Source organism: Ranitomeya variabilis, chromosome 3, assembly GCF_051348905.1.
Source record: "Ranitomeya variabilis isolate aRanVar5 chromosome 3, aRanVar5.hap1, whole genome shotgun sequence".
NCBI lineage: Eukaryota > Metazoa > Chordata > Amphibia > Anura > Dendrobatidae > Ranitomeya > Ranitomeya variabilis.
In genome coordinates this window covers 246,553,670-246,625,758 of record NC_135234.1, presented here as the reverse complement: position 1 = coordinate 246,625,758, position 72,089 = coordinate 246,553,670, and the positions used below count along the sequence as shown (strand labels likewise).

The following is a 72,089-nucleotide window of genomic DNA, read 5'->3' as shown; positions in this document are numbered from 1 at the left end:
TTTTTTTTACAGGGAGAAGTTACCCCCCAAAAAAAGAATAGCCCAGTATTACACAGTGGTTTTCGGTGGCACACAATGAGAGACAGATGCCACACAGAGGACTGACACAGAGGCAGACATGCCAATCTTTATCTCCCAGACTCCCACTATTATTTTTTTTTTTTACAGGGAGAATTTACCCCCCAAAAAAAGAATGGCCCAGTATTACACAGTGGTTTTCGGTGGCACACAATGAGAGACAGATGCCACACACAGGACTGGCACAGAGGCAGACTTGCCAATCTTTATCTCCCAGACTCCCACTATTATTTTTTTTTTTACAGGGAGAATTTACCCCCCAAAAAAAGAATGGCCCAGTATTACACAGTGGTTTTCGGTGGCACACAATGAGAGACAGATGCCACACACAGGACTGGCACAGAGGCAGACTTGCCAATCTTTATCTCCCAGACTCCCACTATTATTTTTTTTTACAGGGAGAATTTACCCCCCCAAAAAAAGAATGGCCCAGTATTACACAGTGGTTTTCGGTGGCACGCAATGAGACAGATGCCACACACAGCAATGGCACAGAGGCAGACTTGCCAATCTTTATGTCCCAGACTCCCACTATTATTTTTTTTTTACAGGGAGAATTTACCCCCCCAAAAAAAGAATGGCCCAGTATTACACAGTGGTTTTCGGTGGCACACAATGAGAGACAGATGCCACACACGGGACTGGCACAGAGGCAGACTTGCCAATCTTTATCTCCCAGACTCCCACTATTTTTTTTTTACAGGGAGAAATTACCCCCCCAAAAAAAGAATGGCCCAGTATTACACAGTGGTTTTCGGTGGCACACAATGAGAGACAGATGCCACACACAGGACTGGCACAGAGGCAGACTTGCCAATCTTTATCTCCCAGACTCCCACTATTATTTTTTTTTTTACATGGAGAATTTACCCCCCCAAAAAAAGAATGGCCCAGTATTACACAGTGGTTTTCGGTGGCACACAATGAGAGACAGATGCCACACACAGGACTGGCACAGAGGCAGACTTGCCAATCTTTATCTCCCAGAGTCCCACTATTATTTTTTTTTTTACAGGGAGAATTTACCCCCCAAAAAAAGAATGGCCCAGTATTACACAGTGGTTTTCGGTGGCACACAATGAGAGACAGATGCCACACACAGGACTGGCACAGAGGCAGACTTGCCAATCTTTATGTCCCAGACTCCCACTATTATTTTTTTTTTACAGGGAGAATTTACCCCCCCAAAAAAAGAATGGCCCAGTATTACACAGTGGTTTTCGGTGGCACACAATGAGAGACAGATGCCACACACGGGACTGGCACAGAGGCAGACTTGCCAATCTTTATCTCCCAGACTCCCACTATTTTTTTTTTTACAGGGAGAAGTTACCCCCCCAAAAAAAGAATGGCCCAGTATTACACAGTGGTTTTCGGTGGCACACAATGAGAGACAGATGCCACACACAGGACTGGCACAGAGGCAGACTTGCCAATCTTTATCTCCCAGACTCCCACTATTATTTTTTTTTTTACATGGAGAATTTACCCCCCCAAAAAAAGAATGGCCCAGTATTACACAGTGGTTTTCGGTGGCACACAATGAGAGACAGATGCCACACACAGGACTGGCACAGAGGCAGACTTGCCAATCTTTATCTCCCAGAGTCCCACTATTATTTTTTTTTTTACAGGGAGAATTTACCCCCCCAAAAAAGAATGGCCCAGTATTACACAGTGGTTTTCGGTGGCACACAATGAGAGACAGATGCCACACACAGGACTGGGACAGAGGCAGACTTGCCAATCTTTATCTCCCAGACTCCCACTATTATTTTTTTTCCAGGGAGAATTTACCCCCCCAAAAAAAGAATGGCCCAGTATTACACAGTGGTTTTCGGTGGCACACAATGAGAGACAGATGCCACACACAGGACTGGCACAGACGCAGACTTGCCAATCTTTATCTCCCAGACTCCCACTATTATTTTTTTTTGTACAGGGAGAATTTAGAAAAGAAAAAGAATGGCCCAGTATTACACAGTGGTTTTCGGTGGCACACAATGAGACAGATGCCACACACAGCAATGGCACAGAGGCAGACTTGCCAATCTTTATCTCCCAGACTCCCACTATTATTTTTTTTTTACAGGGAGAATTTACCCCCCCAAAAAAAGAATGGCCCAGTATTACACAGTGGTTTTCGGTGGCACACAATGAGAGACAGATGCCACACACGGGACTGGCACAGAGGCAGACTTGCCAATCTTTATCTCCCAGACTCCCACTATTTTTTTTTTTTTACAGGGAGAAGTTACCCCCCAAAAAAAAGAATGGCCCAGTATTACACAGTGGTTTTCGGTGGCACACAATGAGAGACAGATGCCACACACAGGACTGGCACAGAGGCAGACTTGTCAATCTTTATCTCCCAGACTCCCACTATTATTTTTTTTTTTACATGGAGAATTTACCCCCCAAAAAAAAGAATGGCCCAGTATTACACAGTGGTTTTCGGTGGCACACAATGAGAGACAGATGCCACACACAGGACTGGCACAGAGGCAGACTTGCCAATCTTTATCTCCCAGACTCCCACTATTATTTTTTTTACAGTGAGAATTTACCCCCCCAAATAAAGAATGGCCCAGTATTACACAGTGGTTTTCGGTGGCACACAATGAGAGACAGATGCCACACACAGGACTGGCACAGAGGCAGACTTGCCAATCTTTTTCTCCCAGACTCCCACTATTATTTTTTTTTTACAGGGAGAATTTAGAAAAGAAAAAGAATGGCCCAGTATTACACAGTGGTTTTCGGTGGCACACAATGAGACAGATGCCACACACAGCAATGGCACAGAGGCAGACTTGACAATCTTTATCTCCCAGACTCCCACTATTTTTTTTTTTTTACAGGGAGAATTTACCCCCCCAAAAAAAGAATGGCCCAGTATTACACAGTGGTTTTCGGTGGCACACAATGAGAGACAGATGCCACACACGGGACTGGCACAGAGGCAGACTTGCCAATCTTTATCTCCCAGACTCCCACTATTTTTTTTTTTTACAGGGAGAAGTTACCCCCCAAAAAGAATGGCCCAGTATTACACAGTGGTTTTCGGTGGCACACAATGAGAGACAGATGCCACACACAGGACTGGCACAGAGGCAGACTTGCCAATCTTTATCTCCCAGACTCCCACTATTATTTTTTTTTTTTACATGGAGAATTTACCCCCCCAAAAAAAGAATGGCCCAGTATTACACAGTGGTTTTTGGTGGCACACAATGAGAGACAGATGCCACACACAGGACTGGCACAGAGGCAGACTTGCCAATCTTTATCTCCCAGACTCCCACTATTATTTTTTTTTTACAGGGAGAATTTACCCCCCAAAAAAAAGAATGGCCCAGTATTACACAGTGGTTTTCGGTGGCACACAATGAGAGACAGATGCCACACACAGGACTGGCACAGAGGCAGACTTGCCAATCTTTATCTCCCAGACTCCCACTATTATTTTTTTTTTACAGGGAGAATTTACCCCCCAAAAAAAGAATGGCCCAGTATTACACAGTGGTTTTCGGTGGCACACAATGAGACAGATGCCACACACAGCAATGGCACAGAGGCAGACTTGCCAATCTTTATCTCCCAGACTTCCACAATTATTATTTTTTTTTTACAGGGAGAATTTACCACCCCCAAAAAAAGAATGGCCCAGTATTACACAGTGGTTTTCGGTGGCACACTATGAGAGGCAGATGCCACACACAGGATTGGCACAGAGGCAGACTTGCCAATCTTTATCTCCCAGACTCCCACTATTATTTTTTTTTTTTACAGGGAGAATTTACCCCCCAAAAAAAATGGCCCAGTATTACACATTGGTTTTCGGTGGCACACAGTGAGATAGATGCCACACACAGCAATGGCACAGAGGCAGACTTGCTAATCTTTATCTCCCAGACTCCCACTATTATTTTTTTTTTTACAGGGAGAATCTACCCCCCAAAAAAAAGAATGGCCCAGTATTACACAGTGATTTTTGGTGGCACACAATGAGAGACAGATGCCACACACAGGACTGGCACAGAGGCAGACTTCCCAATCTTTATCTCCCAGACTCCCACTATTATTTTTTTTTTTTACAGGGAGAATTTACCCAAAAGAAAAAAAGAATGGCCCAGTATTACACAGTGGTTTTCGGTGGCACACAATGAGAGACGGATGCCACACACAGGACTGGCACAGAGGCAGACTTGCCAATCTTTATCTCCCAGACTCCCACTATTATTTTTCTTTTTTACAGGGAGAATTTACCCCCCAAAAAAAGAATGGCCCAGTATTTCACAGTGCTTTTCGGTGGCACACTATGAGAGGCAGATGCCACACACAGGACTGGCACAGAGGCAGACTTGCCAATCTTTATCTCCCAGACTCCCACTATTATTTTTTTTTTTACAAGGAGAATTTACCCCCCCAAAAAAATGGCCCAGTATTACACATTGATTTTTGGTGGCACACAATGAGACAGATGCCACACACAGCAATGGCACAGAGGCAGACTTGCTAATCTTTATCTCCCAGACTCCCACTATTATTTTTTTTTTTTACAGGGAGAATCTACCCCCCCAAAAAAAAAGATTGGCCCAGTATTACACAGTGATTTTTGGTGGCACACAATGAGAGACAGATGCCACACACAGGACTGGCACAGAGGCAGACTTCCCAATCTTTATCTCCCAGACTCCCACTATTATTTTTTTTTTTTACAGGGAGAATTTACCCAAAAGAAAAAAAGAATGGCCCAGTATTACACAGTGGTTTTCGGTGGCACACAATGAGAGACAGATGCCACACACAGGACTGGCACAGAGGCAGACTTGCCAATCTTTATCTCCCAGACTCCCACTATTATTTTTTTTTTTACAGGGAGAAGTTACCCCCCAAAAAAAGAATAGCCCAGTATTACACAGTGGTTTTCGGTGGCACACAATGAGAGACAGATGCAACACACAGGACTGACACAGAGGCAGACATGCCAATCTTTATCTCCCAGACTCCCACTATTATTTTTTTTTTTTACAGGGAGAATTTACCCCCCAAAAAAAGAATGGCCCAGTATTACACAGTGGTTTTCGGTGGCACACAATGAGAGACAGATGCCACACACAGGACTGGCACAGAGGCAGACTTGCCAATCTTTATCTCCCAGACTCCCACTATTATTTTTTTTTTTTACAGGGAGAATTTACCCCCCAAAAAAAGAATGGCCCAGTATTACACAGTGATTTTTGGTGGCACACAATGAGAGACAGATGCCACACACAGGACTGGCACAGAGGCAGACTTGCTAATCTTTATCTCCCAGACTCCCACTATTATTTTTTTTTTTTACAGGGAGAATCTACCCCCCAAAAAAAAAAGATTGGCCCAGTATTACACAGTGATTTTTGGTGGCACACAATGAGAGACAGATGCCACACACAAGACTGGCACAGAGGCAGACTTCCCAATCTTTATCTCCCAGACTCCCACTATTATTTTTTTTTTTTACAGGGAGAATTTACCCAAAAGAAAAAAAGAATGGCCCAGTATTACACAGTGGTTTTCGGTGGCACACAATGAGAGACAGATGCCACACACAGGACTGGCACAGAGGCAGACTTGCCAATCTTTATCTCCCAGACTCCCACTATTATTTTTTTTTTTACAGGGAGAAGTTACCCCCCAAAAAAAGAATAGCCCAGTATTACACAGTGGTTTTCGGTGGCACACAATGAGAGACAGATGCAACACACAGGACTGACACAGAGGCAGACATGCCAATCTTTATCTCCCAGACTCCCACTATTATTTTTTTTTTTTACAGGGAGAATTTACCCCCCAAAAAAAGAATGGCCCAGTATTACACAGTGGTTTTCGGTGGCACACAATGAGAGACAGATGCCACACACAGGACTGGCACAGAGGCAGACTTGCCAATCTTTATCTCCCAGACTCCCTCTATTATTTTTTTTTTTTACAGGGAGAATTTACCCCCCAAAAAAAGAATGGCCCAGTATTACACAGTGGTTTTCGGTGGCACACAATGAGAGACAGATGCCACACACAGGACTGGCACAGAGGCAGACTTGCCAATCTTTATCTCCCAGACTCCCACTATTATTTTTTTTTTTACAGGGAGAATTTACCCCCCCCAAAAAAGAATGGCCCAGTATTACACAGTGGTTTTCGGTGGCACACAATGAGACAGATGCCACACACAGCAATGGCACAGAGCCAGACTTGCCAATCTTTATCTCCCAGACTTCCACTATTATTTTTTTTTTTACAGGGAGAATTTACCCCCCAAAAAAAAGAATGGCCCAGTATTACACAGTGGTTTTCGGTGGCACACTATGAGAGGCAGATGCCACACACAGGACTGGCACAGAGGCAGACTTCCCAATCTTTATCTCCCAGACTCCCACTGTTATTTTTTTTTTTACAGGGAGAATTTACCCCCCCCCAAAAAAAAATGGCCCAGTATTACACATTGGTTTTCGGTGGCACACAATGAGACAGATGCCACACACAGCAATGGCACAGAGGCAGACTTGCCAATCTTTATCTCCCAGACTCCCACTATTATTTTTTTTTTTACAAGGAGAATTTACCCCCCAAAAAAAATGGCCCAGTATTACACATTGATTTTTGGTGGCACACAATGAGAGACAGATGCCACACACAGGACTGGCACAGAGGCAGACTTGCTAATCTTTATCTCCCAGACTCCCACTATTATTTTTTTTTTTTACAGGGAGAATCTACCCCCCAAAAAAAAAAGATTGGCCCAGTATTACACAGTGATTTTTGGTGGCACACAATGAGAGACAGATGCCACACACAGGACTGGCACAGAGGCAGACTTCCCAATCTTTATCTCCCAGACTCCCACTATTATTTTTTTTTTTTACAGGGAGAATTTACCCAAAAGAAAAAAAGAATGGCCCAGTATTACACAGTGGTTTTCGGTGGCACACAATGAGAGACAGATGCCACACACAGGACTGGCACAGAGGCAGACTTGCCAATCTTTATCTCCCAGACTCCCACTATTATTTTTTTTTTACAGGGAGAATTTAGAAAAGAAAAAGAATGGCCCAGTATTACACAGTGGTTTTTGGTGGCACACAATGAGACAGATGCCACACACAGCAATGGCACAGAGGCAGACTTGCCAATCTTTATCTCCCAGACTCCCACTATTTTTTTTTTTTACAGGGAGAAGTTACCCCCCCAAAAAAAGAATGGCCCAGTATTACACAGTGGTTTTCGGTGGCACACAATGAGAGACAGATGCCACACACGGGACTGGCACAGAGGCAGACTTGCCAATCTTTATCTCCCAGACTCCCACTATTTTTTTTTTTTACAGGGAGAAGTTACCCCCCCAAAAAAAGAATGGCCCAGTATTACACAGTGGTTTTCGGTGGCACACAATGAGAGACAGATGCCACACACAGGACTGGCACAGAGGCAGACTTGCCAATCTTTATCTCCCAGACTCCCACTATTATTATTTTTTTTTACATGGAGAATTTACCCCCCCAAAAAAAGAATGGCCCAGTATTACACAGTGGTTTTTGGTGGCACACAATGAGAGACAGATGCCACACACAGGACTGGCACAGAGGCAGACTTGCCAATCTTTATCTCCCAGACTCCCACTATTATTTTTTTTTTACAGGGAGAATTTACCCACCAAAAAAAAGAATGGCCCAGTATTACACAGTGGTTTTCGGTGGCACACAATGAGACAGATGCCACACACAGCAATGGCACAGAGGCAGACTTGCCAATCTTTATCTCCCAGACTTCCACAATTATTATTTTTTTTTTACAGGGAGAATTTACCACCCCCAAAAAAAGAATGGCCCAGTATTACACAGTGGTTTTCGGTGGCACACTATGAGAGGCAGATGCCACACACAGGATTGGCACAGAGGCAGACTTGCCAATCTTTATCTCCCAGACTCCCACTATTATTTTTTTTTTTTACAGGGAGTATTTACCCCCCAAAAAAAATGGCCCAGTATTACACATTGGTTTTCGGTGGCACACAGTGAGATAGATGCCACACACAGCAATGGCACAGAGGCAGACTTGCTAATCTTTATCTCCCAGACTCCCACTATTATTTTTTTTTTTACAGGGAGAATCTACCCCCCAAAAAAAAGAATGGCCCAGTATTACACAGTGATTTTTGGTGGCACACAATGAGAGACAGATGCCACACACAGGACTGGCACAGAGGCAGACTTCCCAATCTTTATCTCCCAGACTCCCACTATTATTTTTTTTTTTACAGGGAGAATTTACCCAAAAGAAAAAAAGAATGGCCCAGTATTACACAGTGGTTTTCGGTGGCACACAATGAGAGACAGATGCCACACACAGGACTGGCACAGAGGCAGACTTGCCAATCTTTATCTCCCAGACTCCCACTATTATTTTTCTTTTTTACAGGGAGAATTTACCCCCCAAAAAAAGAATGGCCCAGTATTTCACAGTGCTTTTCGGTGGCACACTATGAGAGGCAGATGCCACACACAGGACTGGCACAGAGGCAGACTTGCCAATCTTTATCTCCCAGACTCCCACTATTATTTTTTTTTTTACAAGGAGAATTTACCCCCCCAAAAAAATGGCCCAGTATTACACATTGATTTTTGGTGGCACACAATGAGACAGATGCCACACACAGCAATGGCACAGAGGCAGACTTGCTAATCTTTATCTCCCAGACTCCCACTATTATTTTTTTTTTTTACAGGGAGAATCTACCTCCCAAAAAAAAAGATTGGCCCAGTATTACACAGTGATTTTTGGTGGCACACAATGAGAGACAGATGCCACACACAGGACTGGCACAGAGGCAGACTTCCCAATCTTTATCTCCCAGACTCCCACTATTATTTTTTTTTTTTACAGGGAGAATTTACCCAAAAGAAAAAAAGAATGGCCCAGTATTACACAGTGGTTTTCGGTGGCACACAATGAGAGACAGATGCCACACACAGGACTGGCACAGAGGCAGACTTGCCAATCTTTATCTCCCAGACTCCCACTATTATTTTTCTTTTTTACAGGGAGAATTTACCCCCCAAAAAAAGAATGGCCCAGTATTTCACAGTGCTTTTCGGTGGCACACTATGAGAGGCAGATGCCACACACAGGACTGGCACAGAGGCAGACTTGCCAATCTTTATCTCCCAGACTCCCACTATTATTTTTTTTTTACAAGGAGAATTTACCCCCCCAAAAAAATGGCCCAGTATTACACATTGATTTTTGGTGGCACACAATGAGACAGATGCCACACACAGCAATGGCACAGAGGCAGACTTGCTAATCTTTATCTCCCAGACTCCCACTATTTTTTTTTTTTTTTACAGGGAGAATCTACCCCCCCAAAAAAAAAGATTGGCCCAGTATTACACAGTGATTTTTGGTGGCACACAATGAGAGACAGATGCCACACACAGGACTGGCACAGAGGCAGACTTCCCAATCTTTATCTCCCAGACTCCCACTATTATTTTTTTTTTTTACAGGGAGAATTTACCCAAAAGAAAAAAAGAATGGCCCAGTATTACACAGTGGTTTTCGGTGGCACACAATGAGAGACAGATGCCACACACAGGACTGGCACAGAGGCAGACTTGCCAATCTTTATCTCCCAGACTCCCACTATTATTTTTTTTTTACAGGGAGAAGTTACCCCCCAAAAAAAGAATAGCCCAGTATTACACAGTGGTTTTCGGTGGCACACAATGAGAGACAGATGCCACACACAGGACTGACACAGAGGCAGACTTGCCAGTCTTTATCTCCCAGACTCCCACTATTATTTTTTTTTTTTACAGGGAGAATTTACCCCCCAAAAAAAGAATGGCCCAGAATTACACAGTGGTTTTCGGTGGCACACAATGAGAGACAGATGCCACACACAGGACTGGCACAGAGGCAGACTTGCCAATCTTTATCTCCCAGACTCCCACTATTATTTTTTTTTTACAGGGAGAATTTACCCCCCAAAAAAAAGAATGGCCCAGTATTACACAGTGGTTTTCGGTGGCACACAATGAGACAGATGCCACACACAGCAATGGCACAGAGCCAGACTTGCCAATCTTTATCTCCCAGACTTCCACTATTATTTTTTTTTTTACAGGGAGAATTTACCCCCCCAAAAAAAGAATGGCCCAGTATTACACAGTGGTTTTCGGTGGCACACTATGAGAGGCAGATGCCACACACAGGACTGGCACAGAGGCAGACTTCCCAATCTTTATCTCCCAGACTCCCACTGTTATTTTTTTTTTTACAGGGAGAATTTACCCCCCCCCAAAAAAAAAATGGCCCAGTATTACACATTGGTTTTCGGTGGCACACAATGAGACAGATGCCACACACAGCAATGGCACAGAGGCAGACTTGCCAATCTTTATCTCCCAGACTCCCACTATTATTTTTTTTTTTACAAGGAGAATTTACCCCCCCAAAAAAATGGCCCAGTATTACACATTGATTTTTGGTGGCACACAATGAGAGACAGATGCCACACACAGGACTGGCACAGAGGCAGACTTGCTAATCTTTATCTCCCAGACTCCCACTATTATTATTTTTTTTTACAGGGAGAATCTACCCCCCCAAAAAAAAAGATTGGCCCAGTATTACACAGTGATTTTTGGTGGCACACAATGAGAGACAGATGCCACACACAGGACTGGCACAGAGGCAGACTTCCCAATCTTTATCTCCCAGACTCCCACTATTATTTTTTTTTTTTACAGGGAGAATTTACCCAAAAGAAAAAAAGAATGGCCCAGTATTACACAGTGGTTTTCGGTGGCACACAATGAGAGACAGATGCCACACACAGGACTGGCACAGAGGCAGACTTGCCAATCTTTATCTCCCAGACTCCCACTATTATTTTTTTTTTACAGGGAGAATTTAGAAAAGAAAAAGAATGGCCCAGTATTACACAGTGGTTTTTGGTGGCACACAATGAGACAGATGCCACACACAGCAATGGCACAGAGGCAGACTTGCCAATCTTTATCTCCCAGACTCCCACTATTTTTTTTTTTTACAGGGAGAATTTACCCCCCCAAAAAAAGAATGGCCCAGTATTACACAGTGGTTTTCGGTGGCACACAATGAGAGACAGATGCCACACACGGGACTGGCACAGAGGCAGACTTGCCAATCTTTATCTCCCAGACTCCCACTATTTTTTTTTTTTTACAGGGAGAAGTTACCCCCCCAAAAAAAGAATGGCCCAGTATTACACAGTGGTTTTCGGTGGCACACAATGAGAGACAGATGCCACACACAGGACTGGCACAGAGGCAGACTTGCCAATCTTTATCTCCCAGACTCCCACTATTATTTTTTTTTTTTACATGGAGAATTTACCCCCCCAAAAAAAGAATGGCCCAGTATTACACAGTGGTTTTTGGTGGCACACAATGAGAGACAGATGCCACACAAAGGACTGGCACAGAGGCAGACTTGCCAATCTTTATCTCCCAGACTCCCACTATTATTTTTTTTTACAGGGAGAATTTACCCCCCCAAAAAAAAGAATGGCCCAGTATTACACAGTGGTTTTCGGTGGCACACAATGAGAGACAGATGCCACACACAGGACTGGCACAGAGGCAGACTTGCCAATCTTTATCTCCCAGACTCCCACTATTATTTTTTTTTTAAAAGGGAGAATTTACCCCCCCAAAAAAAGAATGGCCCAGTATTACACAGTGGTTTTCGGTGGCACACAATGAGACAGATGCCACACACAGCAATGGCACAGAGGCAGACTTGCCAATCTTTATCTCCCAGACTTCCACAATTATTATTTTTTTTTTACAGGGAGAAATTACCACCCCCAAAAAAAGAATGGCCCAGTATTACACAGTGGTTTTCGGTGGCACACTATGAGAGGCAGATGCCACACACAGGATTGGCACAGAGGCAGACTTGCCAATCTTTATCTCCCAGACTCCCACTATTATTTTTTTTTTTTACAGGGAGAATTTACCCCCCCAAAAAAATGGCCCAGTATTACACATTGGTTTTCGGTGGCACACAGTGAGATAGATGCCACACACAGCCATGGCACAGAGGCAGACTTGCTAATCTTTATCTCCCAGACTCCCACTATTATTTTTTTTTTTACAGGGAGAATCTACCCCCCAAAAAAAAGAATGGCCCAGTATTACACAGTGATTTTTGGTGGCACACAATGAGAGACAGATGCCACACACAGGACTGGCACAGAGGCAGACTTCCCAATCTTTATCTCCCAGACTCCCACTATTATTTTTTTTTTACAGGGAGAATTTACCCAAAAGAAAAAAAGAATGGCCCAGTATTACACAGTGGTTTTCGGTGGCACACAATGAGAGACAGATGCCACACACAGGACTGGCACAGAGGCAGACTTGCCAATCTTTATCTCCCAGACTCCCACTATTATTTTTCTTTTTTACAGGGAGAATTTACCCCCCAAAAAAAGAATGGCCCAGTATTTCACAGTGCTTTTCGGTGGCACACTATGAGAGGCAGATGCCACACACAGGACTGGCACAGAGGCAGACTTGCCAATCTTTATCTCCCAGACTCCCACTATTATTTTTTTTTTTACAAGGAGAATTTACCCCCCCCAAAAAATGGCCCAGTATTACACATTGATTTTTGGTGGCACACAATGAGACAGATGCCACACACAGCAATGGCACAGAGGCAGACTTGCTAATCTTTATCTCCCAGACTCCCACTATTATTTTTTTTTTTTACAGGGAGAATCTACCCCCCCAAAAAAAAAGATTGGCCCAGTATTACACAGTGATTTTTGGTGGCACACAATGAGAGACAGATGCCACACACAGGACTGGCACAGAGGCAGACTTCCCAATCTTTATCTCCCAGACTCCCACTATTATTTTTTTTTTTTACAGGGAGAATTTACCCAAAAGAAAAAAAGAATGGCCCAGTATTACACAGTGGTTTTCGGTGGCACACAATGAGAGACAGATGCCACACACAGGACTGGCACAGAGGCAGACTTGCCAATCTTTATCTCCCAGACTCCCACTATTATTATTTTTTTTACAGGGAGAAGTTACCCCCCAAAAAAAGAATAGCCCAGTATTACACAGTGGTTTTCGGTGGCACACAATGAGAGACAGATGCCACACACAGGACTGACACAGAGGCAGACATGCCAATCTTTATCTCCCAGACTCCCACTATTATTTTTTTTTTTTACAGGGAGAATTTACCCCCCAAAAAAAGAATGGCCCAGTATTACACAGTGGTTTTCGGTGGCACACAATGAGAGACAGATGCCACACACAGGACTGGCACAGAGGCAGACTTGCCAATCTTTATCTCCCAGACTCCCACTATTATTTTTTTTTTTTACAGGGAGAATTTACCCCCCAAAAAAAGAATGGCCCAGTATTACACAGTGGTTTTCGGTGGCACACAATGAGAGACAGATGCCACACACAGGACTGGCACAGAGGCAGACTTGCCAATCTTTATCTCCCAGACTCCCACTATTATTTTTTTTTTACAGGGAGAATTTACCCCCCCAAAAAAAGAATGGCCCAGTATTACACAGTGGTTTTCGGTGGCACACAATGAGACAGATGCCACACACAGCAATGGCACAGAGCCAGACTTGCCAATCTTTATCTCCCAGACTTCCACTATTATTTTTTTTTTTACAGGGAGAATTTACCCCCCAAAAAAAAGAATGGCCCAGTATTACACAGTGGTTTTCGGTGGCACACTATGAGAGGCAGATGCCACACACAGGACTGGCACAGAGGCAGACTTCCCAATCTTTATCTCCCAGACTCCCACTGTTATTTTTTTTTTTACAGGGAGAATTTACCCCCCCCAAAAAAAAAAATGGCCCAGTATTACACATTGGTTTTCGGTGGCACACAATGAGACAGATGCCACACACAGCAATGGCACAGAGGCAGACTTGCCAATCTTTATCTCCCAGACTCCCACTATTATTTTTTTTTTTACAAGGAGAATTTACCCCCCCCAAAAAAATGGCCCAGTATTACACATTGATTTTCGGTGGCACACAATGAGAGACAGATGCCACACACAGGACTGGCACAGAGGCAGACTTGCCAATCTTTATCTCCCAGACTCCCACTATTATTTTTTTTTTACAGGGAGAATTTAGAAAAAGAAAAAGAATGGCCCAGTATTACACAGTGGTTTTCGGTGGCACACAATGAGACAGATGCCACACACAGCAATGGCACAGAGGTAGACTTGCAAATCTTTATCTCCCAGACTCCCACTATTATTTTTTTTTTTTACAGGGAGAATTTACCCACAAAAAAAAGAATGGCCCCGTATCACACAGTGGTTTTCAGTGGCACACAATGAGAGACAGATGCCACACACGGGACTGGCACCGAGCCAGACTTGCCAATCTTTATCTCCCAGACTCCCACTATTATTTTTTTTTTCTACAGGGAGAAGTTACCCCCCCCAAAAAAGAATGGCCCAGTATTACACAATGGTTTTCGGTGGCACACAATGAGAGACAGATGCCACACACAGGACTGGCACAGAGGCAGACTTGCCAATCTTTATCTCCCAGACTCCCACTATTATTTTTTTTTTTACATGGAGAATTTACCCTCCAAAAAAAAGAATGGCCCAGTATTACACAGTGGTTTTCGGTGGCACACAATGAGAGACAGATGCCACACACAGGACTGGCACAGAGGCAGACTTGCCAATCTTTATCTCCCAGAGTCCCACTATTATTTTTTTTTTTACAGGGAGAATTTACCCCCCAAAAAAAGAATGGCCCAGTATTACACAGTGGTATTCGGTGGCACACAATGAGAGACAGATGCCACACACAGGACTGGCACAGAGGCAGACTTGCCAATCTTTATCTCCCAGACTCCCACTATTATTTTTTTTTTACAGGGAGAATTTAGAAAAAGAAAAAGAATGGCCCAGTATTACACAGTGGTTTTCGGTGGCACACAATGAGACAGATGCCACACACAGCAATGGCACAGAGGTAGACTTGCAAATCTTTATCTCCCAGACTCCCACTATTATTTTTTTTTTTTACAGGGAGAATTTACCCACAAAAAAAAGAATGGCCCCGTATCACACAGTGGTTTTCAGTGGCACACAATGAGAGACAGATGCCACACACGGGACTGGCACCGAGCCAGACTTGCCAATCTTTATCTCCCAGACTCCCACTATTATTTTTTTTTTCTACAGGGAGAAGTTACCCCCCCCAAAAAAGAATGGCCCAGTATTACACAATGGTTTTCGGTGGCACACAATGAGAGACAGATGCCACACACAGGACTGGCACAGAGGCAGACTTGCCAATCTTTATCTCCCAGACTCCCACTATTATTTTTTTTTTTACATGGAGAATTTACCCTCCAAAAAAAAGAATGGCCCAGTATTACACAGTGGTTTTCGGTGGCACACAATGAGAGACAGATGCCACACACAGGACTGGCACAGAGGCAGACTTGCCAATCTTTATCTCCCAGAGTCCCACTATTATTTTTTTTTTTACAGGGAGAATTTACCCCCCAAAAAAAGAATGGCCCAGTATTACACAGTGGTATTCGGTGGCACACAATGAGAGACAGATGCCACACACAGGACTGGCACAGAGGCAGACTTGCCAATCTTTATCTCCCAGACTCCCACTATTATTTTTTTTTGTACAGGGAGAATTTAGAAAAGAAAATGAATGGCCCAGTATTACACAGTGGTTTTCGGTGGCACACAATGAGACAGATGCCACACACAGCAATGGCACAGAGGCAGACTTGCCAATCTTTATCTCCCAGACTCCCACTATTATTTTTTTTTTACAGGGAGAATTTACCCCCCAAAAAAAAGAATGGCCCAGTATTACACAGTGGTTTTCGGTGGCACACAATGAGAGACAGATGCCACACACGGGACTGGCACAGAGGCAGACTTGCCAATCTTTATCTCCCAGACTCCCACTATTTTTTTTTTTTTACAGGGAGAAGTTACCCCCCCAAAAAAAGAATGGCCCAGTATTACACAGTGGTTTTCGGTGGCACACAATGAGAGACAGATGCCACACACAGGACTGGCACAGAGGCAGACTTGCCAATCTTTATCTCCCAGACTCCCACTATTATTTTTTTTTTACATGGAGAATTTACCCCCCAAAAAAAAGAATGGCCCAGTATTACACAGTGGTTTTCGGTGGCACACAATGAGAGACAGATGCCACACACAGGACTGGCACAGAGGCAGACTTGCCAATCTTTATCTCCCAGACTCCCACTATTATTTTTTTTTTTTACAGGGAGAATTTACACCCCAAAAAAAGAATGGCCCAGTATTACACAGTGGTTTTCGGTGGCACACAATGAGAGACAGATGCCACACACAGGACTGGCACAGAGGCAGACTTGCCAATCTTTATCTCCCAGACTCCCACTATTATTTTTTTTTTACAGGGAGAATTTAGAAAAGAAAAAGAATTGCCCAGTATTACACAGTGGTTTTCGGTGGCACACAATGAGACAGATGCCACACACAGCAATGGCACAGAGGCAGACTTGCCAATCTTTATCTCCCAGACTCCCACTATTTTTTTTTTTTTACATGGAGAATTTACCCCCCAAAAAAAAGAATGGCCCAGTATTACACAGTGGTTTTCGGTGGCACACAATGAGAGACAGATGCCACACACAGGACTGGCACAGAGGCAGACTTGCCAATCTTTATCTCCCAGACTCCCACTATTATTTTTTTTTTTTACAGGGAGAATTTACCCCCCCAAAAAAAGAATGGCCCAGTATTACACAGTGGTTTTCGGTGGCACACAATGAGAGACAGATGCCACACACAGGACTGGCACAGAGGCAGACTTGCCAATCTTTATCTCCCAGACTCCCACTATTATTTTTTTTTTACAGGGAGAATTTAGAAAAGAAAAAGAATTGCCCAGTATTACACAGTGGTTTTCGGTGGCACACAATGAGACAGATGCCACACACAGCAATGGCACAGAGGCAGACTTGCCAATCTTTATCTCCCAGACTCCCACTATTTTTTTTTTTTACAGGGAGAATTTACCCCCCCAAAAAAAGAATGGCCCAGTATTACACAGTGGTTTTCGGTGGCACACAATGAGAGACAGATGCCACACACAGGACTGGCACAGAGGCAGACTTGCCAATCTTTATCTCCCAGACTCCCACTATTATTTTTTTTTTACAGGGAGAATTTACCCCCCCAAAAAAAGAATGGCCCAGTATTACACAGTGGTTTTCGGTGGCACACAATGAGACAGATGCCACACACAGCAATGGCACAGAGGCAGACTTGCCAATCTTTATCTCCCAGACTTCCACAATTATTATTTTTTTTTTACAGGGAGAATTTACCACCCCCAAAAAAAGAATGGCCCAGTATTACACAGTGGTTTTCGGTGGCACACTATGAGAGGCAGATGCCACACACAGGATTGGCACAGAGGCAGACTTGCCAATCTTTATCTCCCAGACTCCCACTATTATTTTTTTTTTTTACAGGGAGAATTTACCCCCCCAAAAAATGGCCCAGTATTACACATTGGTTTTTGGTGGCACACAGTGAGATAGATGCCACACACAGCAATGGCACAGAGGCAGACTTGCTAATCTTTATCTCCCAGACTCCCACTATTATTTTTTTTTTTACAGGGAGAATCTACCCCCCAAAAAAAAGAATGGCCCAGTATTACACAGTGATTTTTGGTGGCACACAATGAGAGACAGATGCCACACACAGGACTGGCACAGAGGCAGACTTCCCAATCTTTATCTCCCAGACTCCCACTATTATTTTTTTTTTTTACAGGGAGAATTTACCCAAAAGAAAAAAAGAATGGCCCAGTATTACACAGTGGTTTTCGGTGGCACACAATGAGAGACAGATGCCACACACAGGACTGGCACAGAGGCAGACTTGCCAATCTTTATCTCCCAGACTCCCACTATTATTTTTCTTTTTTACAGGGAGAATTTACCCCCCAAAAAAAGAATGGCCCAGTATTTCACAGTGCTATTCGGTGGCACACTATGAGAGGCAGATGCCACACACAGGACTGGCACAGAGGCAGACTTGCCAATCTTTATCTCCCAGACTCCCACTATTATTTTTTTTTTTACAAGGAGAATTTACCCCCCCAAAAAAATGGCCCAGTATTACACATTGGTTTTCGGTGGCACACAATGAGACAGATGCCACACACAGCAATGGCACAGAGGCAGACTTGCCAATCTTTATCTCCCAGACTCCCACTATTATTTTTTTTTTTACAAGGAGAATTTACCCCCCCAAAAAAATGGCCCAGTATTACACATTGATTTTTGGTGGCACACAATGAGACAGATGCCACACACAGCAATGGCACAGAGGCAGACTTGCTAATCTTTATCTCCCAGACTCCCACTATTATTTTTTTTTTTTACAGGGAGAATCTACCCCCCAAAAAAAAAAGATTGGCCCAGTATTACACAGTGATTTTTGGTGGCACACAATGAGAGACAGATGCCACACACAGGACTGGCACAGAGGCAGACTTCCCAATCTTTATCTCCCAGACTCCCACTATTATTTTTTTTTTTTACAGGGAGAATTTACCCAAAAGAAAAAAAGAATGGCCCAGTATTACACAGTGGTTTTCGGTGGCACACAATGAGAGACAGATGCCACACACAGGACTGGCACAGAGGCAGACTTGCCAATCTTTATCTCCCAGACTCCCACTATTATTTTTTTTTTACAGGGAGAAGTTACCCCCCCAAAAAAGAATAGCCCAGTATTACACAGTGGTTTTCGGTGGCACACAATGAGAGACAGATGCCACACACAGGACTGACACAGAGGCAGACATGCCAATCTTTATCTCCCAGACTCCCACTATTATTTTTTTTTTTTACAGGGAGAATTTACCCCCCGAAAAAAGAATGGCCCAGTATTACACAGTGGTTTTCGGTGGCACACAATGAGAGACAGATGCCACACACAGGACTGGCACAGAGGCAGACTTGCCAATCTTTATCTCCCAGACTCCCACTATTATTTTTTTTTTTTACAGGGAGAATTTACCCCCCAAAAAAAGAATGGCCCAGTATTACACAGTGGTTTTCGGTGGCACACAATGAGAGACAGATGCCACACACAGGACTGGCACAGAGGCAGACTTGCCAATCTTTATCTCCCAGACTCCCACTATTATTTTTTTTTTACAGGGAGAATTTACCCCCCCAAAAAAGAATGGCCCAGTATTACACAGTGGTTTTCGGTGGCACACAATGAGACAGATGCCACACACAGCAATGGCACAGAGCCAGACTTGCCAATCTTTATCTCCCAGACTTCCACTATTATTTTTTTTTTTTACAGGGAGAATTTACCCCCCCCAAAAAAGAATGGCCCAGTATTACACAGTGGTTTTCGGTGGCACACTATGAGAGGCAGATGCCACACACAGGACTGGCACAGAGGCAGACTTCCCAATCTTTATCTCCCAGACTCCCACTGTTATTTTTTTTTTACAGGGAGAATTTACCCCCCCCCAAAAAAAAAATGGCCCAGTATTACACATTGGTTTTCGGTGGCACACAATGAGACAGATGCCACACACAGCAATGGCACAGAGGCAGACTTGCCAATCTTTATCTCCCAGACTCCCACTATTATTTTTTTTTTTACAAGGAGAATTTACCCCCCCAAAAAAATGGCCCAGTATTACACATTGATTTTTGGTGGCACACAATGAGAGACAGATGCCACACACAGGACTGGCACAGAGGCAGACTTGCTAATCTTTATCTCCCAGACTCCCACTATTATTTTTTTTTTTTACAGGGAGAATCTACCCCCCCAAAAAAAAAGATTGGCCCAGTATTACACAGTGATTTTTGGTGGCACACAATGAGAGACAGATGCCACACACAGGACTGGCACAGAGGCAGACTTCCCAATCTTTATCTCCCAGACTCCCACTATTATTTTTTTTTTTTACAGGGAGAATTTACCCAAAAGAAAAAAACAATGGCCCAGTATTACACAGTGGTTTTCGGTGGCACACAATGAGAGACAGATGCCACACACAGGACTGGCACAGAGGCAGACTTGCCAATCTTTATCTCCCAGACTCCCACTATTTTTTTTTTTTTACAGGGAGAAGTTACCCCCCAAAAAAAGAATAGCCCAGTATTACACAGTGGTTTTCGGTGGCACACAATGAGAGACAGATGCCACACACAGGACTGACACAGAGGCAGACATGCCAATCTTTATCTCCCAGACTCCCACTATTATTTTTTTTTTTACAGGGAGAATTTACCCCCCAAAAAAAGAATGGCCCAGTATTACACAGTGGTTTTCGGTGGCACACAATGAGAGACAGATGCCACACACAGGACTGGCACAGAGGCAGACTTGCCAATCTTTATCTCCCAGACTCCCACTATTATTTTTTTTTTTACAGGGAGAATTTACCCCCCAAAAAAAGAATGGCCCAGTATTACACAGTGGTTTTCGGTGGCACACAATGAGAGACAGATGCCACACACAGGACTGGCACAGAGGCAGACTTGCCAATCTTTATCTCCCAGACTCCCACTATTATTTTTTTTTTACAGGGAGAATTTACCCCCCCAAAAAAAGAATGGCCCAGTATTACACAGTGGTTTTCGGTGGCACACAATGAGACAGATGCCACACACAGCAATGGCACAGAGCCAGACTTGCCAATCTTTATCTCCCAGACTCCCACTATTATTTTTTTTTTTACAGGGAGAATTTACCCCCCCCAAAAAAGAATGGCCCAGTATTACACAGTGGTTTTCGGTGGCACACTATGAGAGGCAGATGCCACACACAGGACTGGCACAGAGGCAGACTTCCCAATCTTTATCTCCCAGACTCCCACTGTTATTTTTTTTTTTTACAGGGAGAATTTACCCCCCCCAAAAAAAAAATGGCCCAGTATTACACATTGGTTTTCGGTGGCACACAATGAGACAGATGCCACACACAGCAATGGCACAGAGGCAGACTTGCTAATCTTTATCTCCCAGACTCCCACTATTATTTTTTTTTTTACAGGGAGAATCTACCCCCCCAAAAAAAGAATGGCCCAGTATTACACAGTGATTTTTGGTGGCACACAATGAGAGACAGATGCCACACACAGGACTGGCACAGAGGCAGACTTCCCAATCTTTATCTCCCAGACTCCCACTATTATTATTTTTTTTTACAGGGAGAATTTACCCAAAAGAAAAAAAGAATGGCCCAGTATTACGCAGTGGTTTTAGGTGGCACACAATGAGAGACAGATGCCACACACAGGACTGGCACAGAGGCAGACTTGCCAATCTTTATCTCCCAGACTCCCACTATTATTTTTTTTTTTACAGGGAGAATTTACCCCCCCAAAAAAAGAATGGCCCAGTATTACACAGTGGTTTTCGGTGGCACACAATGAGAGACAGATGCCACACACAGGACTGGCACAGAGGCAGACTTGCCAATCTTTATCTCCCAGACTCCCACTATTATTTTTTTTTTACAGGGAGAATTTAGAAAAAGAAAAAGAATGGCCCAGTATTACACAGTGGTTTTTGGTGGCACACAATGAGACAGATGCCACACACAGCAATGGCACAGAGGTAGACTTGCCAATCTTTATCTCCCAGACTCCCACTATTATTTTTTTTTTTACAGGGAGAATTTACCCCCCAAAAAAAGAATGGCCCAGTATCACACAGTGGTTTTCGGTGGCACACAATGAGAGACAGATGCCACACACGGGAATGGCACCGAGCCAGACTTGCCAATCTTTATCTCCCAGACTCCCACTATTATTTTTTTTTCTACAGGGAGAAGTTACCCCCCCAAAAAAAGAATGGCCCAGTATTACACAATGGTTTTCGGTGGCACACAATGAGAGACAGATGCCACACACAGGACTGGCACAGAGGCAGACTTGCCAATCTTTATCTCCCAGACTCCCACTATTATTTTTTTTTTTTACATGGAGAATTTACCCCCCAAAAAAAAGAATGGCCCAGTATTACACAGTGGTTTTCGCTGGCACACAATGAGAGACAGATGCCACACACAGGACTGGCACAGAGGCAGACTTGCCAATCTTTATCTCCCAGACTCCCACTATTATTTTTTTTTTACAGGGAGAAGTTTCCCCCCCAAAAAAAGAATGGCCCAGTATTACACAGTGGTTTTCGGTGGCACACAATGAGACAGATGCCACACACAGCAATGGCACAGAGGCAGACTTGCCAATCTTTATCTCCCAGACTCCCACTATTATTTTTTTTTTTACAGGGAGAAGTTTCCCCCCAAAAAAAAGAATGGCCCAGTATTACACAGTGGTTTTCAGTGGCACACAATGAGAGACAGATGCCACACACAGGACTGGCACAGAGGCAGACTTGCCAATCTTTATCTCCCAGACTCCCACTATTATTTTTTTTTACAGGGAGAATTTACCCAAAAAAAAAGAATGGCCCAGTATTACACAGTGGTTTTCGGTGGCACACAATGAGAGACAGATGCCACACAGAGGACTGGCACAGAGGCAGACTTGCCAATCTTTATCTCCCAGACTCCCACTATTATTTTTTTTTTACAGGGAGAATTTACCCCCCTGAAAAAAAGAATGGTCCAGTATTACACACTGGTTTTCGGTGGCACACAATAAGTCAGATGCCACACACAGCAATGGCACAGAGGCAGACTTGCCAATCTTTATCTCCCACTAATTTTTTTTTTTTTACAGGGAGAATTTAGAAAAAGAAAAAGAATGCCCAGTATTACACAGTGGTTTTTGGTGGCACACAATGAGACAGATGCCACACACAGCAATGGCACAGAGGCAGACTTGCCAATCTTTATCTCCCAGACTCCCACTATTATTTTTTTTTTTTACAGGGAGAAGTTTCCACCCCAAAAAAAGAATGGCCCAGTGTTACACAGTGGTTTTCGGTGGCACACAATGAGAGACAGATGCCACACACAGGACTGGCACAGAGGCAGACTTGCCAATCTTTATCTCCCAGACTCCCACTATTATTTTTTTTTTACAGGGAGAATTTACCCAAAAAAAAAGAATGGCCCAGTATTACACAGTGGTTTTCGGTGGCACACAATGATAGACAGATGCCACACACAGGACTGGCACAGAGGCAGACTTGCCAATCTTTATCTCCCAGACTCCCACTATTATTTTTTTTTTTTACAGGGAGAATTTACCCCCCCCAAAAAAAGAATGGTCCAGTATTACACACTGGTTTTCGTTGGCACACAATAAGTCAGATGCCACACACAGCAATGGCACAGAGGCAGACTTGCCAATCTTTATCTCCCACTATTTTTTTTTTTTTTACATGGGGAATTTAGAAAAAAAAATGGCCCAGTATTACACAGTGGTTTTCGGTGGCACACAATGAGACAGATGCCACACACAGCAATGGCACAGAGGCAGACTTGCCAATCTTTATCTCCCAGACTCCCACTATTATTTTTCTTTTTTACAGGGAGAATTTACCCCCCAAAAAAAGAATGGCCCAGTATTACACAGTGGTTTTCGGTGGCACACTATGAGAGGCAGATGCCACACACAGGACTGGCACAGAGGCAGACTTGCCAATCTTTATCTCCCAGACTCCCACTATTATTTTTTTTTTTACAGGGAGAATGTACCCCCCCCAAAAATGGCCCAGTATTACACATTGATTTTTGGTGGCACACAATGAGAGACAGATGCCACACACAGGACTGGCACAGAGTCAGACTTGCCAATTTTTATCTCCCAGACTCCCACTATTATTTTTTTTTTTACAGGGAGAATTTACCCCCCCAAAAAAAGAATGGCCCAGTATTACACAGTGGTTTTCGGTGGCACACAATGAAAGACAGATGCCACACACAGGACAGGCACAGAGTCAGACTTGCCAATCTTTATCTCCCAGACTCCCACTATTATTTTTTTTTTACAGGGAGAATTTACCCAAAAAAAAGAATGGCCCAGTATTACACAGTGGTTTTCGGTGGCACACAATGAGAGACAGATGCCACACACAGGACTGGCACAGAGGCAGACTTGCCAATCTTTATCTCCCAGACTCCCACTATTATTTTTTTTTTACAGGGAGAATGTAGAAAAAGAAAAAGAATGGCCCAGTATTACACAGTGGTTTTCGGTGGCACACAATGAGACAGATGCCACACACAGCAATGGCACAGAGGTAGACTTGCCAATCTTTATCTCCCAGACTCCCACTATTATTTTTTTTTTTACAGGGAGAATGTAGAAAAAGAAAAAGAATGGCCCAGTATTACACAGTGGTTTTCGGTGGCACACAATGAGAGACAGATGCCACACACAGGACTGGCACAGAGGCAGACTTGCCAATCTTTATCTCCCAGACTCCCACTATTATTTTTTTTTTACAGGGAGAATGTAGAAAAAGAAAAAGAATGGCCCAGTATTACACAGTGGTTTTCGGTGGCACACAATGAGACAGATGCCACACACAGCAATGGCACAGAGGCAGACTTGCCAATCTTTATCTCCCACTAATTTTTTTTTTTTTACAGGGAGAATTTAGAAAAAGAAAAAGAATGCCCAGTATTACACAGTGGTTTTTGGTGGCACACAATGAGACAGATGCCACACACAGCAATGGCACAGAGGCAGACTTGCCAATCTTTATCTCCCAGACTCCCACTATTATTTTTTTTTTTACAGGGAGAAGTTTCCCCCCAAAAAAAAGAATGGCCCAGTGTTACACAGTGGTTTTCGGTGGCACACAATGAGAGACAGATGCCACACACAGGACTGGCACAGAGGCAGACTTGCCAATCTTTATCTCCCAGACTCCCACTATTATTTTTTTTTTACAGGGAGAATTTACCCAAAAAAAAAGAATGGCCCAGTATTACACAGTGGTTTTCGGTGGCACACAATGATAGACAGATGCCACACACAGGACTGGCACAGAGGCAGACTTGCCAATCTTTATCTCCCAGACTCCCACTATTATTTTTTTTTTTTACAGGGAGAATTTACCCCCCCAAAAAAAAGAATGGTCCAGTATTACACACTGGTTTTCGTTGGCACACAATAAGTCAGATGCCACACACAGCAATGGCACAGAGGCAGACTTGCCAATCTTTATCTCCCACTAATTTTTTTTTTTTTACATGGGGAATTTAGAAAAAAAAAATGGCCCAGTATTACACAGTGGTTTTCGGTGGCACACAATGAGAGACAGATGCCACACACAGCAATGGCACAGAGGCAGACTTGCCAATCTTTATCTCCCAGACTCCCACTATTATTTTTCTTTTTTACAGGGAGAATTTACCCCCCCAAAAAAGAATGGCCCAGTATTACACAGTGGTTTTCGGTGGCACACTATGAGAGGCAGATGCCACACACAGGACTGGCACAGAGGCAGACTTGCCAATCTTTATCTCCCAGACTCCCACTATTATTTTTTTTTTTACAGGGAGAATGTACCCCCCCAAAAAATTGCCCAGTATTACACATTGATTTTTGGTGGCACACAATGAGAGACAGATGCCACACACAGGACTGGCACAGAGGCAGACTTGCCAATTTTTATCTCCCAGACTCCCACTATTATTTTTTTTTTTACAGGGAGAATTTATCCCCCAAAAAAAAGAATGGCCCAGTATTACACAGTGGTTTTCGGTGGCACACAATGAAAGACAGATGCCACACACAGGACAGGCACAGAGTCAGACTTGACAATCTTTATCTCCCAGACTCCCACTATTATTTTTTTTTTTACAGGGAGAAGTTTCCCCCCCAAAAAAAGAATGGCCAAGTATTACACAGTGGTTTTCGGTGGCACACAATGAGAGACAGATGCCACACACAGGACTGACACAGAGGCAGACTTGCCAATCTTTATCTCCCAGACTCCCACTATTATTTTTTTTTACAGGGAGAATTTACCCCAAAAAAAGAATGGCCCAGTATTACACAGTGGTTTTCGGTGGCACACAATGAGAGACAGATGCCACACACAGGACTGGCACAGAGGCAGACTTGCCAATCTTTATCTCCCAGACTCCCACTATTATTTTTTTTTTTACAGGGAGAATTTACCCCCCCAAAAAAAAAGAATGGTCCAGTATTACACACTGGTTTTCGGTGGCACACAATAAGTCAGATGCCACACACAGCAATGGCACAGAGGCAGACTTGCCAATCTTTATCTCTCACTAATTTTTTTTTTTTACAGGGAGAATTTAGAAAAAGAAAAAGAATGCCCAGTATTACACAGTGGTTTTCGGTGGCACACAATGAGACAGATGCCACACACAGCAATGGCACAGAGGCAGACTTGCCAATCTTTATCTCCCAGACTCCCACTATTATTTTTTTTTTTTACAGGGAGAAGTTTCCCCCCCAAAAAAAGAATGGCCCGGTATTACACAGTGGTTTTCGGTGGCACACAATGAGAGACAGATGCCACACACAGGACTGGCACAGAGGAAGACTTGCCAATCTTTATCTCCCAGACTCCCACTATTATTGTTTTTTTTACAGGGAGAATTTACCCAAAAAAAAGAATGGCCCAGTATTACACAGTGGTTTTCGGTGGCACACAATGAGAGACAGATGCCACACACAGGACTGGCACAGAGGCAGACTTGCCAATCTTTATCTCCCAGACTCCCACTATTATTTTTCTTTTTTACAGGGAGAATTTACCCCCCCAAAAAAGAATGGCCCAGTATTACACAGTGGTTTTCGGTGGCACACTATGAGAGGCAGATGCCACACACAGGACTGGCACAGAGGCAGACTTGCCAATCTTTATCTCCCAGACTCCCACTATTATTTTTTTTTTTACAGGGAGAATGTACCCCCCAAAAAAATGGCCCAGTATTACACATTGATTTTTGGTGGCACACAATGAGAGACAGATGCCACACACAGGACTGGCACAGAGGCAGACTTGCCAATTTTTATCTCCCAGACTCCCACTATTATTTTTTTTTTTACAGGGAGAATTTACCCCCCCAAAAAAAGAATGGCCCAGTATTACACAGTGGTTTTCGGTGGCACACAATGAGAGACAGATGCCACACACAGGACTGGCACAGAGGAAGACTTGCCAATCTTTATCTCCCAGACTCCCACTATTATTGTTTTTTTTACAGGGAGAATTTACCCAAAAAAAAGAATGGCCCAGTATTACACAGTGGTTTTCGGTGGCACACAATGAGAGACAGATGCCACACACAGGACTGGCACAGAGGCAGACTTGCCAATCTTTATCTCCCAGACTCCCACTATTATTTTTCTTTTTTACAGGGAGAATTTACCCCCCCAAAAAAGAATGGCCCAGTATTACACAGTGGTTTTCGGTGGCACACTATGAGAGGCAGATGCCACACACAGGACTGGCACAGAGGCAGACTTGCCAATCTTTATCTCCCAGACTCCCACTATTATTTTTTTTTTTACAGGGAGAATGTACCCCCCAAAAAAATGGCCCAGTATTACACATTGATTTTTGGTGGCACACAATGAGAGACAGATGCCACACACAGGACTGGCACAGAGGCAGACTTGCCAATTTTTATCTCCCAGACTCCCACTATTATTTTTTTTTTTACAGGGAGAATTTACCCCCCCCAAAAAAGAATGGCCCAGTATTACACAGTGGTTTTCGGTGGCACACAATGAAAGACAGATGCCACACACAGGACAGGCACAGAGTCAGACTTGCCAATCTTTATCTCCCAGACTCCCACTATTATTTTTTTTTTTACAGGGAGAAGTTTCCCCCCCAAAAAAAGAATGGCCAAGTATTACACAGTGGTTTTCGGTGGCACACAATGAGAGACAGATGCCACACACAGGACTGACACAGAGGCAGACTTGCCAATCTTTATCTCCCAGACTCCCACTATTATTTTTTTTTACAGGGAGAATTTACCCAAAAAAAAGAATGGCCCAGTATTACACAGTGGTTTTCGGTGGCACACAATGAGAGACAGATGCCACACACAGGACTGGCACAGAGGCAGACTTGCCAATCTTTATCTCCCAGACTCCCACTATTATTTTTTTTTTTACAGGGAGAATTTACCCCCCCAAAAAAAAGAATGGTCCAGTATTACACACTGGTTTTCGGTGGCACACAATAAGTCAGATGCCACACACAGCAATGGCAGAGAGGCAGACTTGCCAATCTTTATCTCTCACTAATTTTTTTTTTTTACAGGGAGAATTTAGAAAAAGAAAAAGAATGCCCAGTATTACACAGTGGTTTTCGGTGGCACACAATGAGACAGATGCCACACACAGCAATAGCACAGAGGCAGACTTGCCAATCTTTATCTCCCAGACTCCCACTATTATTTTTTTTTTTACAGGGAGAATTTACCCCCCAAAAAAAGAATGGCCCAGTATCACACAGTGGTTTTCGGTGGCACACAATGAGAGACAGATGCCACACACGGGACTGGCACAGAGGCAGACTTGCCAATCTTTATCTCCCAGACTCCCACTATTATTTTTCTTTTTTACAGGGAGAATTTACCCCCCCAAAAAAGAATGGCCCAGTATTACACAGTGGTTTTCGGTGGCACACTATGAGAGGCAGATGCCACACACAGGATTGGCACAGAGGCAGACTTGCCAATCTTTATCTCCCAGACTCCCACTATTATTTTTTTTTTTACAGGGAGAATTTACCCCCCAAAAAAAAGAATGGCCCAGTATTACACAGTGGTTTTCGGTGGCACACAATGAAAGACAGATGCCACACACAGGACAGGCACAGAGTCAGACTTGCCAATCTTTATCTCCCAGACTCCCACTATTATTTTTTTTTTTACAGGGAGAATTTACCCAAAAAAAAAAGAATGGCCCAGTATTACACACTGGTTTTCGGTGGCACACAATGAGACAGATGCCACACACAGCAATGGCACAGAGCCAGACTTGCTAATCTTTATCTCCCACTAATTATTTTTTTTTTTACAGGGGGAATTTAGAAAAAAAAAATGGCCCAGTATTACACAGTGGTTTTTGGTGGCACACAATGAGACAGATGCCACACACAGCAATGGCACAGAGGCAGACTTGCCAATCTTTATCTCCCACTAATTATTTTTTTTTTTACAGGGAGAATTTAGAAAAAAAAAAAAATGGCCCAGTATTACACACTGGTTTTTGGTGGCACACAATGAGACAGATGCCACTCACAGCAATGGCACAGAGGCAGACTTGCCAATCTTTATCTCCCTGCAGTAATCTCAGAAAAGTATGGCAGGCAGCTATAAAAAGGACTGCTGCACACAAAAGTGTGGACAAACACACAAGATAGCTGTGCAGAAAGGAAGGAACAACAGGATTTGTGCTTTGAAAAAAGCAGTTGGTTTGCACAGCGGCGTACACACACAGCAACACAGCTATCAGGGAGCCTTCTAGGGCAGCCCAATGAGCTACGGCACTGAGGAAAAAAAAAATGTAGCTTCCACTGTCCTGCAAACAAAAGGTGGTGTTGGACAGTGGAAATCGCTACAGCACAAGCGGTTTGGGGGTGAATGTACCCTGCCTAACACTGTCTATCCCTGCTTCTGACGAAGCGGCACCTCTCCCTACGCTCAGATCAGCAGCAGTAAGATGGCGGTCAGCGGGAACACCCCTTTATAGCCCCTGTGACGTGGCAGAAAACAAGCCAATCACTGCAATGCCCTTCTCTAAGATGGTGGGGACTGAGATCTATGTCATCACGCTGCCCACACTCTGCGTCCACCTTCATTGGCTGAGAAATGGCGCTTTTAGCGTCATTGAAACGCGACTTTGGCGCGAAAGTCGCGTACCGCATGGCCGACCCCACACAGGGATCGGGTCGGGTTTCATGAGACGCCGACTTTGCCAAAAGTCGGCGACTTATGAAAATGAACGATCCGTTTCGCTCAACCCTAGCAGCAGCTATACTGTATATTTATCAACGGACTGAAAAGCCCTAAGCCCTTCCTAGAGCCTGTATTCTGCCACATTCCCTGCTCCTACAACTGTCCTTAGGTGAAATGCAGAATGTTTGCAATGCAAACAGCAAAGCACAGGATTATCCCTTAGAATGACTTTTAGTATGATGGCTCAGCATCAGCACCAGTATCAACATTAGAGGACTCTGATTAGTTAAATTGTGCACACACAAGCCGGGATAACTGCTCTGTCCCTCCAATCAGAACTGTTCCTGAGCTGTTTAATTGCATCAGTGAGCCGACCATGGTGGCAACTGTTCTTTTATAACCTTTGATGAGGTATTGCGGCCAGCCAGTCATAGAAATTACTCTACCAAGATGGTTTTGGCATTACAGTGACTGGCTGGCTATCCATGCAAGTTTATTGGCTGTGCAAACAAGCAGAGCCAGGGTTCAAGCTTCAGATCTGACCACCAGCCAATACCCATCGAGTGCCGAGCATATCCGAGCACCCAGATACTCGAGTGACATCCGATTTGAAAATTTTCCATATGTATAGTATAGTATATAGGACATACACTTGTTTCAACGATATCACAATACATTTATTAAAAAGATAAGATTTATTTTTGGCAAACAATGAATCAATTAATAACATTTACACGTGCTGTTATAGGCAGAACCATTTCCATGTATATGTGATCTTAATGATTGGATTCCCATGGCCAGAGCTCATCGACATAAGATTTGATGTGCTTCCTATGAGAAAGAGCATAATGAGAGGTTAATGAAGACTACATAATATAAAGCTTGTCAGTATTTTTTATTAGAAATCCACAGTTCTGCTTCCTAAGGCCTCATTCATCCGATTTTCATGTTCGTGTTCTATCCATGTTAATCATAGATAGAACATATACGCATTATAATCTATGGAGCTTTTCACATGTTGATATACTTTTACTAATCATGTGTCCACAAAAAATCATGGTGACATAACAATTTTTTTTATCTCAGTCATGGATCAAAATCACCCATACAAATGTATGGTTCTGTGAAAATCTGCATGCTTCAAGGGGTAGGGAATCTTTGCAATTTTAGGGGGGGGGGTGTTGCAAATAAGTGACACACTGATCAAACACTTATGAAAATCTGATCCAAAACACTGATGAAAACTGGTCCCTGTTTTTACGTAAAAGAAAAATCTATAGTGGATAAATGAGGCCTTAGTGTGTTAAAAAAAGTCACTTATATTCATGCGTAATCAAGTTGCAGGGATTGATAAAGGCATTGAATGCATCACAACACTGGAAATATGTAAGTATTAAAATCTAATTGTATTTCATTCATTGCTTAACCTATTTAGGATTGGCCCATTTTGGGCCTTTATGATGAAACATATGTATGTGTGTAGATTTAAATATGAAGTGACTTGAGAAAGTATTCACCCCTTGGTATTTTTCATGTTTTGCTACTTCACACCCAGGATTTTCACCCTTTTTTGAAGGTTTGCATCAGTTCATGTAAAGAACAAAACTTTGTACGTTTGGCTTTCTTTTTACTTTGAACCAAACAATAAATAGGACAAAATAACTGAAAACTTCAGTGTGCATAACGAGTCACCGCTAGTGTTGAGCGATACCGTCCGATACTTGAAAGTATCGGTATCGGAAAGTATCGGCCGATACCGGCAAAGTATCGGATCCAATCCGATACCAATACCCGATACCAATACAAGTCAATGGGACTCAAGTATCGGACGGTATTCCTGATGGTTCCCAGGGTCTGAAGGAGAGGAAACTCTCCTTCAGGCCCTGGGATCCATATAAATGTGTAAAAGAAAGAATTAAAATAAAAAATATCGCTATACTCACCTGTCCGACGCAGCCTGGACCTCAGCGAGGGAACCGGCAGCGTTGTTTGTTTAAAATTCGCGCTTTTACTTGGTTACGTGAAGTCCCGGCTTGTGATTGGTCAGGGCGGCCATGTTGCCGGGACGCGGACCAATCACAGCAAGCCGTGACGAAATTACGTCACGGCTTGCTGTGATTGGTCCGCGTCCCGGCAACATGGCCGCCATTAACCAATCACAAGCCGGGACGTCACGGGAGGCTGGACACGCGCCTATTTTAAAAAGCGCGCGTGTCCAGCCTCCAGTGACGTCCCGGCTTATGATTGGTCACGGCGCCCATGTTGCCGGGACGCGGACCAATCACAGCAAGCCGTGACGAAATTACGTCACGGCTTGCTGTGATTGGTCCGCGTCCCGGCAACATGGCCGCCATTAACCAATCACAAGCCGTGACGTCATGGGAGGCAGGACACGCGCGCTTTTTAAAATGGGCGCGTGTCCAGCCTCCCGTGACGTCCCGGCTTGTGATTGGTTGCGCCGCGGTCAACCAATCACAAGCCGGGAGGCTGGACACGCGCGCATTTTAAAATTTTAAAATGGGCGCGTGTCCAGCCTCCCGGCTTGTGATTGGTTGACCGCGGCGCAACCAATCACAAGCCGGGACGTCATGGGAGGCTGGACACGCGCCCATTTTAAAATGCGCGCGTGTCCAGCCTCCCGTGACGTCACGGCTTGTGATTGGTTGCGTCTCCCATGTGACTGCGACGCAACCAATCACAAAGCCGGGACGTAATTTTAAAATCCTTAAGGACCTAAAATTACGTCACGGCTTGCTGTGATTGGTTGCGTCTCCCATGTGACTGCGACGCAACCAATCACAAAGCCGGGACGTAATTTTAAAATCCTGAAGGACCTGAAATTACGTCACGGCTTGCTGTGATTGGTTGCGTCCCGGTCACATGGGCGGCACGCAACCAATCACAAGCCGGGACTCACGTAAAGGAAAGAAAAGCGCGAATTTTAAACAAAGAACGCTGCCGCTTCCTTCGGTAAGGTGCAGGCTGCGTCGGAGAGGTGAGTATAGCAATATTTTTTATTTTAATTCTCTCTTTTACACATTTTTACATTAATGTTGTTTCGATACCGATACCCGATATCACAAAAATATCGGATCTCGGTATCGGAATTCCGATACAGCAAGTATCGGCCGATACCCGATACTTGCAGTATCGGAATGCTCAACACTAGTCACCGCCCTAAAGTCAGTACTTTGTAGATCTTCCTTTTGCGGCAATAACAGCTGCAAGTCGCTTTGGGTAAGTCTCTATGAGCTTTCCACATCTTGCCACTGGGATTTTTGCCCATTCCTCAAGGCAAAACTACTACAGCTCCTTCAAGCTAGATGATTTCCTCTGGTGAATAACAATATTCAAGTCTAACCACAGATTCTCAATTGGATTAAGGTCTGGGCTTTGACTAGGCCACTTCAGAACATTTACACATTTCCCCTTAAACCACTCGAGTGTTGTTGTAGGAGTATGCTTTGGGTAATTTTTTTGATTGGAAGGTGAACCTTCGTCTGAGTCTAAATCACTGACAGACTGAAGCAGATTTTGCTCAAGAATATGTATTGTATTACGCACTATCCAAATTCTCCTTGACTCGGACCATTTTCCCTGTCACTGCTGCCATCACCATGTTTTACTGTGAGGATGGTGTTCTTGGGGGGATGATCTCTGTTGGTTTGGAGCCAGACATAGCATTTACCTTGATGGTTAAAAAGTTAAATTTTGCTCTCATCTGACCACAGCACCTTCCTCCATACATTTGGAGAGTTTCTCACATGTCTTCTGGCAAACCCAAAATGAGCCTTACAATTTTTGTGTGTAAGTAAAGGCTTTTTTTCTGCCCACTTTTCCACAAAAGGTCACCTCTATGGAGTGTATGGCTTATTGTGGTCGTATGGCCAGATACTCCTAACTCTGCTTGGGAACTCTGCAGCTCCTTCAGGGTTAATTTTGACCTCTGTGTTGCCTCTGATTAATACCATCCTTGCCTGGGCTGAAAGTTTTGGGGGGCGGCCCTGTCTTGGCAGGGCTATTGTGGTATTGTGAGGGAGCACCAGGGCCGTAGTCATGGCTGAGAGTAAATGCTTATACATGCCCTGGTCTCCCGCCACATGAAAACAATGTCCCTTTGTCAGTGTACCTGTCTCTCCATTCTCCAAGCCATCAGGGTCTCCTCTGGTCTGTTGCAGTCTCACCCCCAATGATTGCACATATATGGAGACAGAGTCCAGCTCAAACTTTAAATGGGTAACTTTACTGGTTTCTTTTCTCAGCACATCCATGTCTATTGTAGCATCAACATAGGGTTCCACACAGTTTACATCCTTCGCTTTCCCTGTGCTCTCCCTCATGTCCTTCAGCACATTCCCGGATCGTACCGTCTTGTCCGGTATTGCAGCGGCCTCCCTGCCCAGCTTCACTATTCTTAGGAGTTCCCCTGTCCGCTTCACCCAGACAAAAGGGCATCTGCCCATGTAGTAAGCTGCCACATGATAGAGCCACCTGTGTTCCACGTGCTACTGCAATACCTGATCTCCTGGCCTTGGATGTCTGGGCTTCTAGCTTCCAACATTATGGGACCCACTGTGTTGCCCCAGGCTCTAGGGCCCTCCGGGACTGCCTGGGCTCTCTGGGCCTCCGGGACTGCCTGGGCTCCCTGGCCCTCCTGGGCTGTCTGGGCTCCCTGGCCCTTTTAAACTCCAACAAGGAAATACTTCTATCTTATCCACAGCTGGCCCCTCCTATGTTAACTTTTACTTCTCTTATTCACAATATACACATCACAGCAATTAGGTAGATAATACAATATACATAGCAGCATTTGGTAGTAAAACGTACACAGTTAGAATATTTCATATTTAACCAAGGGAAGGGTGGAGGTCTTTTCAGTCTTTGTAACCCCTTACAGTATCAAGTTCTTTAATTTGATGATAATGGATTTAACTAGGGTTGAGCAACTTTTACTTTTTCAGGATCAAGTCGGGTTTCGCGAAACCCGACAAAAGTCGGGTCGGGTGAAATCGGCCGATCATTGCGAAAAGTCGGGGGCCGACTGAAACACGAAACCCAATGCAAGTCAATGGGGAATAAAAGTCGGCAGTGAGTGGAGGACAGGAAAACACCTACAGAGCCCATTTTAATGTCAAAAACATCAATTATTGTTACTTAAGCTTGTCAATCTTAATTAACCTTATAATAATAGTTAGGTATTGAAAATTGGGGGTCATTTGGTTAAAGTTGTGGGGGGGTGGAGGGCTGGCTCAATTTTTTCTTGGGCCCAGGAAATGTGGAATACGTCACGGCAGTGGAGCAGGGAGAGGTAAGTATTTCAACTTTGCAAGTGCTGTGATCCTGAGCAAGCAGGGGGGGCACACTCGTTCGCATTGCCACTGGCACAGGGCCCCTCAAAGTACGGCGTTGTGAGTGACGGCGAGGACACCTCCCACCGGCAGAGACACTTTTGCGTACTATGAGGGGCCCTGTGCCAGTGACGTCGCCAATGAGTATGCCCCCCCACCTATTGAAGGAACCTGCACTTTCATCTGCACCTTCCTCTTTGTCCCCATGTAAGGTGGTATAGTATGCGGGAAGGGGAACCTGAGTTTCAGCAGGGTCAGATTCAGGCTGTGTAGAGTGCAGGGGAATGTAGTGGTCTGTGTCAAAGTACCAGCAGACTCATCTAGCAGTGGCTGGGCAATGGGCAGGAATGAGGAGGAAACACAGATATAGGCCCAAAATAAAAAAAAGTAGGCTAAAAGCTGTTAAAAATTGGTAACAGGAGTAAACAGGCGGCATTGGTTTGTTCAGTGGAGGAGAACAACAATCAGCGGCAGACACCGTTAGTAGGCCCAACCAAACAAGTAGGCCAAATGCAGTTTCATATTCTAAATATAGGCCAAAAGCCTGAAGATTGAAGCTCAGCTTTGTGTAGTAGAGGAAAACAAGAGGCTGCAGCAGACAACGTTACTAGGCCCAAACCAAGAACTAGGCCAAATGTAGTTTCATATTGTTGTTACAGGCCGAAAGCCTGAAGATTGAAGCTCAGCTTTGTTTAGTAGAGAAAAACAAGAGGCGGCAGCAGACAATGTTACTAGGCCCAACCCAACAAGTAGGCCAAATGCAGTTTAATATAAAAAATATTTAAACGAAAGCCTGAAGATTGAAGCGCAAGAAAAATAAACCAGGAGAACACCAAGGAGCGGCAGACAACGATAGTAGGCCCCAACCCAACAAGTAGGCCAAATGCAGTTTAATATTTGAAACGGGACAACAGTTGAAGTTCAGCTTTGTTCAGTGAAGGAAAAAAAAGATGCAGCGGCAGACACCGTTATTACGCCCAAATAATAAAGACAGTGGTAGTAGGCGCAAAGTATTAAATGGAGTCCAGGGCCCCTGTATATTTTAACTATCATCTATCATTTCAAATAATTCATATTGGCAGTGCCATTTCAGGTTTTACCCGCACAGACTACACAGTGGTGGAGCTGGGAGAGGTAGTATTGCAAGTGGTAGAGCACAGTTCAATCTGGTGGGGGGAACACTCTCTCGTGGGCGGCGGTACTGGCACAGGGCCCCTCATATAACGACGGTGTAATATGAGTTGTGGTTCAGTGTGTCTCCCCAAAAAAATGAGGAAGTCTGGTGGAAAAGGCCGTGGGCGGGGGTTGCCAGCTGGTACTGATGGTGCTGGTGGTGCTGCATCTCGTGGTAGTGGCAAAAGCACAGTAGCACCTAAGGAAGGAGGTGTTCAGCCTGCATCATCGTCTGGCTACACAAGGCCTCGAAGGCTCCCTTACCTGGGAGTAGGAAAATAGCTTTTAAAGCCGGAGAAGCAGGAAAAAGTGTTGTCTTTCCTTGCTGACTCACCCTCTAGCTCTTTTGCCTCCTCTTCCCAAAGTTCTAAATGTAAGAGCAGCCAGTCATCAGTGGATGCTCCCGGTCAGGAAAAAGACGTTTCCTTGTGTCCTTCTCCCAAACCAAAAGTGAAGGATGCAGCAGGCGACACCACAGGTTACTCCATGGAGCTCTTTACACATACCGTGCCTGGGTTCGAAAGGGAAATTGTACACTGCCAATTACAAGAAGAATAGGACATGGAGTGCACTGATGCATAGCCACAGCTAGATTGTGATGCTGTTCCATTGACTCTGATCACTACATTGCCCTCGCAGTTTACTGAGCCAGAATGTGACCCTCATGAGACTATGGTGCCCTGTCCCGAACGCTATAGCACCTTACACGGTGACACTGAGGAAGGTGCACATGACATTGAGGAGGAGGTAATAGATGACCCAGTTGTTGACCCAGATTGGCAGCCATTGGGGGAAGAGGGTGCCGCTGCCACTAGCTCAGAAGCGGAGGAGGATGATCCGCATCAGCCATCTACATTGCAACAGCTGTCATCTGGCAGGCCCGTATCAGGCCAAAAATGTTTGCAAAAAACAAAAACAGTTTTAGGAGAGCGTGGCCATTCGGTGAAAGTAGCACAGCGCACAATGCCTGAAAAGGTTTTCGATAGTAGGAAGAGTGTAGTGTAGCAATTTTTTAACCAAGATCAGAATGATCAGTCAAAAGTTATCTGTAAGAAATGCTCCAAGACCTTTAGCAGAGAGAAGAATCTTCAAAATTTAAATACAACGTGCATGCTTAGACATTTAACCACCATGCACTTGCAAGCCTGGACTAACTACGAAACGTCCCGTACTGTTGGTGCACCTGCTCGGAGTGAAGGTAGTCAGCAATGCTACATTGCTTCCCTCACTGTAAGCCCACCGGTTAGGACACCACCAGCAGCAAATGTGGAGGTATCGTCGTAAGGCCAAAGCAGTCAGGGAATCACAAGGTTATTGGTAGGAAAGACTCTATGTTGGCCAACAACAAGAATACCATAACAAACTCTCTCTCTCAATCCACCATGTCCACCACCACCACCACCGCTAGTTCCACCATATGCAACTCTCCAGTCCAGCTCACCCTACAAGAGACTCTCGTTAGGAAAAGAAAGTACTCATCCTCTCATCTGCGTACACAGGATTTGAACGCCCACATTGCTATACTAATCTCATTACAGATGATGCCCAACCATTTGGTTGAAAGCGAAGCTTTCAAAGACCTGATGGCCCACGCAGTACCACGCTATGACCTACCAAGTCGACACTTCTTTGCGAGAAAAGCCATCCCAGCCCTCCACCAGCATGTCAAAGACCGCATTGTCCATGCCTTGAGGCAATCAGTCAGTGGAAAGGTGCACCTCACAACAGATACATGGACCAGTAGGCATGGCCGGGGACGTTACGTGTCCATCACGGCGCACTGGGTTAATGTGTAGGATGCAGGGTCCACAGGGGGCAGCCATAGTGCGACAGTTCAGCCTATCCCACAGTCTCAGGAAAAAGTTGGCATACAGCGTTCGCCACTCCTCCTCCTCCTCCAGAAGCGAAAGCTCGTGCACAGAGCACAGTCGCCCTACCACTCCATCCGCAGCTGCCAGTGTTGCACACGGGGTGTCCCATTATCGAACAGCTAGTGGTAAGTGTCAGCAGGCTGTGTTTCAAATGAAGCGTTTGGGCGACAACAGACACACCGCGGAAGTACTGGTGGAGTACTTGCAGCAACAAACTCAGTCATGGCTGGGCAGTGTACATCTTGAGGCAGGCAAGGTATTCAGTGATAACGGAAGGAATTTTATGGCTGCCATAGCCCTTTCAGAACTGAAACACATACCTTCCCTGGCTCACACCTTTAACCTGGTGGTGCAGGGCTTCCTCAAAAATTATCCAAAGTTACCAGCCCTGCTCCTAAAGGTGTGAAGACTTTGCTCGCACATCCGCCGGATGCCCATACACTCCAGCCGTATGCTGAACCATCAGCGATCGCTGAATCTTCCCCAGCACCGCCTAATAATCGACGTTGCAACAAGGTGGAACTCCACACTGCACATGATTCAGAGGCTGTGCGAACAGAGGCGTGCTGTTATAAATTTGTGGGAGGATACACGGGCAGGCACTTGGATGGCAGACATGGAGTTGTCTGGTGTGCAGTGGTCGACTCCATCATAAGCATTAACATCCCACTTATGCGTCTGCTGATGCAAAGTTTGATGCACATTAAGGAGCAGGCATCTGCAGCCGAGGAGGAGGGAAGCCTTGATGACAGTCAGCCATTGTCTGCTCAGGGAACTGTCCAGGACGAATTGGCAGATGAAGAGGATGAGTAGGAGGATGATGGGGATGAATATGTATGGGAGGAGGAGGATTCTCAGGTGGCAATAGAAACTGGTGGCATTGCAAGGTCTGGTACAGGTTTATTGAGGGACACTTGTGATGTTGATTTGCAAGAAAGTGGGCCTCAACCCAGCAGAAACAGTTAATTCACACCTGGAACATTGGCCCACATGGCTGAGTATGCCTTGAGTATCCTAAAAAGTGACCCCCGCATTTTTAAAATGATGACCGATGACGACAACCGGTTGGCCTGCCTTCTGGATACAAGATATAAAGGAAAACTGCAAAATATCATGCCACATGAGAACCTAGGTCAAATATTGGCTACCAAACAAGCAACTCTTGTAGACCGTTTGGTTCAGGCATTCCCAGCACACAGCGCCGGTGATGGTTCTCACACGAGCTGCAGGGGGCAACATGGCAGAGGTGCTAGAGGTGCAGAAATCCGAAGTGGTGTTGGACAGAGGGGTTTTACGACAAGGTTGTGGAATGATTTTGCAATGACCGCTGACACGACAGGGACAGCTGCATCGATTCAAAGTGACAGGAGACAGAATTTGTCCAGTATGGTTACAAACTACTTTTCCGCCCTTATCGATGTTCTCCCTCTCAGGTCATTCCCCTTTGATTACTGGGCATCTAAACTAGACACCTGGCCTGAATTGCCAGAATATGGATTACAGAACCTCGATTGCCCTGCTGTCAGTGTGCTTTCAGAAAGAGTGTTCAGTGCTGCTGGTTCAATACTGACCGAAAAAAGGACTTGTCTGCCTACCAAAAATGTTGATTAGCTAACCTTCATTTAAATTAACCAATCATGGATTTCACATTCTTTTGCCCCACCTTCCCCTGCTGACACGTAGCTTGCCTGAAAGATGACTTGCTTTTGGGGGGAGACACTGAACCCTAACTCTGGCCCTGTGGGATAACACAACACTATGAACGTGGAAGAAAGTGTCTGCCTGATATACGACGCACTAGCAGTACAGCTGAATATACACTGTGTGAGAATTTGAATCTCCATTTTTGGGATGGAGACACTGAACCCTAACTCTGGCCCTGTGGTATAACACAACACTATGAACGTGGAAGAAAGTGTCTGCCTGATATACGACGCACTAGCAGTACAGCTGAATATACACTGTGTGATAATTTGAATCTCCATTTTTGGGGGGGAGACACTGAACCCTAACTCTGGCCCTGTGGGATAAAACAGCACTATGAACGTGGAAGAAAGTGTCTGCCTGATATACGACGCACTAGCAGTACAGCTGAATATACACTGTGTGAGAATTTGAATCTCCATTTTTTGGGGGGAGACACTGAACCCTAACTCTGGCCCTGTGGTATAACACAACACTATGAACGTGGCAGAAAGTGGCTGCCTGATATATACGACACACTAGCAGTACAGCTGAATATACACTGTGTGAGAATTTTATTCTCCCTTTTTTTTGGGGGGGGAGACACAGAACCACAACTCTGGCCCAGTGGTATAACACAACACTATGAACGTGCCAGAAAGTGGCTGGAATTATTATTTAAAAAAAAAATAAATAAATAACAAGCTCCCTACAATGAGCTCAGGACAAGTATGGCAGCAATAAAAAGGACTGCTGAACACAAAAATGTGGACAAATAAACAAGATAGGTAACTGTGCAGAAAGGAGCAACAGGATTTTTGCTTTTAAAAAAGCAGTTGGTTTGCACAGCACCGTGCACACAGCTATGCAGCTGCTGCACTAAAATACGACCTCCACTGTTCCTGCACAAAAAGGTGGTGTGGGACAGTGAAAATCGCTCCAGCACAAGCGGTTTGGGGGTTTATATTTCCTCCCTAACTCTGTCCCTGCTTCTGACTAACTGCAGCAACATCTCTCCCTATGCTCAGATCGGCAGAAGTAAGATGGCGGTCGGCGTGCACGCCCCTTTATACCCCCTGTGACACCGCAGACAGCAAGCCAATCACTGCCGTGTCCTTCTCTAAGATGGTGGGGACCGAGACCTATGTCATCACGCTGCCCACACTCTGCGTCCTCCTTCATTGGATGAAAAACGGCGGTGACAGCGTCATATGAAACGCGACTTTGGCGCTCTGATCGTGTACCGCATGGCCGATCCCACACTAGGATCGGTTCGGGTTTCATGAAACCTGACTTTGCCTAAAAGTCGCCGATTTATGAAAATGACCGATCCGTTTCGCTCAACCCTAGATTTAACGGTGCTCTGGGGGATCATCAGAAATTGGGATTTTTTTTTTTATAACCCATCCCTGACTTGTACTTCTTAATAACTTTATGCCTGACTTGTTTGGAGATCTACTTGGTCTTCATGATGTTTTTTAGTTAGTGGTGTCTCTTGCTTAATGGTGTTGCAACCTCTGTGGCCTTTCAGAAAAGGTGTGTATATACTGACAGACCATGTGACCCTTAGATTGCACACAGGTGGACTATCTTCCACTAAGTATGTGACCTATAAAGATAATTGCTTGCACCAGAAATTTTTAGAGACTTCATAGCAAAAGGGGTGAATACATATGCAATATTTAGTTATGTGATCCCATAAATTTAATTGATGCCAATATTTTTCTCACTTCACTAACTTATACTCTTTAGTGCTGATGCATCACACTAATCGGATTACTAAAATGTTTAAACACAGGTTGTAATGTAACAAAATAGGCAAAACACCAAGGGGGTGAATACTTTCACAAGCCCTATGGATATACATTATTGTTTTTGTTTTTTCAACCTCACATTCCAAGAGACATACAATTTCTCTTTTGTCCTAATGGTGATATCAATTTATTATAGTTTCATTACATCTTATTAATGTTGTACAATAAATACACTGTTTGAAAAAAAAAAGTTTGTCGCCTTATTCCAAGAGCCATAAGTTTAAAATGTTTCCATCAACTGTGCTGTGTTAGGGCTAATTTTTTGCATGGCGAGATGTCAGGAGAGCCATGATTAGGAAAACTTGTCTGAAAGCTGTGGGGCTGGTGAGAAGGAAGGTGAGATGAGCAGATACTTGCTGTATAGAAATCAATGGGCTGCAGAGAGGTGGCTCTCATAGAATATCGCTACTATGCGCACTCAGTCGATGTCTGGGCCAGCACTAGTGGCCAAGCTCCATGGAAAGGAGCTGTACAGTATGAGAGATAAAAGCTTTAAATGTGGGAGAATGACAGCAGAAAGACAATGCAAGTCACACTGTCTTATTTAAGCAATTTAATAACTTGAGAATACCCTTTTAGTTGAATATGACTTCATGTGCTACTATATCAATTATTATTATATATATATATATATATATATATATATATATATATATATATATATATATATATACTCAGGGTTGTATTCAAAATTCATGCTGCCTTTGACATGCTTGGTGAATTCCCCCCTATCGATTGTTCAGGCTAACGCCGGTTTCACACATCTGTGAAAGGACTATAAAGCGTAGATTGGCCGCGTGACTCCTGATCCAAGTTTAAAAGCTGTACATATACTTATTTGACTGACAAATTTGGGTTTGGACACCACTGGCGAGTGTGTGCATTGCAGTCTGTGCTCTACACAGATGTCTGAAATCCTCATAAAAGTAGCTGATCTTGTCACGGGAGGGATGGAGTGCTTTGGGCACCAAAACAGATACGAAACAGAATCACATAAATCCTGCAGTCAGAAATTGACAGTAATATAAATGGCAAACCACCAAGACTCGAGCTACATAGCTTTATAAAATATCCAGCACTTGCTCTGTATGGAGTGGGCTCAATTCATGTATGAACACGGAGTAAATAATGCACATGCAGTCATACGTGAGGGCCACCCACCCATCACCACACCGCTCCCCCCAAACATGCAGCTATATATAAACTGTCCAGGGCTATGGCTACCTGACTACACTCATGCCATCCCATCCAAATCATAATAGTGCTAGACAAGCAGTGGTGTGCACTGTGCTTAGCATCCAGATCGCACATCCAGAGGATCCCTGCAGCTCACAGTGATGCTGGAAAAGCACAGCTCTACAAACACTCATTTCTCCCTACATGCACACATACAGTTATATGAAAAAGTTTGGGCACCCCTATTAATCTTAAGCTTAATGTTTTATAAAAATTGTTTTTTTTGCAACAGCTATTTCAGTTTCATATATCTAATAACTGTTAAACACAGTAATGTTTCTGCCTTGAAATGAGGTTTATTGTACTAACAGAAAATGTGCAATCTGCATTCAAACAAAATTTGACAGGTGCATAAGTATGGGCACCTCACCAGAAAAGTGACATTAATATTTAGTAGATCGTCCTATAGAACAAGAAAAGTAGCCACCCATAGAAACCTGCCAGGTGGCTGTTTGTTATGATGCACATTATTTATGCATAATTATATTCTTCGTATGTTTTTTGAGCAGACATATGGGTGGATTTGGGTATTTTTCATGTTTTTAATCTGTTTTTAATTTTTGTCTACCAATAAAGCTATTCCTTTTTTCATTACTCATTGGTGGTGTGCAGTTTCTATGGGTGGCTACTTTTCTTGTTCTATTGGTTGCTATACTTTAGCCACTCTACTGCACCCCCGCCCTTTGCATATTACGCATAATTGTAGTGCGCCAGCTATTTTGGTTGTGTTTTAGTAGATCGTCCTTTTGCAAAAATAACAGCCTCTAGTCGCTTCCTGTAGCTTTTAATGAGTTCCTGGATCCTGGATGAAGATATTTTTGACCATTCCTCTTTACAAAACAATTCCAGTTCAGTTAAGTTTGATGGTCGCCGAGCATGGACAGCCCTCTTCAAATGATCCCACAGATGTTCAATAATATTCAGGTCTGGCGACTGGGATGGCCATTCCAGAACAGTGTAATTGTTCCTCTGCATGAATGCCTGAGTAGATTTGGAGCGGTGTTTTGGATCATTGTCTTGCTGAAAGATCCATACCCTGTGTAACTTCAACTTTGTCACTGATTCATGAACATTATTGTCAAGAATCTGCTGATACTGAGAGGAATCCATGCATCCCTCAACTTTAGCAAGATTCCCGGTGCCAGCATTGGCCACACAGCCCCAAAGCATGATGGAACCTCCACCAAATTTTTCTGTGGGTAGCAAGTGTATTTCTTGGAATGCTGTGTTTTTTGGCCGCCATGCATAACGCCTTTTTGTATGACGAAACAACTCAATCTTGGTTTCATCAGTCCACAGGACCTTCTTCCAAAAAGAAATTGGCTTCTCCAAATGTGCTTTTGCATGCCTCAGCCGACTCTGTGGCGTGCTTGCAGAAACGGCTTCTTTCACATCACTCTCCCATACAGCTTCTCCTTGTGCAAAGTGCGTTGTATAGTTGACCGATGCACAGTGACACCATCTGCAGCAAGTTGATGCTGCAGCTCTCTGGAGGTGGTCTGAAGATTGTCCTTGACTGATCTCACCATTCTTCTTCTCTGCCTTTCTGATGTTTTTCTTGGCCTGCCACTTCTGGCCTTAACAAGAACTGTACCTGTGTTCTTCCATTTCCTTACTATGTTCCTCACAGTGGAAATTGACAGGTTAAATCTCTTAGCCAGCTTTTTGTATCCTTCCCCTGAACAACTATGTTGAATAATCTTTGTTTTCAGATCATTTGACAATTGTTTTTAGGAGCCCATGATGCCACTCTTCAGAGGAGACTCAAACAGGAGAACAACTTGCAAGTGGCCACTTTAAGTAGCTTTTCTCATGATTGCATACACCTGGCTATGAAGTTCAAAGCTCAATGAGGTTACAAAACCAAAAAAAGTGCTTTAGTAAGTCAGTAAAAAGTAGGTAGGAGTATTCAAAACAAGAAAAGGATAAGGGTGCCCATACTTATGCACCTGTCAAATTTTGTTTGAATGCAGATTGCACATTTTCTGTTAGTACAATAAACCTCATTTCAAGGCAGAAACATTACTGTGTCCAACAGTTATTAGATATATGAAACTGAAATAGCTGTTGCAAAAAAAACAATTTTTATAAAACCTTAAGCTTAAGATTAATAGGGGTGCCCAAACTTTTTCATATAACTGTACCATCATTGCTTGTTTTATTACATTGCTTGTTATATTACACCATATCACTTGTCATATTACCTAGTTATAATTACATGTTACTGATCTCTGATTGGTGAATCAGCATTCAGCATTCTCAGGTGCTCCCGTATCCTTGCAGTCTGCAGGTGACTTTTTTCTGTTTCCCTGCACAGTGGCACTGACTGAATAATGCACAGAGCATATTCCATCCTGATTCACTTGCCCACCACGCCCTGATAATGCCACTCCAGCAGATGGTGGGAAAAATGTAATAAAACTACATAAAATTATTCTAAAAAGTCCTTATTTCTAGTGGCTGCCACCCGAAACCTGCCACCCTAGGCTACAGACCTACAATGGTAAGTGGCAAACACAACCCTGGGTAAATTGAGGTAGTGTGATTACTGCACATTATCACTTTTTTAATACTAAATTCTACTTTACTACTATTTTGTTCTACACATTCATTAATTATAACATGTCTAATATACCGGGAAGGTGAAGTAGGGGTGTATTTCTATTTTAAGAGAAGGAGCAAGGTCAATTGGTAATTTGGTAATTTGAAAAAGTAAAGGCCATACTGCCCATAACAACCAATCATTCTGTCTAAATTAATGTATACTTTAGTTGAGAATATTATAGGGAAACTCTGTTTTTTTTTGTACAGAATGAAATGACAGCAAATATCAAAACAAGTGCAGTCAAGGAACAAAAAAATAATCACATTGATAAATAAACAGTAGGGATGAGTGAACCTGTGGAAGTTTGTGCTCGGAAATTGAGTTCAAAGTTCGGTTCATGTACCCAAACTTGACCCTGGACCTAAACCCCAAGTAAGTATATAAGTCAATGGTGACCCGAACTTTGGTGCTGTAAAACTGCTGTAAAATGAGCTGGAGGGCAGCAGTAGGAAGCAAAATAAGGGAAAGAGCAGGACAACTGCACTGCAAACAAATGAGGATAGGAAAATGACTTAAAATAACGTATATTAAAAAAAAAAATAATAATAATGTTCAACCAGGAGGCGAAGGTCATTTTTTTAGGTTCCCCCATTTTTAATAACCAGCAAATGCAAAGCAGAAAGCTAGGGGCTGATATTAATAATTTGGGAAGGTCTATAGATATTGGCCCCTTCCCAGCATATAAGACCAGCTCACAGGTGTCTGCATTCCCTTGGCTAGTTATAAAAATGGGGTGGGCCGCATGTCATTTTTTAAAATTACTTATTTTACACTGTCAGGCCGGGTCAAGTGGTGCCCCAGCCAATCACAGCCATGCCATTACTTAGTATGGCTGTGATGGCCCACAGCATTAAAGCTTGTTGAATGGCTGTGCTACAGCTTTTCAACAAGCTTTATTAGGCTGATAAACCTGAACAGTAACACGGACGTACAGCAAGAAGTCAGTGTTCGAGGATCAGTACTGGAATAGTTGTCTGGTACGAACCCCAAACTTTACTGTTCAGGTTTGCTCATCCCTAATAAACAGTGTTAAAGTAGTCATCCAAATTTAAGGAAAGGGATTTTGTTTATAGATATTTTATTTGCTTTTACTGAAAAGGGGAAATTACTTCATTGAAAGGAGGTGTGTGTTAGGGGTCGAGTTCCCACCTCTGCACAGGGGGAATCTCGGGCCATCTCCGCTGCAGTTTCCCATTCTTCTCCTGCCGCAGTGGAGCCTGCTCAGCGGAGACGTCGGTCCCAGCGTCTTGCTCAGTCTGACTCTGTGCAAAGGGTTACTGCTGCCTTTCCAGCTTCTGCCATTGTAGCCAGTACTGGGCAGCGGCGAGCAGACGTTTTTGGGACTAAGTCCTGCTTTTCCCCTTCTGAGCATGTCCAGGGTAAGATCTCTCATTGGAGATCAAGGGTCACATGCTTAGATATTGCAGCAAATCCCATTGGTCCTCCAGGAAGGTCCTGAAGGTGCTCAACTTCTGTGGCAGCCTCCCATTGGTCCTTCTGGGAAGGTCCTGTACTTGCTGCAGCTATAAAAGGTTCGCATGACCGCACGGCCATGTGCTAGTATCAATCTAAGTTATGTGCTTTGCGCCAGTGTGGTTATGTGTGTATGAATTCAGGGACCCAACTGAAATAAGCCCCTAGAATACCGGCACCTCCGGTGAGGAGATTGTGTGTCTGCATAACCACAGACTGCTATCAGCATGGCAGTTAGCTTGCGCGCTTGTGAGTAGTGTTGAGCATTCCGATACTGCAAGTATCGGGTATCGGCCGATACTTGCTGTATCGGAATTTCCGATACCGAGATCCGATACTTTTGTGGTATCGGGTATCGGGTATCGCAACAACATTAATGTAATAATGTGTAAAAAAGAGAATTAAAATAAAAAATATCGCTATACTCACCTGTCCGACACAGCCGGGACCTCAGCGAGGGAACCGGCAGCGTTGTTTGTTTAAATTTCACGCTTTTACTTGGTTACGTGAAGTCCCGGCTTGTGATTGGTCAGGGCGGCCATGTTGCCGGGACGCGGACCAATCACAGCAAGCCGTGACGAAATTACGTCACGGCTTGCTGTGATTGGTCCGCGTCCCGGCAACATGGCCGCCATTAACCAATCACAAGCCGTGACGTCACGGGAGGCTGGACATGCGCGTATTTTGAAAAGCGCGCGTGTCCAGCCTCCAGTGACGTCCCGGCAACATGGCCGCCATTAACCAATCACAAGCCGGGACGTCACGGGAGGCTGGACATGCGCGTATTTTGAAAAGCGCGCGTGTCCAGCCTCCAGTGACGTCCCGGCAACATGGCCGCCATTAACCAATCACAAGCCGGGACGTCATGGGAGGCTGGACATGCGCGTATTTTGAAAAGCGCGCGTGTCCAGCCTCCAGTGACGTCCCGGCAACATGGCCGCCATTAACCAATCACAAGCCGGGACGTCACGGGAGGCTGGACATGCGCGTATTTTGAAAAGCGCGCGTGTCCAGCCTCCAGTGACGTCCCGGCAACATGGCCGCCATTAACCAATCACAAGCCGGGACGTCACTGGAGGCTGGACACGCGCGCTTTTCAAAATACGCGCATGTCCAGCCTCCCGTGACGTCACGGCTTGTGATTGGTTAATGGCGGCCATGTTGCCGGGACGCGGACCAATCACAGCAAGCCGTGACGTAATTTTGTCACGGCTTGCTGTGATTGGTCTGCGTCCTGGCAACATGGCCGCCCTGACCAATCACAAGCCGGGACTTCACGTAACCAAGTAAAAGCGTGAATTTTAAACAAACAACGCTGCCGGTTCCCTCGCTGAGGTCCCGGCTGCGTCGGACAGGTGAGTATAGCGATATTTTTTATTTTAATTCTTTATTTTACACATTAATATGGTTCCCAGGGTCTGAAGGAGAGTTTCCTCTCCTTCAGACCCTGGGAACCATCAGGAATACCGTCCGATACTTGAGTCCCATTGACTTGTATTGGTATCGGGTATCGGTATCGGATTGGATCCGATACTTTGCCGGTATCGGCCGATACTTTCCGATACTGATACTTTCAAGTATCGGACGGTATCGCTCAACACTACTTGTGAGTCTAACAGGGCGCAGTGCTTTCCTTTCACGGCTACTCTGTGAGGTAACAGAACTAGCCTATACCGCCAAATAGTGCCACCATTCACTAGCAGCAGGTTCCTCCTGCACGGTGGACCCCGGGCTGCGAACGCACCAATAATAATAAACATCTATATTTACTCAGTGAGTTCCACTAGCCCTAACAGTGTGGTTTGGCATATAAGGGGTGTGAGGTAGCTTTCAACTCCAAAATTCTGGTGACATTTTCTGCCTCAATGTAAACCAACCAATTGTCAAAAAATACACCAGAGTTATCAGACAGCCACTTATCAACATCTATGGCAAATCTGGCACATTTTTTTGTGTAGTCTGAATTACATGGTATTGAGAAATGTGGCTCGTTGTGGGCTTTTTCTGTAGGCACATGGTCATGATGCATTCTAAAATGTCTATCACCTCTCATAATATGGCAGGTTTCAAATGTAAATTAACATTTTTCACTATTTTGTACCAGTTATATTCATTTTTATTCAAAATGAGCAGCTACTTTAGCATTCATTAGAATAAGTATTGTAAATGCACGAGGAATTTACATGCAAGGAGTGGATGACACAGATACATTACAGTATTTGAAACATTTTTGTATACTGCTTACATTGTGAAAAAATATATTCTGCTATCAGCATGGGGGAAAAGAAAGCTAATTAAGGTCATCGACGATAATATTAGAAATGTTAAATCTTGAAAATTGTGAACATGTGTTTTGTGGCATTAGATTTTACTTAAACTTCATGTAGTAATTGTGGATATAAATTCCTTATTTATCATTCTGAGTATGGCGACTGCTTTGAATCAAAGTGAAACTCTATGTGGAAGTTCTAAAGGAAAATTAAATAGCATCTACATATTTTATGCTCTTAGCTCATAGAAACTGATAATCTTGTAAATTATTTATATTTTCAAACAAGGCAAATAATTAAAATGGCATATGAAGTATTTTAAATACCAGACATTTCATTAATGAGTAAAGTTATATCTGAAATTAATCAGTCACATATACTTTTCTTATTTAACTCACTAATAGCTCAGGCATGACAATATTAGTTAAGGGATGCCATTTTATTGTCTACTACTACTACTACTACTACTAATAATAATAATATTATTTTCATTTGCCACAGGGTAGCTTTCAGATACATAGGTATCAGATTAACTCCTTCACAACAAATAATGTTTCTCTGCTTTTGATGCGGGCTGCGGCACTGAGCCTGCATCTTTACCTGCACTTGATGGTTGATTTAATGCCTATGGCCGGCGTTCATAGGAGATCTTGATTTCTGCTAGCAGAACAGGGGGTAAATATGTTCAGTTGAGAGTCTCTGAAGCTTTCTTGTCTTGATCAACTCAGCTGTTCAGTGTTGACCACTCCCCTCTGCCATATATACTCGCCTCTGGCAATCAGCATTGCCAGCATTAGTTTTATACTGCCTGGTGTGCAGTTGGAGGTGTATGTTGAGGAGGCATTTCAAGCTCCTCAACACACTAAAGAGTGTTGCTTGGTGATTTGTCTGTGTACATATCCTCATCCTCTCCTATTTGATTGTTCCTTACTTTTACTTTGCAGTGTTTCAGTCTGTTGTTTGTGAGTGCATATTAGTATGATTGACATTTTCAGTTAACCCTGTATGTATTCCCTTGTTAGTATGGTTTGAGTATTCTTATATACAACCACTTCACACTTTCCTGGCTTTCCTGATTCAGGAGCTAAGCAAGGTATGTTGCCCCTGGCATCGCCACCATTAGGAGTAATCCAGGGAGCAGGGATAGCTGGGGCCCCCTAGGTTTAGGGGTAGGGAAGGAGTCCAAGCCCCGAGATATCAAACTATAGTCTCGTGAAAATTGTACATAGTTCTTAAATAATCCAAGGAGGAGATGGTACTGCATTTCTCTACAAATAATTGTTGCCTCAACTTTTATTCACATAAGCTTTCTCATACCACACATTTGCCCCTTGATACAGACAGAATAGATCAAGTAATTATTATTACAATTCTTACCCAATCTCAGAAGAAGAATATGATGAATGTTCTGATCTCAGATTTAGGTAATATTCTACTGAATTTACAAGGGACCGCCATGTTTCACTCACCTTCAAATAAATTAAAGGTAAAAAAAAGTCAAAGTCAGCACTGGTATAAGTAGTATCATATTTTGATATAATTTCACAAATATTGTGGCTTAGTTTTAAAGGGAATTTTCCACCATGTTTTTGCTATCTCATCTGAGAGAATCATAATGTAGGGACCAGGGCCGGACTGGCCATCAGGCAGTTCTGGCATTTGCCAGAGGGGCCGCCACCTGCCATGGGTCGCTCCCTCTGCAGCAGCCCTTTTGATGTGGTGACAGTACAGAAGCAGGAAAAGGAGGCGCGGCCTCAACTGCTCTTTTCATGCAAACATCAGCAGTGGGACAGGAGTCGGCAGTCAGGCAGTCAGGAGGAAGAGTGGAGGTAAGCTGGGCTGGGGGCAGGGAGGCATTTATCCCCGGGCTATCTCCCAGCTCCTGCTCATGGCCGGGGATAATTTATATACCTCTCCTAGAGGCCGTACCAGGCACAGCTGCTGTCTGTAACACCCAGCCAATGAAATCAAGCAGGGGAGCTATAGAAACCAATGGGAGGAGGTGGGTGGGGTGAGTGCTGTGAGGAGAAAAAGACTGTGGAAGATTACAGCACTGAGCTCCTCCAATAGAAGCTGCAGCCTTCCCTCCTCTGCTGTATCAGTGCTGGAGGATGCAGGGCTGAGAGTGAAAGGATCAGTGCTGGAGAATGCAGGGCTGAGGGTGAGAGGATCAATGCTGGAGAATACAAGGCTGAGGGCGAGAGGATCAGTGCTGGAGGATGCAGGGCTGAGGGTGAGAGGATCAGTGCTGGAGGAGGCAGGGCTGAGGGTGAGAGGATCAGTGCTGGAGGATGCAGGGCTGAGGGTTAGTTGATCAGTGCTGGAGGAGGCAGGGCAGAGGAAGAGATGATTTGTGCTGGAGGAGGCAGGGCTGGGGGTGAGAGGATCAGTGCTGGAGGAGGCAGGGCTGAGGGTGAGAGGATCAGTGCTTGAGGAGGCAGGGCTGAGGGTGAGAGGATCAGTGCTGGAGGATGCAGGGCTGATGGTGATAGGAGGGCTCAGGCCCGTGTGTGCAACCACTAGCAATGGAATTGAAATCCCCTGCTCCTAGAAAGTAATGTCACATGAAGAAATCCAGCTGCCTGCAGAAAGGAGTGAATATATATGTGTATGCTCAATGTGTACAGTGTGTATATGTGCAGGTCATGTGTCTGTAGTTTGTGTATGTGTATATATATATATATATGCACCTTATGTGTCTGTATATGTACTGTATGTGCGTGTATATATATATATATATATATACAGTATATATATATACACGTATACACTGTATATGTGTACGTACTGTAATTCTGCAGAATCATGACCCCCCCAGGTTGCCCACCCTTTATTTCTGCTACTTGCATTTTACTGCCCTGTGTTGCAGATTTGTGGAAACAAGTCTATTTTTAAAGGGAACTTATCTCCAGTGTTTGAGTCTTTCAACAAATTCTGCCACCTGCATCACCTCTGTGCTGCATTACACCGACATTTATATTGACTCCTGACCCCTGTTTACCCCCATACAAAACATTTTATTTGCGGTCACGCTGTATTTAAAGTGAGGCTGGTCGGGCTTCCTCTCTGTTGTATGCTGCTGACCTGTACTTAGACTATCTAGAGAGCAAGATTACAGAAGTTACAAGAAGTGGGCCTGTGTTCTTAAAAATGCCAGGGCTGAATTTAAGTCCCAGTCCGGCCCTTGTAGGGACAGAGACCCTGATTTCAGTGATGTGCCACTTTGTTTACTCGGTGCAGCAGTTGTGAAACAATCAGAGTTTTTAGATGTAGCATGTAGCAGAGATCAGAAAGCTAACCCCACCCACAACACAGCTTTCTATGTACATTGTATATTAACAGTAAGCTGATAATTAGTGGTGTGGGTGGGGTTTGACTAGGAAGTACAGGATAGCACACTGAATAATAAGTGACATATCACTGAAATCAGTGTCTCAGCCCCTACCTCATGGTACCCTTAGATTACATAGCAAAAACATTCTGAAAAACTCCCTTTAATAACAAAGCAGAAAATCATATTTTAGTTGTATTCTTTCTATATGATTAAAGTGTGAAAAATAAACAGAAAGAAAAACAAATTCAAGTAAATTTTAATTGTTACAACAAACTAATTTTGAGTACTTCAGTACTCAGAATCCTTCTTTTTTTTTTTTTTACAAAAAAACCATCTTCTCCAAGGTTTGATTTGGTTTTATAGGGAGGTGCCTTATAAGAGCCACCATGATCAGTTTGATTATAGTATGAAATGGATCATTTGTAGAATTAAAAGGCACAAGTTTCCATCTAAGGCTTTGCCTCAAATGATATCATATATGACTCAAGAAATAGCACATGGCATTATTCTCCTTCAAAGAAAGACTCTATGAAAGAACCCTGATGGCATCCATTGTAAATCTAAGGAGTCTTTTGGGAGCCAATGGTTTCCATCTTGTAAATGATGCAGGAATAAATACCATACTTGTAATAATTGCACAGAAAGCCTGGAGCTCATTATTCAGGCCCATTGCAAGGACTGCTAACAAATATTAAAAACAAATGCAAGTTTTTAAAGATTTTAACTAATACTGGTAAATTACTGGTATTTTATCATTTTTTCTAGACGGGTTCTTTTACCTGGTCCAGTCCATATAGCAAACCAAAAATCAAATTAAATAGGATCAAATTAAATAGTATATGAAATTTTAAAGGGAAATCATCATCACTTTTACACCAGAAAACTGGCATTATAATATTACAAGATTTGTTGCAAGTGGTATTTCTCATAAACTTTTGCAACTTCTTGGGCTTTTTGAGCCAGTGAGCCTTAGGCAAAAGGGACCTAGCATCAGGTTTACTATAATACTAAGATGTCAAACATCGTTGAAACAAAAATTGCTGCGTTCCTCCTTGAGCCACTTCACAAATCTCTACATTAGGGCTGTCCCACACGTCCAGATAATTCCGGTACCGGAATAAATCGGTACCGGAGTTATCCGTGTCCGTGTGCCTGGGAACTCACGGAGGCCATACGTGCGGCACACGTGTGCCACCCGTATGGCGAGTGGGTACCACACGGAGCGTGTGGTACCCACTCTGCATCATGCTGAAGCCGCGATTCATATCCTCTCTGCAGTAGCGTTTGCTGCAGAGAAAATATGAATAATAGTGTTTAAAATAAAGATCTATGTGTCCGCCGCCCTCCCACCCCCTGTGCGCCCCCCCCGCTGGTCAGAAAATACTTACCCGGGTCCCCCGTCGGCTGTCGCTCCTTCCTGGTCTGGCCGCGGCTTCTAGTGTATGCGGTCACGTGGGCCCGATCATTTACAGTCATGAATATGTGGCTCCACCTCCCATAGGGGCGGAGCCGACTATTCATGATTGTAAATGATCGGCCCCACGTGACCGCATACAGTAGGAGGCGCGGCCAGACCAGGAAGGAGCGAGGGAGCGGGTAAGTATTTTCTGACCAGCGGGGGGGCGCACAGGGGGTGGGGGGGGGGCGGACACCTAAATCTTTATTTTTAACACTATTCTTCATATTTTCTCTATAGCAAACGCTGCTACAGGGAAGATATGAATACCGGCTTCAGCACCATGTGGGGGGGACAGCGCTTACTGTAGCGCTGTCTCCTGCACGCACACAGACCCCAGACGGAGAATGTCCGTGTGAGGTCCGTGTTTTACGCGGACCCATTGACTCTATTGGGTCCGTGTAAAACGTGCGCTCCCACGAACACTGACATGTCTCCGTGTTTGGCACACGGAGACACGGTCCGCAAAAAATCAATGACATCTGAACAGATGCATTGATTTTTATGGGTCTACGTGTGTCAGTGTCTCCGGTACGTGAGGAAACTGTCACCTCACGTACCGGAGCCACTGACGTGTGAAACCGGCCTTATGGATTGGATGATGCAAATAAATACAGTACCATAACATTCTTCATCAATGTGCTGACTTCTTTTTTTCATTGGCAAAAATAACTATGAAACATGTATGATTCTGACAATATCAAACGTACATAGTTTTTTTAAAATTTAAATGGTGAAAAAAAATTCTGAGATTTGTAAAAGAAAAAAAAATGAAAAAAAAAAGGTTAGGTTTGTGAGACAGGTGACATTTGTATTTTTTGAGCTATGTGTCAGCTTGTTTTTTTGCATGGCGAGCTTTCGGTTTAATTGATACCAATTTGGACTTGATCGCTATTTATTGCCTTTTTTCAGGGAGAATTGGTGATTGAAAAACTGTAATTATGCCTTTTTTTTATTTCAGCTTTTACTGTATGGGTTAATTATTTTTTTCTATTTTGATAGACCGGACTTTATGGATGCGGCAATATCAAATATGTTTCTTTTAAAATTGATCACGTTTTTATTTAATGGTGGAAAAAAGGGGTGTTTCAACATTTTTATATATTTTTTATATTTTTTAATATACTATATACTGCAATACCGCAGTATTTTGTGAAAATTTTAGTCTCCTGATGCTCAGCCGTAAGGCTCGCTCACACGAGCGTATACATCAGACAAGTGCTATCCAGTAATTTATCACATCGCACTCAGACCAATGTTCTTCTATGAGGCAGTGCATATCTGCATTTCTTTTCTCATGCCAAATCGGCATGAAAAAAGAAATTGCAGCATGCTGCGCGTTGCTGCACAAATTGGATTGCATTCACCCATTCAAGACTATGGGTGAGTGGAAATTATTTTACTGCACTTGGATGACATTTGAGTGCAGTCAAATTTACACAGACTCACACAATGGAGAAGATTGAGAAATCTTGTTCTCCATCTTCATCGGACCTGTGCTATGATTCTCTCATCCAAGGGAATCGTATCACACTAAGCTGCCATTTGGGCTAGAGTTTGGTCCTAGAGTCATTTACATAATCTTTCCAATTCTCTGGCGTGAGAGAAGCTACGCTCGTGTGACCCCGGACTTTAACTGAGCTGCAGAGGAGTACCTAGATATGAGCAATAGGGTTTTCAGCAGGCCCCCAGCTGCCATAGAACCTACCAATGCCTTGCAATTGCATCACGGTGGACCAATGGGAGCCAGTGCATGTGAGCATTGGTGCACATTCCATTCACCTATCCGTTGCACCAGTTTAGCAAATAATTGAGATCAGTGTTTATTTTTCTAAATATTGAATTGAAACGATGATGCAGCCCTGGGTGCTTGTTGACTCAACATTACCTAGTAAGGAGCATTAAGTGTCTCTAAAAGTAAGCCAAACAAGAGCTGGTGTGAAGTTAGATAAAATTGTCTAGTTGTGTGCCAAATGTATTACCCGGTATAAACCTTCGCCATAAATGTAGCACATCAGCAGACTGGCAAGTCTAAATTTACAGTATCAGGAATAATCAATTGGTCTGATTATTTACAACTCTTAAATTTAATTACCAATTAAAAAAAATGCCAGCAATGAATCACTTTGTGACACAAAATACCTGGTTTGTCATTGTGGATGCCCATGAGCTTTCTGTGGGTGTAGGTTCCCAAAAATGTCTGGAGAATGCTTGTCTTTTGAGCCTTAAAAACTGATTTGTAGCTTCCTCTGCAAAAAATGAAGCTCCTAGAATACCTGTGTATTAAATATATGTATGCTGTTCAGTTGAATTTCAGAGTTTTATGTATACAAAAACAATTAATCCAAATCTGTCATTTGGCAAGTTCACAAAGAAATACAGTTCAGGAGCCCCATAGTGGTCATCTAATGCTAATAATATTACGGTACATAACAAATGAGTCTAATAAACTTGGAATTGTCTATAGTCAATGTTAGAAAAATAGAACTTATTGCACACTTATATGTTTACAAATGAGGACGTAATCAAGACTGAACAACATATATATGTCTAGTGCTGGAGTTTCATTCTATTTTTTCTCTCTATATATAAGACTTTTGATATGTATGGTGTGTTGTACCTTAAAGGGATTTTGCACTATTCACAGCAGGTATCATTTATCTGGAACAGAAGTGGATATGTCATGGGGTCCGTACAGGTAAAGGAGACCACTTCTACCTGTGTTAATGTTAGAGACGATTTTCTGGGCATCTTCATTATCACTAGTATGGGTACTAGGATCCATGCTTCCTAATCCCAAAAGTGTCTTTGAAGAGGAATTGCAGCATGGAGCTCCGATGGGGTGTTCGATGTTTCCATATAATGATATGAGAGAGATGGAGAGAACACAACTTCATACAATTCCTCACAACCCCCCATACTCCCTTGACTGGACAGTAGTGGAGGTCCCAGCAATATAACATCTTGATATAAGAATGGATTTTTTATTACCAACATTATCATTTCTGCACTACTAGTAGAAGTGAATAACCTACTGTATATGTCCTCTTATTACGCTACCGTTTGCTGTGTCCCTAATTTTGACATCTTACACCATCACTTAATGCATAAGATATTCATTAAAAACGTTTAACCATTCATATATTCCTATATATTCACCATTATTCATTTAATGTATTAATATTTTCTTACCTTGGATCAAGAGGGTGATTTGTAGAAGAATTATCACACGACCCATCGTAAATCAACTGAATGTATTGATGCTAAAAATTTCTCTGTAAAAATTAGTTAGACATAAATTAGTTTCTACCTCTCTGTCACTCACTTTTTCTGACCTTTGAGCCTTCAAACTGTTTATCTACTGATTAACATGGGTCTAGATTCTTGTACAATGAAACTGCCAAGCCTAGTTTGTACTTTACACTTTAGATTACTAGGATGCCACGCTGGAAAACGTGAAAGATATTATTAAATTCTCAATAATTACATATTTTTATGTTATATCTTAAATCTTTTTCATTTTTAATATTATACACGAGCGAATAATTACCAAAAATTGAACGTACAATTACATCTGTATGGTATTTGTCTGTTCTTACTATGTATCTCTCCACTTTCCAAAATACATATTGATAGGTTGATTTATTATTCAAGAAACTGTACAAAGTGTGTCTGAGTTAGGGAAATTGCTGACAGGCATTGATGTGATTAAAGATCATCGCTGTACAGAGTTGCAGAATATGTTGGTGCTATACAAACAACAAGTAGTAAATAACTTTAAGAAACTTGTAGGTGTGTGTTTCCATGATGATTTTAACTTTTTTCTATTACGTCATGTCTCATTGACAGAGAGTCACTCTCTGCAAGGAGAAATATTACCCCTTGGATCATTGGTGTTAGTATTATGTTTTATTATTAGTGTGTCTACAAATAAGTAGTTTGATAAATAATCAGTTATGAGGATGTCTAAACTGTCAACAGTGTGAGCAAAAATCTGACATGTTCCCTTGGACTAACATTGGTCCGAGTGTGATCCAATGTTTTGTCCGATCGCCCTCATAACGAAAATATTACCATGTGCACTAAAACGCTGCAGAGTAGACCATCAATCAGACAAGTGAAAGCTGATGTCCCATAATGAGACTAAGGATAAATAGTAAAAAGAAAAGTCCAGTAAAATTAGTAAAAATGTGAAAAAAAAGAAAGAAGTAAGAAAACAGAAAAATATTTAGCAAGTACAAAATCTGTTTTTTTGTGTGTAAAATTCAAAGTATACCAAAAAAGTATACATATTTAATATGATTGTGTCTAGAATGCAGAGATCTATAAAGCTGTCACATTATTTAACCCGTTCAGTGAACAATATAAAAAATAAATAAATAAATTACAGTTATCAGAATATGATGATGCAAAAACAAATAATTTTTTGTAAGAAAAAGTTTTTAGTGCCAAAGTAGTAAAATATATAAATGGGGTATCACTGTGATCGTACTGATCGGAAAAATAATGTTTAGTTATCACTTTTACAACATAGTGAATAGCATGAAAAAAAAATAATAAAAACTATTTATGAATTGCTAGTTTTTGTTCACTCTGCCAATCAAAACTAGGAAAAAAAATAAAGTAGTCAAAAAACAAGCACTTACCAGATGCATAGCTGGGGGTTCATCTCAGGGGCGCGAAACGTCTGAGTGATCCCCTAACCAAGTAAGTATGTTTACATCTACGGTGGCGAACCCAAATAGTGGGTTAAGGGAAACCTCAGCAGATGACCGGGCTGTTACTGAAAATAAATCTTTATACAGAGACCAACACTGTTACTACCCAGTTGGCATTCTTTCTGATGGAGGCATTCGCATTTCCTTTTTTTCCCATCTGGCTCAGATCGACATACCTTCTTCTAGCCATGACTCATCAACAGAGTTTACAACAAAGACACATTTGAATTCTCATAGTTCCAGCACCATCCCCATCTGTTCCAACCTGAACAAATTCATTCCTTATCCTACTGTTACCCCAATGCTAAGCCATTGCTGCCACATGTCTTCCGTTAACTGGACCTGCTGTGTGGCTGCTTTTATTGCCTCACAAAGCAATGGTCACTCGGTAAGATTATTACAGCCGGTCAGAGAGCTGCAGCTCCCATGCTGTCAGAAGACAGTATGATCCAGCAGCTGGAACTCGTGGCAAAAAGTATACTGCTGGTCACAGAGCGTCAACTGATGTGAGTACTGTACAATGATAGGAGTATTCTTCAGCTGGCACCTGCACTGTAAATAAATACATTTGAAGCAGCCAGCTAGTCATATTTATTGTAGGTAAAAAATATGGAGAATAAAGTCCTTAATTTGAAATAAAAATCCACATCCTGTTTTACAAATGTATTTAAAAATACCAAACAAAGTTATACTCCCCTTAAGCCCATTCCATTGAAGTCCTGGTCACCTGTAAAAAATAGAAAATAATAAACAACCATATCCTTCACCTGTCCAAAATAAAGATGTCCCACAATATAATCCATGTCTGTGATATGTGGTTTACAACCTGGACGGGGACATGATGTGACCATCTAGGCTGAAAACCACGGGAGAATAGGTACATCACCTACAGTAGGTGAATAGGGTGACACCCCCGGAAGAAGCTTTAATGCGAAATGGCATAGGGGTTGGGGTGGTGCGGCTATACCTCATCTATTACTGGACTCCATTGCTCTATTCACTCAAGTGATGTACCTATTTATATAAGTTATTGTTTACATGTTTGCCTTATGCTGATATCGATGCTATGTATAATTTAATCATAGGCAGAAAATTGTGGCCATGTTGAATATATAGGACGATTGAGTCCTGTCTCGATTTATTTAAGTTTACATTGCACCCAGCACTTTATGCATAGGTTTGGGCAACTATACAGCATTACATACAGAGTTTTATTAGTTTTATTAGGGTCCACTTTTGGACTGTGTGGGTTCCACAAATAGTTAGCCTTGTTTCACCTCGCCTCTAGGAGGTCTTCTTTCCCCACCGTGTCATTTTATTTTACTTGTTACCCAAACTAGAATCTCTTTTGTTGACAGCATATAAAAAACACAGCTGTTAGCAAAAAGACATTTAGTGAAAATTAGCAGCATCAAAAGTTTATCAAAAACTCTTCATGGGAACTTAACCTAAAAGGCCATTCCAAAACTGTTTATCTTTTCTCCTTAACTCAACTGATCTGCAAATGCAAATTTTTGCTACACATAGCATGGCTGAAGAAAAGCACAAGTAATCAGAGGATTGCAGCTTCAAGTCTCCTTAGGAGACTACTGAAGCAAGTAAAAAGTCGAAAAAAAGTTTTAAAAAATATAAAATTTCAAATCACCCCCCTTTTGACACATTCAAAATAAAACAATAAAAATACATATATTTGGTATCACTGCATTCAGAAAAACTCAATCTAACAAAATATAAAAAGAATTAATCAGATTGGTAAACGGCGCAACAAGAAAAAAAATGGGAACGTCACAACAACATTTCAAGAAAATGTGATAACAGGCGATCAAAACATAGTATCTGCCCTAAAATAGTATCAATAAAAAATCAGCTCAGTCGTCAAAAAAAGCCCTCACCCAGCCCCAGACCCTGAAAAATGGAGACGCTATGGGTCTCAGAAAATGGCACCATTTTTAAAAACTTTTTTTACAAACTTTGTTTTGTTTAGTTTTTTTTTCACCATATAAATAAAAAAGAACCTATACATGCTTGGTATATGTGAACTCATAATTACCTGGAGAATCATAATGGCAGGTCAGTTTTAGTATTTAGTGAACATGGTAAAAAAAAAGTACGGTATATATAGTGGAACTTTTTTTGCAATTTCAACGCACTTGGAATTTTTTTCCAATTTCCCACTACAATAGATGGTTAAATCAATGGTGTCATTCAAAAGTATATCTCATTCTGCAAAAAACAAGCCCTCACCTGGCCATATTAACAGAAAAATAAAAAAGTTATTTCTCTGGGAAGAAGGGGAGCAAAATGATTGCGCTTAGGTCAGCATACCATGCATTCTGTAATTGAGCAATGTATGGAACTGCTAGGTCATTGGTTATATATACAGTTATATGAAAAAGTTTGGGCACCCCTATTAATCTTAAGCTTAATGTTTTATAAAAATTGTTTTTTTTGCAACAGCTATTTAGGTTTCATACATCTAATAACTGTTCGACACAGTAATGTTTCTGCCTTGAAATGAGGTTTATTGTACTAACAGAAAATATGCAATCTGCATTCAAACAAAATTTGACAGGTGCATAAGTATGGGCACCCTTATCCTTTTCTTGTTTTAAATACTCCTACCTACCTTTTACTGACTTACTAAAGCACTTTTTTTAGTTTTGGTTTTGTAACCTCATTGAGCTTTGGACGTCATAGCCAGGTGTATGCAATCATGAGAAAAGCTACTTAAAGTGGCCACTTGCAAGTTGTTCTCCTGTTTGAATCTCCTCTGAAGAGTGGCATCATGGGCTCCTCAAAACAATTGTCAAATGATCTGAAAACAAAGATTATTCAACATAGTTGATCAGGGGAAGGATACAAAAAGCTGGCTAAGAGATTTAACCTCTCAATTTCCACTGTGAGGAACATAGTAAGGAAATGGAAGAACACAGGTACAGTTCTTGTTAAGGCCAGAAGTGGCAGGCCAAGAAAAACATCAGAAAGGCAGAGAAGAAGAATGGTGAGATCAGTCAAGGACAATCCTCAGACCACCTCCAAAGAGCTGCAGCATCAACTTGCTGCAGATGGTGTCACTGTGCATCGGTCAACTATACAACGCACTTTGCACAAGGAGAAGCTGTATGGGAGAGTGATGCGAAAGAAGCCATTTCTGCAAGCACGCCACAAACAGAGTTGGCTGAGGTATGCAAAAGCACATTTGGAGAAGCCAATTTCTTTTTGGAAGAAGGTCCTGTGGACTGATGAAACCAAGATTGAGTTGTTTGGTCATACAAAAAGGCGTTATGCATGGCGGCAAAAAAACACAGTATTCCAAGAAAAACACTTGCTACCCACAGTAAAATTTGGTGGAGGTTCCATCATGCTTTGGGGCTGTGTGGCCAATGCCGGCACCGGGAATCTTGTTAAAGTTGAGGGATGCATGGATTCCTCTCAGTATCAGCAGATTCTTGACAATAATGTACATGAATCAGTGACAAAGTTGAAGTTACGCAGGGGATGGATCTTTCAGCAAGAAAATGATCCAAAACACCGCTCCAAATCTACTCAGGCATTCATGCAGAGGAACAATTACACTGTTCTGGAATGGCCATCCCAGTCCCCAGACCTGAATATCATTGAACATCTGTGGGATCATTTGAAGAGGGCTGTCCATGCTCGGCGACCATCAAACTTAACTGAACTGGAATTGTTAAAAAAATACCTTCATCCAGGATCCAGGAACTCATTAAAAGCTACAGGAAGCGACTAGAGGCTATTTTTGCAAAAGGAGGATCTACTAAATATTAATGTCACTTTTCTGGTGAGGTGCCCATACTTATGCACCTGTCAAATTTTGTTTGAATGCAGATTGCACATTTTCTGTTAGTACAATAAACCTCGTTTCAAGGCAGAAACATTACTGTGTCCAACAGTTATTAGATATATGAAACTGAAATAACTGTTGCAAAAAAAACAATTTTTATAAAACATTAAGCTTAAGATTAATAGGGGTGCCCAAACTTTTTCATATAACTGTATATACACTATACGTAAACTAAGAAAGAAAAGTATTAAAAAGAAACTGTCAGGTGATTCATACTGCTCACACTGCAGGCATCATGAATTGTGGCCTGGCTGAGCGATTGCAGACAAGTTTTTTATTCTCTGCAATGCTTGGGGTTATCAGATAAAATAGACTTTCAAGATCCGTCTAGAAACTATAGCAGGTGACCAGGCTAGTCCAGCCCTGCCCCTAGCTAGCTCTTCCCAAGTTATTGGCAGGTCTATTCCTATGTACATGTAAGCAGGTGCTGAGATGCAGTATGCACAGTACGGTATAACAAAATTATTTATTTTAACAGTAAAGGTAATGGTAATCTCCTCACAGGGAGATAATGAGCAGTGAAGAAAACGGTTACAGGAACAACAAGAGATAAATGGAATAAGCAAAATGAGTGTGATAGTCTGAGTTACAAATAACATTTATCGTAGCTCCTGCTGGTGTTCCTTAGTCCGCAGTCTGATTGGAGTAGCAATGGCCGGTATAGGGACCTCCGTTGGGGTTGAAAATTAGCGATCCGTCTTATGGTGGCAGTGGGCGGTCTTTGGTTTTACCCGCTGAGCCACAGTTCATAAGCTCACACAATCAAAGTGGGAAAAGCTGCAGAAGTTTCTGTACCGAGCGTGGGCTGATGAGTGCTAGCCAGCAATGGGAACTGCACCTCAGTGTCCTATACCCGGCCCACGCTTCTCTGCATGAGAGCGGTTCTGCGTTTGGCTGGGCGCACGGCGCTTCCCACAGTCACTGTCCCGCTGGAGCGCTCAGGAGATTGCGGCTGCAGTAGGTCGCAGTGCTGTGGTTCAGGGTGCCAAACATGCTGCTCACTCCCCTGCGCTTTCCCTGTCGGCAGGCAACTGCCCCTCACTTCTCACACTTTCAGCCCTGTCTTACCCTTAGACACGCCCCTCTTCCCGGGTCATGGGGCTTGTCTGGTCCCCTATTCCTTCCCTCGGGTAACATGGTCTCGACAGTTCCGGACCAGCTCAATGCAGGTACCCGCAGCCCGGTCTTCCTCCTTACATGCACACAAGGGAGAGAACTATCAATCACCTGCAGCAATACTGGGAAGATCTGGCCGGGGTGGTGCTAGACTACTCTATTCTCTGACAGATATTTAAAATATAAATTCTCTGAATCGACAAAGCATTTTGGAAAATATTATACCCAGCCGTAAATGTGCAGCCAGGTTGTGATTCACAGATGCCTGATTTTTTGGCAACATGAATCGCCATGACATGTCCCTTTAACAAGAATGATGCATGGCTTCATTTTCTATCAGACAGAGTATCTTGGCACTAGTGTCAGGTTAAAGGGGTTCTCAAACAAATACAATAAAATGAAAACCCTGACAAAGAGTACTAGACAAAGAATACATTTTTGCTAAATAAAGGAATTAAAAAAAAAATGTTATATTATTTATTTTATTTATTTTAGTGCATTTCTCACAGAACCCCTAATAAAATAAGAATAATCCTGAATGTTTCACGTGAGCTGTTTTGAATGTTTTGCTGCTAACATTTCTAACAAGATTTTAAGAAATAATTAGACAAGCCGATCTGTTGAAATTCAAATTTGCCAGAGTCATCAAATTTTCCCCACAAATTCGATTTACAGCAAATAAATTCACACACATCTCAGTACTGTAAAAGAGATCACCCTGGTATGGCCACCAAGTTACATATAATATAGTACAAGGTGAATTGTTGATGAGCAAGAGGTTTAATGCAAATAAAATCTCAAAGTGTTCAAGTTTGCATGGAACCACAAATGTAAAAAAAATTAAATTTGAACTCCGTCTTCCTTAGATCAGTCTGCTCATTTCAGAAACAAGAACCAAAAGTTCGAGACACCATACACCTTAGGGTGGAGCAAGATTTATGGCGAAATGCAGATAGAGTTGCAAACCACTGTGTCTCACCTGATTCATTAAGACATGTGAGCTTCTTAACCAGAAACGCCTGCTCCAAAATGCCCCCTCATGAAGACCAGTAAGAGAATTGCTAGTCTTGATGAAGTGCCTCCATAGTATTTATTATTTATTTGCCATTAGAGTTAGGCCTTCAGTTTGGCTGGAGAACAATGTGGAAATTAAGTAATTTGCTCCTTTTTTTGTGCCATAAAAACATGTAAAGTTGGGCACATGTCATATTTGCACAAAAGTCTGCAACTTTTTAATTTTCATCTTATATTAGTTTTGTAAAGTGGCATGAAAAATGAACAGAATAACTAGGCGAGGCATAGTCATCAACTCTCAGATAGATTTTTCATCAGTGCAGGCAGAATATGGCACGAATCTAAGCTGACAAATTTTTTTACTGTCTTTATGACATTCCAAAAAGAGTCAAATTAAGATACCGTATATGAACAATTTGCTTCAGATTCCTTAATTGAAAGCAAATTTCCATTACTGATATATTGAAGCGTTAAAATTCTGCAATGGTTACCAAAGAGTGAAAGATCATGGCATGCTAAGCCTATTCTTATTCTTTATGCACTCTGAATATTACAACATTTTAGACAAGAGAAATGCATTTATAACAAATTGCATATTGATATGATTTTTGCAAACCTCATGTAGGTCTATGGAACAATCAAAGAAATTTTAGCGTCTGTTATATCAGAAATACTGTCGTTACACTGAATGGCACATAGAGTAAACTCCATGACAATAATATTTTGGTTGCTACAATGATGGCAAGAGGCAAAAATTCCAAGGCTAAAATATGTACCCATCCCCCTGCTAAGTCCCACTATGCGAAGATGTATAGGCTTTTTAACGACATATAGAATCTATGAGACATAATTCAAAACGACAGGTCTTCATTAATTGCCTTGTTTGGGTTGTCGGGATGTTAAGCAGACCAGCAGTAAATTGGAGTGACTCACTGAAAGTTCTCCTAAAGTATTGTGGTCATCTCAAGTGAACATTTGTGGAACAATTAATGAATGTTATTCTAATAACATGAAGAAAAGAGTTGTCTATAGGCGCATGAAGGCTATTCCATAGTAGCTAAAATCTTTGCTCTAAAGAGTCTCAAGAATAATTTAGTTACCTTGGAAGCCAAATTTTTATGATCTTCTCATCACAGATTCAATTTTGTAAACTACGTTGTACTATCCAACATGGATAAGGAAGGCAGATTGACTAAATAGATTTTATTGCTAAATGAAATATAGTTAAGCTTATTACAGAAAATTGTATTGCAAAATAAGATAAATTCAATGAGTCTTCAAAAACAGTGCCAAAGATACCTTGAATAATAGCAACTATTGTTAAACAGATGTTATAAGTGTGTCTAAAGTGCAAATATTAAGATGTTCAAAATCATGAGATAAGATGTATGATTTTAACAATAAAGAAGAAAATAGTTTCCTAATTATGTTTCTAAAGTCAAAATATTTTTCATAGCCTTATCCTTAGATTATTGTTATTATTATTATTATTATTATTATTATAAATGATTGATAGACTTCAACAGTACAGATGTTCAGAAGAACAACATGCACATGTAAAACAATCAAGCGATCGCAGGTTGAAATCTCCTAAGTACGCCAAAACAAAATAAGAATAATAATGTTTTAAAAACTATAAAAAAAAATGTAATTACTCTTTCTCCTATTAAAAATAAACAAACAACATAAATAAAAAATATGCATATTTTCTATCTTCATATCCATAAGAGTGTAATCTATTAAAATATAACCTAACCTGAACGGTTAGTCAAAAAATCATAACAGATTTGCGCTTTTTTTTTCAGTTTTCATACGTCCCTTAAAAAATGCAATAAAAGGCGATCAAAACGAACGTACCACAAATTAGTATCAAATGTCAGCTCACCACACAAAAAACAAGTCCTTACTCGATTGATAGGAAAATAACATATGTTAAGGGTCTCAGAAAATGGCTACATAAACCAAATTTATTTATATTTTACAAATTTGAATTCGTTTTTATAATTACATAAAAAGTAACTTTTTAATAAATCAATACTACAAGTGAAAATAAGAAATGTTGCAATATTTTTTATCACAGTTGTCTGCTGATTTCTCCTACTGAACTGAACATTCACTCTTAATTCACGGGTAAAGTCAGTATTCAGTGAAGACAGATTTTCCCATTACTAAGATAAAAGATTACTTTTGGTGCTCATAAGGCTTTATGGAGAAGGCGGAGCTAGAAGCAGACACATTCTAATGCAAGTTCAGCTGATATGACAGTTACACTTTAAGCTAAAAAAGGATTACATTTTGGTGTCTCCATTATTGTACTGGCCACACAATGAGCACCCTAAAAAAATTCAATTTTTTTCACCTATCCAACGCACTCTTCATTTTTTTTCCAACATATTCCAGTACATTGTAAAGTAAATAATAAGTTATAATTCATCAATGAAAAAAATAAGCCCTAATATGGCTATGTAAACGGAGAATAACAAGTTATTGCTTTTGTAAAAAAAAAAAAAAATCAAAAGTGTAAACATGAATTGCTGACAACGAGAAGGGGTTAATGATCAGCACATAAAAGGTTCATGCAGATTTGTTTTAAAGTCATCTGCTGATGGTAGATTTTGCCTCACTGCAGACCATCCCCGATGTCAGCTTCTTCTCGGTCATTTTCGCTTCAGCCCACTCTTCCGGGGGCCATCCCTCCGACACTCTCACCACATCACTCATCACTTCTGGTGACTCCGCCTACTCCCACACTTCTTTCACTTGTTTTGTCTTACCTGGTGGGCCGTACTTAATTTATAACACAATTCTCACTTTGGGCCAAACGCTGGTGTGAGGGACAAGGGAGACTCCATTTTGGATTTATTAATTAAGGCCCAATATATTGTTCTTCCACTTCTGATTTGTAACCCCCACCCTTGGGATAAGTAAACAAATTTCCAAAAGAACAGGAACATGCTATATGGCCAAAGAATTACAGGCAACATGTTAATTAAGGCAAGGAGGAACAGAGCTTGGACCCCCTGCTGAATTTTGTGCAAGGCGGCCAACCTCAATCAGCTATCAATGGAAAGTGTAGACACTTGGGAATTGACAGCTAGAGATGAATTATGAGAGTATCATGCATCTCGGGGTTAAGTGTTGTGAATTCCATTCTGGAGCTCCCTCCTGTGGTTGCTAATGGTATTTTTGGGAGTTCTGCCCTTGGGCTCCCTCTGGTGGTTTCGAGTGGAACTGCTGCTCCTTTAGGTAGCTGTAGCAGCTGCCATCACTGATCGCCTTGCCTGGGTTTGTTATTTAAACCTGCTCTGGGCTTTAGTTCATACCAGCTGTCAATGTCTTAGGTTGGATTTTGTTCTCTCCTTGGATTTCTCATATGGCCTGTCCTTGTCAGCAAAAGATAAGTTTCTGCTAGTTCTTGTTTGTCCATTTGCTTTGGACTTATTGTTTTGCAAATATGTCTCTTTTTGTCCAGCTTGTCACTATGTCATATTCAGACTAGCTGGAAGCTCTGGGAAGCAGATTTGCCCCTCCACACCGTGAGTCGGTGTGGAGTTCATTTTTGTAAACTCTGCGTGGATTTTTGTAGTTTTTAATACTGACTGCACAGTATCCTTTTCTCTCTCTGTCTATCAAGTTTAGTATTGGCCTCCTTTGCTGAAAACTGATTTCATTTCTGTGTATGTCATTTCCCTCTTCACTCACAGTTAATATTTGTCTTTCCTTTGGGGGTTTTCTCTGAGGCAAGATAGCTTTCTATTTCCTTCTTTAGGGGTAGTTAATTCTTAGGCTGTGAAGAGGTGTCTAGGGAGAGTCAGGAACATCCCACGGCTATTACTAGTGTTGTTGTTAGGATTAGGGAATGCGGTCAGTAGAGATACCACCTCCTCAGAGCTCGTCCCATGTTGCGTTTCAGCCACCAGGTCATATCAGTGTGGCCTTTTAACCACCAGGTCATAACAGTCGGTACTGTTGTGAATTCCGTTCTGGAGCTCCCTCCTGTGGTTGCTAATGGTATTTTTGGGAGTTCTGCCCTTGTGCTCCATCTGGTGGTTTCGAGTGGAACTGCTGCTCCTTTAGGTAGCTGTGCAAGCTGCCATCACTGATCGCCTTGCCTGGGTTTGTTATTTAAACCTGCTCTGGGCTTTAGTTCATGCCAGCTGTCAATGTCTTAGGTTGGATTTTTGTTGTGAACTCTATTTTTGGGCTCCCTCTAGTGGTCACAAGCGGTACTGTGTAGTGTTGTCTTTCTGCAGGTTGCAGCATCAGCTGGTTCGTTATCCTTGGTTGGTTTCCTATTTAGCTCACCTGGATACACAGTTCATTGCCTGCTATCAATGTATTCAGTGCTCTTCAGATTCCTTGTGGCTACCTTGCTCCCAGTCTCTCCAAGACAAGCTAAGTTTTGTTTGATCATTTTTTGATTATCAGCGTTCATTATGTTTTTAGTCCAGCTTGCTAAAATGTGATTTCCTCGCTTGCTGGTTGCTCTAGGGGACTGAGTTTCTCCCCCCACACCGTTAGTTGGTGTGGAGGTTCTTGAAATCTCAGAGTGGATATTTTGTAAGGGTTTTTTACTGACCGCATAGATTCCCTTTTCTATTTTCTGCTATCTAGTATTAGTGGGCCTCATTTGCTGAATCTGCTTTCACCCCTGTGTATGTGCCTTCCTCTTACCTCACCGTTATTATTTGTTGGGGGCTTCTATATCTTTGGGGATTATTTCTCTGGAGGCAAGAGAGGTCTTTCTTTCTCTCTAGGGGTAGTTAGTTCCTCAGGCTGGCTCGAGACGTCTATTATTTTTAGGAACGTTCACCGGCTACTTCTAGTGTGTTTGGATAGGTTCAGATTTGCGGTCAGTCAAGTTTGCCACCTCCCTAGAGCTTGTCCTATGTTTGTTACTTAGCTGGAGTAATTTGTGATCCTCAACCACTAAGGATCATACCAGATTTTGTTCTCTCCTTGGATTTCTCATATGGCCTGTCCTTGTCAGCAAAAGATAAGTTTCTGCTAGTTCTTGTTTGTCCATTTGCTTTGGACTTATTGTTTTGCAAATATGTCTCTTTTTGTCCAGCTTGTCACTATGTCATATTCATGCTAGCTGGAAGCTCTGGGAAGCAGATTTGCCCCTCCACACCGTGAGTCGGTGTGGAGTTCATTTTTGTAAACTCTGCGTGGATTTTTGTAGTTTTTAATACTGACCGCACAGTATCCTTTTCTCTCTGTCTATCAAGTTTAGTATTGGCCTCCTTTGCTGAAAACTGATTTCATTTCTGTGTATGTCATTTCCCTCTTCACTCACAGTCAATATTTGTGGGGGGCTATCTTTCCTTTGGGGGTTTTCTCTGAGGCAATATAGCTTTCTATTTCCTTCTTTAGGGGTAGTTAATTCTTAGGCTGTGAAGAGGTGTCTAGGGAGAGTCAGGAACATCCCACGGCTATTACTAGTGTTGTTGTTAGGATTAGGGATTGCGGTCAGTAGAGATACCACCTCCTCAGAGCTCGTCCCATGTTGCGTTTTAGCCACCAGGTCATATCGGTGTGGCCTTGTAACCACCAGGTCATAACGGTAGTACAGCTGGCCCACAATGTGTTAAATGCATCTCAAAAGAGGGAAAAGAAAGTTCTGAGTCATTTTTTTTTCCTTTGTAGCTTGTTTTGTCTTTTTTTTCCCCTTAATCTCTGGGTGGTTCAGGATTTTGGTGCTGATATGGAGGTTCAGGGTCTGTCCTTGCGCGTGGATCAACTCGCTGCAAGGGTACAGAGTATCCAAGATTATGTTGTCCAGACTCCGGTATTAGAGCCTAGAATTCCTATTCCTGATTTATTTTCTGGGGATGGATCTAAATTCTTGAACTTTAAAAAAAATTGCAGATTGTTTTTTGCTCTGAGACCCCGTTCCTCTGGTGACCCCATTCAGCAGGTGAAGATTGTTATTTCTTTGCTGCGTGGCGACCCGCAGGACTGGGCATTCTCCCTTGAGCCAGGAAATCCTGCATTGCTCAATATTGACGCATTTTTTCAAGCGCTCGGATTGCTGTATGACGAGCCTAATTCTGTGGATCAGGCAGAAAAAACTTTGCTGGCTCTGTGTCAGGGTCAGGAAGCAGCAGAAGTATACTGCCAGAAATTTAGAAAGTGGTCTGTGCTCACAAAATGGAATGAGTATGCCCTGGCAGCGATTTTCAGAAAGGGTCTTTCTGAAGCCCTTAAAGATGTCATGGTGGGGTTTCCCACGCCTGCTGGTCTGAATGAGTCAATGTCTTTGGCCAATCAGATTGATCGGCGCCTGCGCGAGCGCAAGGTTGTGCACCATATGGCAGTGCCCTCTGAGCAGAGTCCTGAGCCTATGCAATGTGATAGGATTTTGACTAGAGCAGAAAGGCAGAAATTCAGACGTCAGAATGGCCTGTGTTTTTACTGTGGTGATTCTGCTCATGCAATTTCTGATTGCCCTAAGCGTACTAAGAGGGTCCCTAGGTCTGTTACCATTAGTACTGTACAGCCTAAATTTCTTTTGCCATCTCCCCTGATTTGCGGCGGGTACTTCAGGAGTTTCAGGCTGATAAACCTGACCGCTGTCCAGTGGGGAAACTGTTTGTTCCTGATAGATGGACTAGTAGGGTAATTTCTGAGGTTCATTGTTCGGTGTTGGCTGGTCACCCTGGGATTTTCGGTACCAGAGATTTGGTGGCTAGGTCCTTTTGGTGGCCTTCCTTGTCGCGGGATGTGCGTTCGTTTGTGCAGTCCTGTGGGACCTGTGCTCGGGCTAAGCCTTGCTGTTCCCATGCCAGTGGGTTGCTTTTGCCTTTGCCTATTCCTGAGAGGCCCTGGACGCATATTTCCATGGATTTTATTTCTGATCTTCCTGTTTCTCAGAAAATGTCTGTGATCTGGGTGGTTTGTGACCGGTTTTCTAAGATGGTCCATTTGGTACCGTTGCCTAAGTTGCCTTCCTCCTCTGATTTGGTTCCATTATTTTTTCAGCATGTGGTTCGTTTGCATGGCATTCCGGAGAATATTGTGTCTGAC

The 72,089-nt window shown here is 42.8% G+C and overlaps 1 protein-coding gene across 1 annotated transcript; it reads right to left on the bottom strand.

The window, feature by feature from the left end:
- Positions 1-30,760: 30,760 nt before the first annotated feature.
- On the bottom strand, positions 30,761-57,692 carry C3H3orf85 (chromosome 3 C3orf85 homolog). The gene is made up of 4 exons (XM_077299543.1): positions 57,540-57,692; positions 56,490-56,623; positions 50,935-51,026; positions 30,761-30,915 (listed from the first exon to the last, which is right to left on the bottom strand). Exons 1-4 carry the CDS (start codon positions 57,583-57,585, stop codon positions 30,861-30,863), a joined length of 327 nt encoding a protein of 108 aa, XP_077155658.1. The 5' UTR covers positions 57,586-57,692; the 3' UTR covers positions 30,761-30,860.
- Between the last annotated feature and the right edge of the window lie 14,397 nt (positions 57,693-72,089).

What these genes read in the sequence shown, in the direction of transcription:
- C3H3orf85 (XM_077299543.1), bottom strand. Translation starts at nt 57,585, where the DNA reads ATGGGTCGTGTGATAATTCTTCTACAAATCACCCTCTTGATCCAAG. An exon ending in CATCCACAATGACAAACCAG is followed by an intron (nt 51,027 to 56,489) that starts GTATTTTGTGTC and finishes ATTTATTTGAAG; the next exon opens with GTGAGTGAAACATGGCGGTC. An exon ending in TATTCTTCTTCTGAGATTGG is followed by an intron (nt 30,916 to 50,934) that starts GTAAGAATTGTA and finishes TCTTTCTCATAG; the next exon opens with GAAGCACATCAAATCTTATG.